Source organism: Rhipicephalus microplus, chromosome 3, assembly GCF_043290135.1.
Source record: "Rhipicephalus microplus isolate Deutch F79 chromosome 3, USDA_Rmic, whole genome shotgun sequence".
Taxonomy (NCBI): domain Eukaryota; kingdom Metazoa; phylum Arthropoda; class Arachnida; order Ixodida; family Ixodidae; genus Rhipicephalus; species Rhipicephalus microplus.
Genome location: NC_134702.1, coordinates 132,565,427 through 132,637,515, shown reverse-complemented (window position 1 = coordinate 132,637,515; position 72,089 = coordinate 132,565,427). Strand labels below are relative to the sequence as shown.

At 45.2% G+C, this 72,089-nt stretch overlaps 1 protein-coding gene across 5 annotated transcripts; it reads left to right on the top strand.

Moving 5' to 3' along the window:
• The first annotated feature begins 49,030 nt into the window (after positions 1-49,030).
• LOC119185558 (uncharacterized) lies at positions 49,031-71,009 on the top strand. 5 transcript variants are annotated; one of them, XM_075890236.1, is made up of 8 exons: positions 49,031-49,215; positions 49,762-49,952; positions 61,211-61,340; positions 62,157-62,367; positions 64,607-64,698; positions 64,771-64,871; positions 65,441-66,457; positions 69,718-71,009. In XM_075890236.1, the coding sequence occupies exons 5-8, from the start codon at positions 64,691-64,693 to the stop codon at positions 69,843-69,845; spliced, it is 1,254 nt and encodes a 417-aa protein (XP_075746351.1). In that variant the 5' UTR covers positions 49,031-49,215; positions 49,762-49,952; positions 61,211-61,340; positions 62,157-62,367; positions 64,607-64,690; the 3' UTR covers positions 69,846-71,009. The 5 variants fall into 5 exon arrangements, with proteins under 5 accessions (XP_075746351.1, XP_075746352.1, XP_075746350.1 ...); XM_075890237.1 differs by having other exon boundaries at positions 49,031-49,230; positions 49,878-49,952; XM_075890235.1 differs by having other exon boundaries at positions 49,031-49,230.
• Positions 71,010-72,089: the final 1,080 nt, after the last annotated feature.

The window sequence follows — 72,089 nt, the reverse complement described above, 5'->3', positions numbered from 1 at the left end:
AATTGGCCGGCACCCTTCATATGTCAAGCAAGAGAAAGCGCAAAATGTCGAAAGAGGTTGGCTTTCGCACAAAATAATCTGGCTTTTCATTCTGGAAGGTAGCTTTTTCGTATATATTCAGGAGAGTGAGAGGTGTAACTGAAAGGGTGGCGCCCTGAGTGAGTCGTTGTCGTCATCGCTTGCACCCGCCAATAATGCTCACTCACCAGTGTCACCGTGTGTCTCTGTGCGACGTCACCTTTGGTATTGCAACCAGTTCTGTGAAAAAGAGAAGCTATTGCTAACCCAAAACAGGGCGATAATAGATAGACTGGAATCAATGAGTATCCCAAACAAGCGCGGTAATTATGGCATCGGGGAAGAAAAAAGAAGATAACTTTGATATTAGGGCCTGGCACGACTACAGGCATCGGGCACCCAACGATTACGAATAGCCACGAGTGAAAAAGCTACGATACGCGAATTATTACCGCCATTCCTCTCGCATGAGCCACACCCTAAGTTACTAACTACCGACAAAAAAGAACAAACAAATACACCAGTGATGGAGTGGTGTTTTCTACTGGGACATACCAATCGCTGATAATATGCAATGAGAGCCAAAAGACCCCGATTGGACATAGATACTCGCAGTCCGCGTTAGGTAAAATGCATGCTCCGAATTTTTATTTTTCAACAACGCACAGGAGAGTTCTCCCATCGGCGATTTCAAACCAAGAAGATCTCTATCAGACGCTGCCTGCGCCAACGTTACGAAGACAGAAAAAGAAAGCGTAGAAAATGAGAGAGAAGGGGAGATGCTTATGCGCAGTACGAGTGGTGACGCCGCTCACCTGATTCAGCTCGACAGTGATATGCTTCATATCTAAAAAAAATCACCGTGTAGTGGGATGAAACTTGTTTTTTTAATTACCCTGAAGCACAGCGGCAAACGTCATTTATGAGCCGGAATCACCGCGAAATTTGTAAAAGCTTTAGGACGAGTGCTGAGATATATATCGAACAATTAAGGCTTTTTACGAGTTTAACAAACGCGGTTTTGACTGTGCTGAGAAACTATTCAGTTCTAAATGAGCACGAGCATCCGAGAAATTTGTTAGTACTCAATGTGTAATATGCAATTCACGCATTAATGCCTAGTTGATGCAGCAACCATGAGTGATTGTTGCGAGAAATATATTTTATGAATAATATAAGAAGGGACCTCACCCACACATCCACCGGAGATGACGAACGCGGTCTCAGGCAAGGCAGATTCCTTGCGCTTAACGTGAAGCTCTTTTATCAGCAGCACATACAAGTATCCATTACTAGATGACACTGTGCACGAAAGAAACGTGATGCAGGCGGCCGCTACAGGTACAGCCCAACAAGTGTCCAACTCTACACAATGAATGGTCAAGCTTTGCGTCGTGCCATATGCCGGATGCCGATGCGAGGAGGATTCGCTGAAATAGACACAAGAGAAGTGTAGCTTCATGTTACGACATACTACGCTGCAAGCATTCATTGAAGATTTCAAGATCAAAGCGCTGCCTCTACCCACAAGGGTGAAAGCTTATGCTAGTTGATGCCTAGTCATTTTTGCAAGTTTTTTTGGTGCGTAGTCATATTTGCATGTCATATTTGCATTCTTTCTGTCTACCATGTACCTTTCTCTTATGTTCATGCGCTGAAAAAACTTGCAAATATGACGCTGCCTCTAGACTCGTAACACCCCCAACAACCGTCATCTTGACGAGCTCTGCCAGATGTTACGAAGGAGAGAGTTACCGCCTATTTTTTACGATGTCACATCACGCTGCGATATTGCTGCCCATGTTCTGGAACCAAAGAGTACAGTGAGGGCGTCCCCAATTTAGTGAGCTCAGAACTCCTTCACTGGCGCAAAAAAAAAACTTGGAGGCCGCTTGAGCTTCGCCATCAAGAGTAGAATGCCATAGCCCAAAGCCATAGCCTATACTCCATGCACATCGCCTTCTCAGTTGCCTAGTGCTGCTTCGGCTCTCGGTGCATACCTAAGCAATGCTCTAGCCCCACCACGGAGTTCTAGTGACAAAGGTACTCGGCTGCTCACCCGCAGGTTGCGGTATCGAATCCCGGCTGCTACGGTTGCATGGTCGATGGAAGTGAAAATGCTTTAGGCCCATGTGCACAGATTTGGGTGCACGTTAAAAAACCCCAGGTGGTCTAAATTTTATGAGTCCTCCACTACGGCGTCTCTCATAATGATATAGTGGTTTTCTGATGTTCAACCCCACATGTCAATCAACCAACCATGCTGTAAGGAAACGAACTACTGTGCTCGTGAGAATGAAGTTTCCAGCTATCTTAGCATGGACACTACAAGTGCAGTTGCTAATAGTTCATTACGCCCCACTTATTAGTTTTGCGAATGAAAGGCCTGCTACCCGTCCGTTCAGCATGTGAAACTACTCGAGTGCTTATCTTGTGTATGCTTTTGCAGCTGATGATGGTTAACTATGGCTTAGTGGTTCGTAATGAATGGACTTTTAAAACAACCGCTCGCTGCAGTTCACTTGTGCCGAAGCCCGGCGCTGTTCTACGCCTCTGTCACGTTCTCTTACATGCGTTTAGAAGGCTCCTTTCTCTACGTGCAATTCATACATTTCTTTTTCTGAAGCTATTCCTCAAGTGATCAGCTGGAAAAGCTGCTTGCCACGCAGTTGCACTAGGTTCGATTTTTGCTCGAACTGGATTTTAAACACAGAAGTGCTTTATGGCGGGATCCACCACGGCTCTGCTGTCGTTCTTCCTTCCTAGAAGGGGCTTTGAAAAGTATATGCTAAAAGATTGCAAAGAAGAAAAGCAGAAGGTAAACATCTGTCACGCGGAATGGAAGCAGCAAGTTCTCGATTCTCAGCGTGCGGCGCTAACCACTAGGCCACAAAGCGTACGGTGTCAGGTGTTCTAACGGCAAGCCACTTACTTACACCGCACACTTTTTGGTACTGCTCAGATCTTGAAAACTTTGGCGCGTTTTCATTATCAGCTGCGTGATGGCACAACCGTCTCGCGTTCGACGTGCTCTCAAGGTCGCCTCCTCCACGAAGCGTGGTCTCTGCTGCGCACGCGCTTATCAGACTTGTAATTTAGGAGAGTACGAAGGTGACTTCGCACGCTGCCACGGCCAAGTTTACGATAGGAGCACGCTGCTGACACATGATGCAGGAAGAATTGTGACATTTGTTATTTCGCGCTGGTCCTGTGCATGCTAATTTCATGCGCGCTATCTGCTTGAGGTGTGCGTTGCAAGTTTCTATCTGCTTATCGTATTTAACGTGGCTTTGCCATTGGTTGCACTTGTTAAAACAATGCAGAATAAACGCTCAACTACGTCGCTAAAAACTTGTTTCACAAATTCTCATACAGGGGGATCAGACAAGTTTTTAGTATTGTGAACGAGAAATAAGACAACGCCTGAATGCTAGGATGGGTGCTCTTATTTCAACTTCCTCCTCCTAGTATTCCCGTTAGCCCAGGTCGCACTTAAGACCGAGTAGTGCTCTGTCTTTTTACAGTATTTATATTATTTTCTTCTACTACCTGGCTTAGTGTTTTTTTTTTCACTAAGAAATTTCAAGCAATAGCGTGTCTTCGGAGTAAGACACCTAATTGCCGCGTAGCCAGCCAGCGTTAAATTCTCACTCCAAGCCAACTATTTTATTATTTGGTATGCATCTAGATTTTTGTCCATGGGCTTCAAAACTAAACACAATGACGCCAACGCCAACGCCAGCACCGAAATTCCTGTGCAACTAGCTTTCCAATGCTGTCGCGTTAACAAAATACTGTAGAAACCATGGAGACGTGCATGAACATAACAGAATGTTGCCTGCTGGCGGAGTCGTTTTCCAATTGTAACTTACTACTGCGTACCAAGTGTGAGTATGTGGCCTCCGAGAAGAAGTTCTTTAACCAGAGGCAACCATTTACGGCGTCGCCAGTTTATTTCGTGAATTCTCATGTTTGCTATTATGCTGTAGCATGAATGTTTACTTTTTTACATTCAAGTATCATGTAACCGTAGTATAGAACGCACAAATTTTTCCAGCTTGTTATAGAACGCCTACGGGCATGGCTAAACATCCAGTACCTTGCGCAAGATGAACACTTTGTTGTCACGACTATTTTATGCTTTCTCGCTCATCAAAACACAGGCCTTAAAGCCGTATAAATGCGCCTCGAAATACCAATGTGAAGAGATTGTTTCAGAAAGGCCGTCTGATGAGTTTTTCTTTGTACCTTAGCATAAAGCTCCACTGGGCATATTGGTAATATGTGGTAAACCCCAACAACACTAGAATATAGTAATATTCATAGTAATATTATTAATAATAATGTTTTCGTCCGCATGTACATCCATAAGGAGCACATCGAAAAGGGCCTGCGTTAGTCTCGAAAGACCTGTGTGACTAGCCCTGGCAGAGCCGGTTACAGCAATGTGGTGAAAAGTTCACAAAATACCTTTTGTTTGTTTATGCAAATGAACAGATGAATAATTGACATCAATAATCGATGACACGCAGTAAATAAAAATTAAATAATGAAGAGACCAAGAGCATAGATTCATAGAACTAGACCAGACTTCGCAACTCAGTGAACAATTTCTTCAACTTCTTTTTTGAAGTAAGAGAGCAAATGTCTTGAGGCAGTTTATTGAAACTTTTAGGAACACCTACCATTCTGTCCGCTCCTTTACATGTAGTACAAGACTGTGGTACAGTAAGACGCTTTCTTCAACAGGAGTTGAACCTATGACCGCAGGGTCCGCGACAACACATGCCAGGCACACTAACCATCGCGCGACAACTACACGCTTTGGGCAGCTTAAAAATACGTTTTTTTATATTTACTACTGTATCCTACTGTAGAAAACATTAGAACTCAATCAACCAAAGGAACAAGCAGGATTTCGAACAGGCTACTCAACAATTGACCACATTCATACTATCAATCAGGTAATAGAGAAATGCTCAGAGTATAACCAACCACTATACATAGCCTTCATAGATTACGAGAAGGCGTTTGATTCAGTAGAAATATCAGCCGTCATGCAAACACTGCAGAATCAGGGCGTAGATGAAGTATATATAAACATTCTGGAAGAAATCTACAGGGGATCAACTGCTACCATGGTGCTTCATAGAGAAAGCAACAGAATACCAATCAAGAAGGGTGTAAGGCAGGGGGACACAATTTCCCCAATGCTGTTTACCGCGTGCTTACAGGAGGTTTTCAGAAGCCTAGAATGGGAACAGTTAGGGATAAGAGTCAATGGAGAATACCTTAGTAACCTGCGCTTCGCCGATGACATTGCATTGCTGAGTAACTCGGGGGACGAATTGCAACTCATGATTACGGAGTTAGACAAGGAGAGCAGAAAAGTGGGTCTTAAAATTAATCTGCAGAAAACGAAAGTAATGTACAACAACCTCGGCAAAGAGCAGCGCTTCGAGATAGGTAATAGTGCACTTGAAGTTGTAAAACACTATGTCTACTTAGGGCAGGTAATAACCGCAGAGCCGAACCACGAGATTGAAGTAACTAGAAGAATAAGAATGGGGTGGAGCACATTCGGCAAGCACTCTCAAGTTATGACAGGTAGATTGCCACTATCCCTCAAGAGGAAGGTATATAACAGCTGTATCTTGCCGGTACTTAGCTACGGAGCAGAAACCTGGAGACTTACAAAGAGGGTTCAGCTTAAATTGAGGACGACGCAGCGAGCAATGGAAAGAAAAATGGTAGGTGTAACCTTAAGAGACAAGAAGAGAGCAGAGTGGATTAGGGAACAAACGGGGGTTAAGGATATCATAGCTGAAATCAAGAAGAAGAAATGGACATGGGCAGGGCATGTAGCGCGTAGACAGGATAACCGCTGGTCATTAAGGGTAACTGACTGGATTCCCAGAGAAGGGAAGCGGGTTAGGGGGAGACAGAAGGTTAGGTGGGCAGATGAGATTAAGAAGTTTGCGGGTATAAATTGGAAGCAGCAAGCACAGGACCGGGTTAACTGGCGGAACATGGGAGAGGCCTTTGTCCTGCAGTGGACGTAGTCAGGCTGATGATGATGATGATGACTGTATCCTCACAGCCTTCTCGGTAAAAAGCAGTAATGAATAATCAATAATTCAATAAATGATTCAATCGAAACTTTATTTTCAAAAGTATGTTACAATTTGTTAGGGTACTTCAAGCGAAAAGCTGTTGAAAAATGATTTGTGGGGTTTAACGTCCCAAAACAAAGCTGTTGAAAAAAAAATGGCAGCATATCCACGGAGTGAATGATGGAGAGTGGGGCGAACCATTCGTCCGTCCATTCGTTCTTGCTTCCGTCCGTCCATGCGTCCATCTGTGTGACCGTCCATGCATCTATCTGCCCATCCGTGCGTGCGTCTCTTCGTGTATCCATCTCGGCGTTCGTCCATGCATCCGCCCCTGCGTTCGTTCATGCGTCCATCCATGCATCTGCCTGTGTGTCCGTTCGTCTATCTATTCAACACTCCAAGTACCACCATCTCGCATCTTTTCATCATATATTCGGATGGATGGATGGATGGATGGATGTGGCTGTACCCTTTAGATCGGGCGGCGGCTAACGCCACCTAGCCGTAATACTTAGTGAACTAACCATTACATTTATCTTTTTTTTTCCTTTAAATAATGAAGTTCAGGATTCGTACTTCGCAGTGAAGGGTTTAATTTTCACTCGTGCCTTGACTTTAGCCACCAATCAGATAACCTCCTTCTAGTTAAGTCTACCCGTTTAAAGTCTATTTTGCCCTCGCTGTCCCTAAATCCCAGTGCTTTGAAAAACTCTGCGCCATCATCCTGAACTATAGGGTGAAGCCCTTTACAGAACATTATCAAGTGTTCGGCAGTTTCTTCTTCCTCTCCACACGCACTGCATACTGTGTCGACCCCTTCGTATTTGGCCCGATATGTCTTGGTTCGCAGTACTCCCGTCCTGGCCTCAAACAGTAGAGAACTACCCCGAGTATTATCATAGATCCTTTCCTTGGCAATTTCCTGCTTAAAAGTTCGATAGATCTCTAGTGCGGACTTCTTAATCATGCCCATTCTCCACATGTCAGTCTCCGTTTCCTTCACTTTTTTCTTAACCGATAGTTCTTTTTGGTTTGGCCACCTGCTGTTTTCTAAGTATTTACCAGTCAACTTCCTGGTTCGCTTCCTCCATTTTGTATCGACATTCTTCATGTACAAGTAGCTGAAAACCTTCCTAGCCCAACGCTCTTCCCCCATTTCTCTCAATCGCTTCTCAAATTTTATCTTGCTGCTAGCTTCCCTGCCCTCAAATGATGTCCATCCCAAATCACCTTGTACTCCCTGATTTGGTGTATTCCCGTGAGCTCCTAAAGCAAGCCTACCTATTCCACGTTGCTTAATTTCTAATCTTGCTTGAACTTCTGATCTCATGCACAAGACCGCATTGCTGAACGTCAGCCCAGGAACCATGACCCCTTTCCATATTCCTCTCACAACATCATACCTATTGTAATTCCACAGTGCCCTATTTTTCATGACTGCTGCATTCCTGTTACCTTTAGTCGTCACGTATATTTCGTGTTCCCTCAGATACTCGGTCCCATTGCTTATCCATACGCCCAGATATTTGTATTTATCTGTTATCTCTAGCGTGACCTCCTGTATTCTAAGCTCACTACCTTCGTTGTCATTGAAAATCATGACTGCTGATTTTTCCCTACTGAATATAAAATCTAACCTATCTCCCTCATTACCGCAGATGTCCATCAATCTCTGCAAATCTTCCTTGTTGTTGGCCATTAGCACTATATCATCTGCGTACATTAATGCTGGTAGTGCCTGATCAATAAGTTTTCCTTGTTTGACTAAAGAGAGGTTGAAGCCCAGTCCACTTCCCTCTAATTTTGCCTCTAATCCTTGTAGGTACATCATGAATAATAAAGGTGACAGGGGGCACCCCTGCCTAAGCCCCCGTTTTACCTCTGCAGGCTTGGATACCTGTTTTTCCCACTTTATAACTACCTTGTTACCTTTATAGACACCCTTTAAAAGATTAGTGACTACAAGTTCCACGCCTAGTGTGTCCAGTATTCCCCACAATTCCTCTTGAACCACGCTATCGTACGCTCCCTTGATATCCAAAAATGCTAGCCACAGGGGCCTGTGTTCTTTTTCTGCTATTTCGATGCACTGCGTCAGTGAGAACAGATTGTCTTCCAATCTCCTGTGTTTCCGAAACCCATTCTGCAGTTCCCCCAGCACCCCCTCATCCTCTATCCACGCCTGCAGTCTTTCCTTTATGATCTGCATCGCCAGCCTGTAGACCACTGATGTCACTGTTATAGGACGGTAGTCGTTTATGTCAGCTTTGTCCCCCTTTCCTTTATAGATCATGCTCATCCTGCTAAGTTTCCATCCATCGGGAACTTCGCCATCGATTATTATTGTACTCACTGCCTCTCTCAAAGCCTGCTTAGACTTCGGACCTAATGTTTTTATCAGCCTAATTGGAATGCCATCTGGGCCTGTTGATGTACTACTAGGAACCCTTTTCTCAGCCCTTTCCCACTCTTGTTGTGAAAATGGAGCCATTGCACCACTTGATTCGTCTTTGTCTATCGTGGTGCATAAAGTACTTCTTTGTTGAAATTTTTCTGTCACCCTTGTTCTTATATATTCAATAGCTTCGTCCCCTTCTAGCCTAGCACCTTGGGCTGTAGTTATAAAGTTCTGCTCTAGGCTCGTCTCATTTCTCAGGGAGTTTAGATGGTTCCAAAATTTCGCAGCTGCCTTTCTATCTTTTTTATGTACTTCTGCCAGCCACTGAGCTCCCTTCCTTCTAATCTTTTCATTGATCAGGAGGGATGCATCCCTTCTACAGCTTAGAAAGGTTGCCCATTTTCTTTCCACATCATCTGTCGGTTCACCCCGCTGCTTAGCATGTCTGTGTTCCCTAGAGGCTTCCTGACGTTTTGCTACGGCTCTCTTAACTTCCTCATCCCACCAACTTTTGGGTTTGTGTCTTCTTTTCCGGGGTGACTTGTCACGCGTCTTAGCAAGCTCTATCTCAAAGAGTCTAATTAGATTCGTGTATGTCCACACTGTCTTATTATCCTCCGTGATTACTTTCTCAATTTGTTTAGTGGCTATTTCAATTTGCCTTTCTGGATAAAAATTTTCCTGTAGTTGCTCATCTTGTCTCCTTCCCACTTTCACTGCTCTTCCAAAACTTAGCTTGATACGTTTGTGATCGCTACCCAGACTTCTGGAGCCACCTTCATCTATGTGCATTTCCCTGAGCTTATCATACATCCTATGTGACATCAGTGAATAATCTATCGTCGACTGAAGCCTTCCTACCTCCCATGTTATTTGCCCTTCACACTTCTCGGTACTGTTGCAAATGATCAAATCAAGCCTTTCACACATATCCATGATCATTTTGCCTGTCGGGTCGGTATTCCCCGTATAGAAGCACCGCCATCCAGCGGACATTCCAAGGACTAAACGAGAGGTGGCACACGCACACTTTCTTACGGCTTGCGCTTCGGGTCTACTTCCCACCTTTAAGAAATGCGTTCTGGCATAATTCTGCCTTGAACAACTATCGTTTTTTTTCTTAAACTGCCAGAATTCCTCACTTTCTCTGAACAAGCGGAACGGAATACGTCACCCCCCCGGATGGGGGACCATCCATCCAACGAGACAGCGGGCCCTAGCCGTTTGCATAAGGATGGACCGAATGTGGGTGACCGCGTTGGCGCATCTGCTCCTTGTGATAATTCTACCGAGAGCTCATCAGTGGAAGAGATGGAATCGGAAGCCGACTTCAGGACATTTCATATCCGCCGGTTGAAAAGGAAGCTTCGCAAGACGTCATCAACGGCGGAGCCACAACCGGCGCTAGACAAAGGCAAGCGATGTTTCACCATCTCGCATGTGCCCATATCTACATCAGACAACCTTAACTCACTAAACAGGCAGTCATTGACTAATTATTTTGAGTGAGTAGCACCTGCTCAAGTGAATGAAATTCACATAAATAGCAGGAAAACATATTGTCAGTTGATGTGACAAACAAAACAATTCTTGACAGACTGAAGGCCGTCACGCAGCTCGGGAGTATTTCAGTTCGCGCGTTTCTCGCTCACGGGAAAGGAACAATGACTGGCGTGATAAATGACGTCAACGCTGACATCACAGAAGCTGACCTCCAGAATCTTGTGACGTCGACAGTCAGAATCGTGACCATACGCCGCTTCGGGCAGTCTCGCTGCATCAAACTAGTATTTGATTCTGAGACTCTGCCCCCTAGCGTGAAGGTTAGATACGTGAGACAACCCGTGCGCCCTTACGTGCCACGGCCTTTGCAGTGTCACAAGTGCTGCAAGTTGGGACACGTCAGCGCAGTGTGCAAAAGTGAGACAACTTGCCAGTGGTGCGGCGGGTCTCATAAGGTGGAAAACTGCGATACTGCTGCTGCATTGAAATGCCCAAACTGCTCTGGTGCACATGAAGCAACGTCGAAAGAGTGCCCGAAGATCAAAGAAGAAATTCGCGTCCTGCGGAAGATGGTCAGAGATAACTCAACACACAGAGAGGCAGTAACGACCATCCGCCGACACAGACGTCGTCCAAAACGTAGACACCAGCGAAAGCATAGTGGACATAGGAGTGATGCATCACCATCAGCAACAGATGAACATACACGTGCGCATTATCAGGCCGCTACACCCATGTTACAATACTTATATACAATACAATATACAATACTTATTTTCCAACCCGCGCCTGTTTCCCATGTAAAAAAGCAAAAAAAGGGTGGATTACGTCGAGCTTATTGAAAAAAATTCGGAAGAAAAATCAAATGTACAAAACATTTGTTGAACAGCGTGATCAAGAACTATTTTCGCAGTTTAAACTATACAGAAATAAACTCAACAAAGAATTAAAACAAGCAAGAGATGCGTACTATTACGCTCTGTTTGAATCCTGTCTAGATGACGTGAAAAAAATATGGACACAAATAAATACGGTAGTTTTGCAGTCGAACAATGTCATAGCTGCCGTTGAGATCACTGTTGATGGAGCTAGCGTCACGGGCAAAGACATGTGTGATGCCTTTAACGATCATTTTGTTAGCCGCAGGACTGAATGTGCTGCATCGCCAAATGAAAATTCCTATTTTTATAACAGTAATTGCATGTTTATGAACCCAGTGACATGCTCAGAAGTTTATTCTGTTTTTATGAATATGAAAAATTCTCAAAGCCGGGATGCAGATGACGTCCGGTGAAATACGTCCTTGATATATTAATCCCATTACTTACAGACATCTTTAACCTCTGCCTTAATTCAGGCGTTTTTCCCAATGAAATGCAAAAGGCAAAAGTGTCCGCCCTCTTTCAAAAGGGAGACAGGAGATGTGCGTCAAACTATCGGCCCGTGTCAATATTGCCGGTATTTTCTAAAGGGCTTGAAAAAATAATTCAGATTCGGATGTCATCATTTTGTAAAACTCATAAATTAGTTTCTGGCGATCAATACGGCTTTGTAACACACAAATCTATGGAATTAGCACTACTTCAACAAAAAGAATACATATTACGCTCCTTTGAAGGAAAGAAAGTTGTTCTAGGCGTGTTCATAGATTTTTCTCAGGCATTCGATTGCATTATTCACAACATACTTTTATCGAAACTTGATAGGTATGGCTTCCGTGGTTGGTTTCACTCTTTACTCGCCTCTTACTTAGCCAGTCGCACACAGTATGTTTGTATTGATACCCACAAATCATCTGTTAAGCGTATAACAGCTGGAGTTCCACAGGGGAGTACATTAGGACCTTTGTTGTTTAATTTATATATTAATGATATTTTAAGTTTATGTCAACAAGCTAAGTGCATTTTGTATGCCGATGATATGACCATACTTTTTTCGTTGGACTTGTCTGACCATATCAGAAGGGAAACTAACGCTGTCTTGCAGTCTATTCAATGCTGGTCAATTACTAATCGATTAAAAATAAACGCAAACAAGTCTAAAGCTATACTGTTTTGACCCCGAAATATACAAATCATTGTTCCGCAGTATGTTAAATTTGGTTCTGACTCAATAGAAATCGTGGAATGCCTGAAGGTATTAGGAGTGCACTTCAGTAGTCACGTTACTTGGGATGACCACGTTAATTCTGTAATGATAAAATTGTCTCGCATTGCAGGAATTCTTAGCAAACACCGCCACTTAATTCCACTTAAAGTTAAGTTACTGCTTAATAAATCTTTGTTTGAATCTTATCTAAATTACGCTCACCTAGTTTGGGGAACTACTACGCTTGCTAATAAAAATAGACCCAATTTACTGCAAAAAAAAAAATCCTTGCGTTTCATTGGAATTTGAGCTTCTCGGCCCACACTGGTCATTTATTTCAGAAATACTACATTATCAAAATTTTCGATCTTTATAATGTAAGATTAGCTCTTAGCTTCAAGAAAGAACTAGCAAAAAATTGCAAAAATTTATCTGAGCTGGCCTGCCTTTGCCCGAATGCGCCTGTATACACTTGCAGAAACACTGAACGATGGCACGTGCCCACCTTTCGTACATCATACGGTCTGCAAACATTATCTAATACTTTGCCGCGCTTACTGAACAAACTGGAAGCAAAAAACATAGATATGACGCGTACTTCCAAAAAGGAAGTGCGTAGATTGATAGCGTCATCTTGGTAAGGTTCCTTTTTTTTTACGTCGCCCATTTTGTTATCGCCAAGCGTCTATCGATTCTGCCTTGCGGACCTTCGTTACAGACCTTCTTTTTACTCCTTTTCTTTGCTACTCAAATTTTTCGCGCCTTCCACAACAAACATTACTTTTTTTCCTGTGTGTACCGTTTTAATGCACTATGCATCCAATTTTTCGGGCCTTCAATTACTAGCCGTTGTTTTCCTGTGTGTAACGTTTTAGTGCATATGCATATCAGTGTGGGTGATACCCTGATTAGTGTAACCATTTTTTTTTGAAGCGCTTATTCCTGTTCTGTTGTGTGCAGTAGCTCATATGTATACTTTTTCTAATCAGTCTTTCTTTTACCGGTGCATCTTTTTTTTGTAAATTGACACTATTTGCACTTTTGTGTGTTTCAGTATTGCCTCGTCGTTTCTCTTTTTCTTGTTTGTAGTGTTCTCATGTTTTTCGAATACAATATCGTTTCTTTGTTTAGTTGTTAGCGTGCATATACTTTTTACTTGCATATTTTTGTTATCGTAATAGAATTGCGATACTTCGGTGTGTTGTGTTTATTACTGTAAATTTCTACAGCATGCATATTTGCCGTCTGCTGCTGACGTTTGAATTGGGCTCACGGGCCTGTCAAGCTGCTTGTATGCAGCTTTTGTCGTCAGCCTTTCAATGTATTCACGATAAAATAAAAATAAAGTTCCTAGTAAAAAAAATTGTTGTACGCACCACGTCCCAGGGATGCAGAAAGTGGACCAACGCCCGCGTTGCATGCCGATGCTTCAGATACTGAGTGGCCTTCACTACCGACCGGAGCAATAAAAAAGAACACATCATGGGCGGCAACTTCAAAAAGGCCGGAAAATGATAGGCAAGACACTGAGAAGAGCCAAACTTGCTGAAGCATCTATTAAAATCTATTCGTGCGATTCTCAACGAGCTACACACACCAGGAGCGAAAACAGCAGTGCAGATCCTCAACGTGCTGGAACCGCTACTGCTGACCCTTCCATAAACAATATGGCGAATTTCTTCGATGAACGTGTGCCCACCTCTGCTATAATGCAGTGGAACGCACGAGGTTTGCGAAGCCGATTGTCTGACTTTCGACAACGGATGTTTAAATACAAATTTCCGTTGGTCGTAATATGTGAGCCGAACATGATGTCGTCGTTTCGTATTTCCGGATACGTCACTTTGTGGTCACGTGATGATCGAAATGCGAGCAAAGTAATTATATGCGTACGTCAAGATTTAACGTACGTGAAACATGCCGTGGCTCCTCATGCTTCTAACGACTATATTTGCCTATCTATGAAGCACAAGCGACGTTCAATATCAATCATTGGTGGATACATTTCTCCTAGAAGCCACGTGTACTGTCCCCATCTCTTGTCTGTGCTCCAAGCTTGCCCTGGACCACATGTATTAGTTGGGGATTTTGATGCACATCATCCCATGTGGGGTTCTGCCTCAATGAACACGCGCGGTAGTGACATTGCCGATTTTGTGCTCAATCAGGACCTGATGTCCATTAACGATGGCTCACCTACTTATCTCCGTGGCGCATCGTACAGCAGCTGTCTAGACGTATGTTTTGTGAGCAGAAGTCTCTTGCCTACCACCTGTTGGTTCGTAGACGTTGAAACACATGGAAGTGACCATCTCCCTACATATATACAGCTAAAAGGATTCCGTCATTCGACTCCCCGACCTGTGAAAAGCATAAACTGGCCAGGATTCCAAGCTTCTGTAAATGCTCAGTGCGGGAACATTCAATCTATATCTGAAATAGAAAGCCTAATTGCATCAGCCTTAACAACGCATACGAAACTTGTGAATGTGTCGCTACCAAGATCACAGCTTGACACACAATATGAATACCTTCGTGCAATCCGTCGCCGGGCAGAGAGAAAATGCAGGAGGACGAAATCACCATCTGACCTATCTGTAGCACGCCAAGCACAACGACATGTATTGCGACACCTCGATAAGCTTGATAGGCAACGGTGGAGGGTATTTTGTAGCTCTCTTGATCCCAGAAAACCCCTGTCTCGAATATGGCAAACTGTCCGAAGCCTTCAGACGCCCACTCAAGAGTTGTTCTCTTTCCGATCTTTGGAAACCTGAAGTAGCGTCACAGAAGATTACTGCGACTTACTCATAGGTATGTCCTCCTCATCGATATCACCTTCGTATTAAGCATCACTACCATCCAGCGACGATCGCCTCGACTTACCATTCACAATTAACGAACTCGACGCTGCGATTTTCACGTCCCGACGGTCGTCCGCACCAGGGCCTGACGGAATTACTTATTCGGCTCTATATCACCTCAGCCAGGAAGCAAGGCAGGCTCTCTTGTCGTTCTAGAACTCTACGTGAGAAAGAGCGACAGTCCCAGAGAGTTGGAAATGCAGCCGCATAGTGGCCTTACTGAAACCAGGCAAGTGTTCACACGAGTTGTCTTCTTATAGACCCATTGCCCTAGCTAGTTGCATCGGTAAGGTTATGGAATGCATGGTGCTGGCAAGATTGGAATGGCTGCTGGAGAATAATGTCGGCTTACCAGATTTTATAAATGGCTTCCGTAGAGGTCGATCATCCATAGACAGTGTTGTAGATCTAGTTTCTTCTGTTGAAAAGGAAAGACAACGTCGGAGATTGGTAGGGGCCATTTTCTTAGATATAAAGGGCGCGTACGATAGCGTCTACCATGAGGCCATTCTTGACGCACTTGAAGATATCGGCGTAGGTGGCCGACTACACGCATGGATAGGGAGCTATCTCAGAGGACGTACCATTTTTATGTCGACATCCGACGGTGACACGGTGAGGCACCTCGTAAGCCGTGGAGTTCCGCAAGGCGCCGTCCTGAGCCCCATGCTTTTTAACATAGCACTCATTGGCCTTGAAGCTGAGCTTCCCGACGTTGTCAGAATCAGTGTGTATGCGGACGACATATGCATATGGGCATCCGGAGAAATGCGACCACAACTGCGAGCAAGGCTACAAGAAGGCACATCAATAACATCTAAGTACTTACGTCGTCAGGGACTGGAACTTTCAATAGCAAAATGCGCTGCATTGGCATTTACAAATAAATCAATGTCGCGGTACCCAATCTTTGCTCACGGAGCAGTGATTCCCGTGGTCAAGCACCACCGCTATTTAGGGGTCGTCATTGATCACAACCTGTCCTGGTTAAAGCATGTGACTGTGCTGCGAAACAAACTAATCAGTTTGGTGTATGTTCTTCGTGTTATAGCAGGACTGAGATGGGGCCCTTCGGAGAAAAGTCTTCTGCAGTTATACAAGGCATTGTTTGTGGGCTATATAAGGTACAGCTCACCTGTGCTTTCCAGCATGCGGGCAACGTGCCTTCGTACTTTAGAGAGCCTTCAGGCACGAACACTGAGAATATGCCTTGGCCTGCCACGGTGCACGTCCACCTCTGGCACTATAGAGAAGTCACGCACCTACCCTATACAGGTTTACACGTCCTGCGAGCCTCTTCGAGTGCACCTTCATCTGCTGACCCGACATGCACAGCACCCGTTGTCTTCGCTACAAGTGGACCGACCAGGCTGTACCTATTCGCGATGCCTCGATACGCACAGGCACATGATCCCTTCAGGCTTTGCACCTGCCGTAATCCCTGCAGTGCCTCCATGGACTTTGACTAAACCGCTGGTGTGCCTTCACATACGTGGAATTTCGTATAAGTCGCATGTTTCTTATATTGCCCTCAAGCAACTCACCTTGGCACATTTAGATGACCGATACAGCGACTCTGTGCACATTTACACCGATGGATCCGTAACTTCGTCCGCCTCAGCTGCAGCCTCCGTGATCCCTCAACTCAGTATTTCCCGACAGTACAAATTAGATCATTGGTCATCGTCGACAGCTGTAGAACTTGTTGCTATTCAAGAAGCCATAAAATTTGTGAACGACCAAGCACCGCGTAAATAGATGATTCTGTCTGATTCAAAATCAGCGCTTCAAGGTATCCATTCTTGCCCAACAAGAGGCCAATTTTACCAGTTAACGTTAGGAATCGTCCAAGCATTTGACCTAACACACAGGAGTGGTCACTTTATTACACTTCAATGGATTCCTGGACACTGCGGCCTAGTTTGCAACGAAACAGCCGATAGCGAAGCAAGAGCTGCAATATACAACGCTTCTATGTACGTCAAAGTACCGTACTCGCGAGGTGACGTCCACACATTGTTGAGATCACTCATGCGCGAATGCGCTGCCACTTACTGGTCGCTACCAGATCACCGGAACAAGCGCCTGCGGGAAACAGACCCCGGTATGACTTTTCGTCTTCCAGATAAAATCAGCCGAAGACATGCTAATATACTGCACCGAATTCGCCTGGGCGTCGCCTTCACTCGCCACTACACCCACCTAATCGGCCGTGCGGACAGCCCGAATTGCGAACGCTGCCAAGTGCGCGAAACGATAGCTCACATATTTTGTGACTGTGCATTATACGTGGCGCAAAGAAAAATGCTAACTGCAACGTTGGCAAGCATTGGACGAACACCATTAAGTGAAAGCCACATATTGTCAGCAATGAACGACCAAACAGGGTCAAAAACTGCTACAAAGGCTGTTCTAGACTTTATAAAAAGCACGGGACTAGAAACTAGACTGTAGGGTACTATGCTAAGTGGCTACTGTACATACGCACCACCTCTTCTTGTCCCCATCATCACCCTTCATCTCTCTTTCCTTCCCCTTTCCCTTATCCCTGTGTAGAGTAGCAGGCTAGAGCGAACTAGCTCAGGCCGACCTCTCTGCCTTCTAAAAAATTCTCACTCTCACTCCCACCTTTAACCACCTCGAGTTTATTCATGCTATATACTAGTTCACTGTATTCATGGCACTGCGGCTCAACGCTCTCTAAACCTTTCCAAAACCAAGGAGATTACGCCCAGCGAGTATAACATAGCAATGTTTTTCTGTCAGATAGTGCTCAATGTACATGCCAATGGCTGCTAATGAGGATCCCAGCTTGCGCGTTAACTAAAAGCCGAATGCTCCTGTCTCTCATTTCCCCTCAGCAGCCGTTGGCATGTACATTGAGCACTATCTTTTATTGTTCAAGAACGCACAGAAGAAATCTCTCACCGGCACAACCTTGGCATCCAAAATGTTATACCTGTTCCCCACTACAACGGCTACGAGGGACGAACGGGTGCCGCTATAAGGAGCTTCGCTCCTTACAGCTCGAGAGTGCCTGAATGCCCTATAAGGCAGAACTCACTAAACACAGCGTACAACTAAACATTGGCAGATCTCACGTGCAGTGGCAATCGATATGCGAAGCACGAATTAGAAAGGTTGATATGTCGTTTTAAAATCAGCACAACACTACGAGGTAGAGGTAAATGATGCCGTACATTACTTACGTGTCATGATTATCGTGTTTGGACGTGTCGTTTACCTTCGTGGTCTATTCACGTCACGTGATACCAAATTTAGCATATGTGGAGCTAGCAAAACGACCGCGAGCACGCTATGAGCGTGGTATGTTGTCATGTTCTTACATGACATGCGTCTCATGATTATCAAGTTTGCACCAGTCATATACTTTCGTGATTCATTGACGTCCCCTGACACCGGATTCGGTATATGTGGAGCTAGGGAAACGGCTTCGAGTTCATCATGAAGGGCCAAATATACTCCAAAGTAACGGTGACGCAATCGCACACTGTCCACAGCGACGCTACGTTAGCAAAACACGAGCACTCTATAAGGCTGGTGCACACCGGCGACTAGCAGCGGTCGAGTGATCATTTGCGGCTGGTCGCAAACAGTCGCGAATGGTCGCAAGCGGTCGCAAAGCGACTGCTTTGGCTAGTCACTTCCTGGCTGATTTTTCAGTCGTGCGACTGCAGTCGCAAAGCTGCTGGAGCCAATCAGCGAAGCTCAATTTTTGTTTTTGTTTTATTTTTTCATTGCGCTGGCCTTCTGCCGCCAGATACAAACGAGTGCGTTCCTCTGGGTCTAAGGCGCCATGGCCACCACAGAATACTTGGCTCAGAGATGGCGGGGTGCAGCAGCTTGAGCAAAGTGTCAAATTTACGTGGCGGCATTCGCAAGAAGCTAAACACCGGGAAAATAAAGAGAAAATGAATTGTGCGCTATCTTTCGCCCGTATGTGATCCTGAAGAGCTTTCGCGGAAACCCCTATCGGGGACCCGCGGAAGCCGCTGGCCGCGTCCAAGTCGGGGCTAAGACACCGTGACGTTCCGCTCTTTCTTGGGCCATCTAGAATGCCTGGATTTGTGCTTGAAGCGATGGGCTCCGGAGTGCTTCTTTCCAGTCGGCTTCGCTGGATAGAGGGCCGTTAGGAAACGCGGGTCATTTCCAAAGCATGTGCGCTAAGGAACAATAAATTTCATTACATTCCAGACAACTTGAGTCAACGTCTGTGGAGATACGACAGAGAAGGCCCCGCCAGGGGAACGAGCCCGTCTGGAGCATTCTAAGTGTAATTGACTGAGACCTATCTAACTTCGGGTGAGGAAGAGGACAGGCCCTTCTACTTAGCCGATAGTGAGATGTGATTTCATTAAACGTAAGGAGTGGATCGTTATGCTGGATTTCATCCCGACTCCATAAGGCCTCCATGCCACCGTGGCGCGTTAGATCTCGTGCACGGTCATGGGCAAGCTCGTTGAGGTTAGGTACGTGCTGATGAACGTCCGCACCAATATGGGCGGGAAACCAAGAGATTAAGTGAGTGCAAGGGTCTGTTCTTTTTTCTAGAATGGAGGAAGCCTCTCGCGCTAGGTTACCCAACTCAAAACCTTTGATGACCGCTCGTGAGTCTGTTAACACGGTGGTGTGTGAGCAGTTGGTCTTGGCCAGGGCTACGGCGACCTGTTCTGCAACTGCGCTCGTAGCTAACCTCACCGAGGCTGAGGAGCGTAATTCCCCTTTGCCGCCAACCACTGCCAGCGCGAATGTGCTAGACTTGCCGTACTAAGACGCGTCGAGAAAGACAGTTCATTCTCGATTCTCGGTGGCGTTATGTGATATCGCCCGTGCTCGGGCTTTTCGCCTCCCTACATTGTATTGCGGGCGCATATTCTGAGGGAATGGGCTGACCACAAAGACTTCCCGGACCTCCTGGGATAAGGTAATTTGCGTTCAGCAAGCATTCTGAGAGCCATGCCAGCCTCGTCCAGGATGAGTCTTCCTGCCCTAATTGACGAGATCCTGACCCCTGGGTGGTGACCTGCGCTTCAATCACTTCCTCAATCTCGCTGTGCATATCAAGTTGTCTTAATTTCTCAGAGCATGTGGTTACTGGTAACCCCAGTACCTTTTTGATGCTCTTACGCATGAGAGTGTCTAGCTTATTTTTTCCTGTTCTAGTCCAGGTAAGGGCCGATGCTACATAATTAATGTGGCTCATTAGGGAGGCATGATGGATCTGAAGTAGGTTGGCTTCACTTAGTCCCTTTCTGCGTCCTGATACTCTAGCAACAAGTCTCAGTATGCTTTCGGTTTTGGCCGTGATGTTCATCAGTGTTTTGGCGTTACAGCCTTTCGCGTCAATCAGTAGTCCTAGACTTCTGATTGAATCTACTCGTGGAATGCGCTGCCCATTTCTCGCGAAAAGGGAGATGGGAATTTGGTCCAGGTGTGGAAGTCTCCTAACGCCTTGCCTGGCCGGCCTGTACAGTAACAGTTCTGATTTGATTGGAGAGTTGGAGGCCTGTGCCTTCTAGGTAGGACTCCGTTTCGTCTAAGGCTGATTGCAGCACGTTTTCTACTTCTGCGAGTGATCCATCCGGGCACCAGATCGTGATATCGTCCGCGTAAAGCGAGTGGCCTATATTGGGCAGGGATCTTAGCCTCTCCGATAAGCCCTTCATGACTATATTGAATACCAAGGGGAAGATGACCGCCCTTTGGAGAGTGCGTCTGGCTCCTAAGGCGAACTCGTCTGACTTGTGTTGAGCGATCCTTATGGTGGCCGTTCTATTCATCAGGATTGACCTAACAAACGCCTGAAAATTTGCTCCCAGACCTAGGCTGGCCGTGGCCTGCAAGACAAAGCGATGAGATATGGTGTCAAAGGCCTTGGTCAGATCAAAGGCTAAAATCCCCCTAACATCCCTAGTGCTGTTATCGAAAATGTGCTTCTTAAGAAGTAGCATTACATCTTGTGTGGAAAGGCCAGACCTGAAGCCGATCATGTTGTGTGGGAATAGTTCCTTGCGTTCTATGTAGTTCGAGATCCTATTGAGGATCGCATGTTCCGCTACCTGGCCTACACAGGAGGTTAGCGATATCGGCCTTGGGTTTTCAAGATTTAAGGGCTTCCCCAGTTTCGGAATAAGCTCAATCGAGGCCGCTTTCCACCCTCCCGGCACGCTTCCACTCTTCCAAGTCTTGTTGACCTCTTTCGTTAGCATCTCAATTGATCTATCATCCAGGTTCCTTAAGAATCTGTTTGAGATGCCGTCTGGTCCTGAGGCTGACCTGCTATTCAAGTTGTGAAGGACAGCCCTAATTTCAGAGTCCATGAAGAGGTCATCGAGTTCTTTTACCGTGTCACATTCTATTTCAGGATACTCTTTTGCGCATCCTGCGCCTAGCGGAAGATATCTATTCGCTACCTCGACTAAGAGCGTTTCTTCCATTCTACCCTCTTGTCTGTGCTTGTGAATCAGGTGGCACAGTGCCTGTCTTTGATTGCCTTTGGTCTGCGTGTCATCTAGAATGTGTTTAAGAAGATTCCATTTGCTCACCAGCGTAGCTATGCCTCTCTTGGACTCCCCCCTTGCCGCCACCGATTTGTAACCAGTGAAGGTGGGTGTGTAGCACAGTGTTTCCTGTAGCAAAATTACCTGCGGCCTTTCTGCCTGAGCCGAAACGTACTGTTGCAGTGAGATCTTGCGCCTTTGAAAGCTAGCGCAATTCTAATGCCAAATTGCTAGATTACTTTGAGTGCCCGCCATTTTGCTAGTTTCCGTTTTATTGACCCCGGCGGGGTCGCCCCCGTATCATCGTTAGCTGTAGCTTGTGTACGAACCTTTGGCTTGGCCTTAATAGCCATCTTATTCTCAAGTGTGACTACCTTATTTTCTATAGCTCCTACTTTACTCTCAAGTGCTCCCATGCGCAGCGCGAGTTGATTAATGCTTAACTGATTTTCTTTGGAAATCCTAAGTAACTCTTCTAGCATCTTGTTCTGCAAGCTTTCTACTCCTGGCATCTCCGAGTCACTCTCATCCTTTGGAGGTGGAGCCTTACGCTTGGCCTTGCTGACCTCGACTTCGGGTTCCTGCGTATTTTTATGCACGGCGTTATACACCATGTTCGCACCCTCGACTCTGCTGGAAATGGCCTGCGCGGCTTTCTGCTTGCGCAGCTCTGCTTTGAGACTAGCGATCTCCTGACGTAATTGTTCAATCTCACTCTTTTCACCATGCTCTGGCGATGCCGACCACGTTACCTTTTTGGGTTTGGGCGTCTTCTTCTTGACTCTATCCGCCCATGGAAGTTCCTCCTGGAATCTCCTTCTAGACGCCGAACGCCCTCTGGAACGCGAGTGGCTCTTGCGCCGCTGGCGTGACGGAGCGGCCTCTGCTGGGTGTGCCGGAGACGCTAGGTGAGACGCTGGAGTCACGAGACTGCATTCCTAGGGCCATCTGCGTCTTCTCGGAGCGCCGGTGGCGTTGGCGTCGTCTCCTTCTGACGATGTAGGGGACTTGAAATCCGCCTTTCCATGCTCTGTCTGCAGTGGGATGTGGACCTACGCATAGCGAACACTTTGGAGTGCAATGATGATCCTCCGTTGGTGATTTCTGTCCGCACGTGTGGCACCACTTGCTGTTTGGATGAGGGCAAACGTCAGCATGGTGTCCCAAACCTCCGCAGCCGTAGCAGACCTCCGTGTGTCTCCTGTATAGTGTGCATCGAAACATGCTCGCGCCACAGGACACGAAATTGGGCACCTTCATACCCTTGAACAATACTACCACAGCCGTGGTGTTCTTGATTATTTTGACCTCGATGGCTCCTTGGTTGCGGTGGTTCACAATTCGTGCTCGGAGCTGAGCCTCGCTGATGTCCACGTCGACACCCCTTATGACACCTTTGCACGTGTCAACGGGGGGAGCCGGGTACACAGAGACCTGGTACGTGCAATCGCCCAGTCGGACTTGCTGCGCCCTTACGTAGGCGCACGCATTCTTCTCATGAGGAGTACACACCACATAATTGTTTTGAGTGTCATTAAGACAAATGGTGTCCTCTTCAATTTCGGCCGGAGCAAGGGCCACCGCCATGGCCAGGGCTTGCTGACTGACCTTGGTCTTTGATTTGACTGACCTTGACTGACCTTGGTCAGTCAAGGTCACTCAAATAATAATAATAATAATAATAATAATAATAATAATAATAATAATAATAATAATAATAATAATAATAATAATAATAATAATGTTTATTGTTGTCATCTTGTGTTGTACAAAACAAATAACAGGCCTGTCAAAGCCAGATGGTGGCTTGGAGGACTTGGCCCGGCTCATTGGCAAACATCAAATGACATATATATTGAAAAGCTTTTCACGTAAACAATCAGAGAAGGAATACATGTAACTCATTTACGCTACGTTTAAACACAATAACAATCAAGAATCAAATTAGCGGAAGCAATACTACCTAAACAGCAGAAATGTGAAGATAAGCATTGAAAATTTTAAACAGATTATACCCAGTATGCAAGAAACTAGACAAAAAAATAATGCGATAACTGATGCAGCATCGTTAGGATTTGTGGGGTTTAACGTCCCAAAACCAGCATATGATTATGATAGACGCTGTAGTGGAGGGCTCCGGAAATTTTGACCACCTGGGGTTCTTTAACGTGCACCCAAATCTGAGTACACGAGCCTACAACATTTCCGCCTCCATCGGAAATGCAGCCGCCGCAGCCGGGATTTGAACCCGCGACCTGCGGGTCAGCAGCCGAGTACCTTAGCCACTAGACCACCGCGGCGGGGCGCTGATGCAGCATTAAGGAGACCTTGGGCTCTTTCGTAGACTCCGTTTACTCGTTGCCGAAAAAAAACACTGTCGGGGGTGTCATTAAAAACAGTAGGGACATAGACGTTTCTAGTAGCTTTGCCATATTGTGTTTTGACGAATGGTACAGAAAAACGGCAAGTTTTTCTTAATATACGTGGGGCAGTGCTTTTATTTTTGAACTGAGAGTCCCGAAATACCGTAATACAACTGTTTGATTAAAGGACGCTTTGAAAGACGGCAGGCGAAGTAGAGAAAATAAATTTACATTGTCTGTTGAGGAACGATTGAACACAATGAATTTCAACATACTTTTTAAAATATTGTGAACCCGACGCTGCCATCGCGAAGAACAGAAAGCAAATAAAGTGATGCCATATCGTAGGATACTATACGCAAGAGCAAGCATGATGGTCACTTTAATAGTGGTGGGTGCAATTGACCTAATATTGAAGAGTAACCACGACATTTTTCGAATAATAATAATAATATTAATAATAATTTTTCATTCAAGTGAAGGACATCGAAAGAAAAACCTGAGAAGCTGCCTGACTAGCTATGGTGTTCAATAAATACGCTTTGGAGAATACACATCATAAAGAATTATAGAAAATTAATAATAGAAATGGGCTGAAATTTTTGTACAGCATATGATAGAATCTTCGTTATGGCAAATAAGAGTTCCCCAAAACATTCGAGAAAATGTAAAAGTAGATTCATATAAGAAAGACAACTAAAACGATTCAGCAGATCCCACGTACCTTGTAAATTGATGTTATTCGAAACATACGGATGTAAAATGAATGTGTTTTATTTTTCATTGCGCGAGACGTTATGAAGTGGCGCTTGTGAGGGTGCTGACACCCCGTGTGAAGTTGTTTGCGCCGCGTGATGCACATGTCTCGCCCTAAAGCCGCCTTTCGGATTGCAACTGCCGCCTGGGGTGTGTTATTGTGTGTTTGTCGTGTCATTGTGTTTGTCATTAGGTATATGGTAATATTGTGTAAGGATGTCCTAGCATGTTGATAATGATTGATGTATTGATTCGACGGACGATATCGTCGTTCGAAATAAGTTAAATATATATATATATATATATGTATTGTTTGGTTTGTAACGACCGCATCTGCTGTGTCCGTTCACTCCAAGAACCTGGCGTGGCTTGCTCGCCATTTCGAGACCCCACACGCTGGACATGTGTACAAATTAACGCACGCATATACATTACACCGCCGCATATTTTTATATTAGCAGTTGTTTACAGCTGCATAACGATACCAACAGCTACATGAATATATAGCAAGACCAGAAGCGGTAAGCTGACATAAAGGGCTGGTGTTTACGCTGGTGCACGCGAGCATGACTGCCCTCAACTCTCATTCTTGCCTTCAACACTACGTTAGGTTTAGAGACGGGTTTTAAGCGAAATTGGTGGTTAAAGTTTATCCTAATTCACCCGCTACAGCACGTTACGCAATCGCAGTTTTCAATGACACGTAAAACCACCGATCTTCACAGCATCAAAGTTAGTACTCTGCCCCAACCTCAGATTGCTGCAATCGTATCTTCAGAAATGATAATCTCGTGTCTTGACGCTTACTATGGAGCAGGAAACAATAGTTGAGACTCCGGCATGCCAACCGCAGCATAGGACAGCAGCAGGTGAAGTGACCCACAATAACACCGATGAACTCTGTCCGCATATTGCTACCTTCCATCTGCTCTATTTATTTAGCTTGCATCGTTGTTTTCGCCTCTTTCACTACGAGTATGCGATAAGCGCCGCCATTGAAAGACGCTTACAAAGCTGTCCGCTTGTAGGCTCGTGACTTTTGTGACGATATTGGTTATCTAACTGTCTAGTCACTGATACTTAATCCTACATGAAACTCATACAGATATGAAATATCAATAGCGCAATAGCAAACGCCCTATTGACCACCCGGGTCAGTATTACTATAACTTTGCCCTGTATTATTGTCAGAGATGTCGTTGTTGAGGGCCCCGTAGTTTAGTTCCTTAACGTACACCTGAATTTTAAGGTTTCCAGCATTTCACCGCCATCAAAATGCGGCCACCGAGGTGGTGATTTACTCCCGCTAGCTGCGATGCGGAATTAAAGTGCAATAACTATTAGATGACTAGGACGGGAGTCACCTGTGTCCCCTAGTAGGTGCAATACGCTTTGCCTGTAGCCCATATGCGTGGTGCGCGCCAAAGCGAAGCTTGTCTTTGTGTACGTAGCAGTGAAAAAAGTGGAGGAGGACACGGATGCAGGCGCAAGAGAAGCTCCAACACGAGGGGTAGAGTGCGGCAGAAGAAAAGGAAGGGGCAGAAAGTGTAATCTGTTGGATACTGTCAGGTGACCAGACCCCAGCATCATACTTCATTGATGTGGTCCATGAGTTCAGTCTACGGGCGTCACGTTGCCGTCAACTACGTCCGTCCCCTGCGCTTCGCTACTGAAACCACCAAAATCTGTCGGAGTTTCGAGGAACCTGTGCCAACCTCCTTGAAGCTGCACTCTCACCACTCAGCACCACATCTAGTCACCATGCCTCAGCACTATGACTTTTCTACGTGATGAACACTCGAGTTGGTGAGCCTATGGCAACCCAGAGCGCATGACTTTCGTGTGAATTAGGGACGCTGATTGGTTAGTGCGTGCTTTTTCTGTGTTTTTATAGCTCGTTTTAGTGTGCGTGCGTGTGCGTGTTTTTCTTTTGTTCATAAAGTGTTACAAACCTGCCAGCAGCCTCGTAGTTTGTTCGTACCATTCACGCTCCCAACCATACCTAACATAAAAACCGCGCGTTGTCCTCACAATGGCGTCCGCGACAGGACGAGGGCTGATCGTAGCGTTTAATTTGTGTGAGAAACATGAATTTTAAAAATACAATGAGTGTCAGTGAGTGATAAGGCTTAACTGAGGAGTGACTTCAAAAGAGAGTGGAGGTGGAAAAGACACAGGCTAGAGAGGAGCAAGATGCTGAACGGGATTCCAGGAGTGAGCACGCCGAACGCGAGTAGCATGCACAAAAAGAATTATATTTAGCTCGCGTGAGAGCAGTGCTCGAGGAGAAACTTTTGTTGCTGTGCCGGCGTCTGGCAGAAGCCGAAGCGTGTTCGGGTGAACGAGTGCAGCCAGCCGCCGTCCGGAATCGTTCTGTGGGACTACAACTATGTCCCCGGAATTTTATTCCGGCGTTTGACAGTGAGGGGAACCATATTTATCAAAGAGAGGAATTTCAAGACCTTGGCACAAATATAAGAAGCATGCGACCCTTTCATGGAAGCTCAGCGACATACCAGTTCCGAGAGACACATAGATACCCTACTGCCCAAAGCGAATATAGATACAAGGAGTGGTGGCTGTTAAAAAAACAACATTTAGTTAACGAAAAAAACAAGGGAGTTACGCAGTGACCACCTTATAAGAGGACGGCACCCACAACTAGTAAGTAAAGATCCCTAGTATAGGACCCCATTGGCGTCAGCTGCTGCCTCGTCTCGCCGAGCCAAGGCCTTTTGGGCATGAAGGTTAGATCAGCCAAGCAGAGGAGCCTCCCACTCCTAACGGGAAGAGTTGGAGATAAAGGGTAAAGCAGGGTTGCAGACTACAAATATGTGCCCGAAATTTCTTGCCGGTTTTAGACAGAGAGAGAAACCATAATTATCAGAGAGAGAAACCGCGAGACCTTCGCACAAATATCACAAGCATGCGACTCTTTCCTGGAGGCTCAGCGACAGACAGATTTGTGCCAGTTACGAGAGACACGCGGATGCCTTACTGCGCAAAGCGAATGTGGACACAAGGAGTCCTAAACGTCACCGCAAGAAAATGATTTCCAAGCGACAGCGTCGGGAATGACGCTTCAGCCTGTCGCTCAATAAACAGGGCGCCCTTTTGTCAGTTATGTCTAAACCTGGAACACCCTGTGGCCAACGGTGAGCGAAGCAGGCTAGTTAGTGTAAGAAGCAGGTGTGTTGGTTGACGAGTCAGGGAAAGTGCCAACACCATAAGAAAACGTGGCACATAAACGAGGCAATACTCAGGCGTCTCGGAACCCGAGAGCATCATTGCTTCTCGGTGTCGTACCAAGCGACAACAATCATGGATGTAGAGGAGACTTTAACAAAGTTTTATTGCCAGCATCCATGGGGTGTGCCATTGGACAAACGGTGACTATGTTACGTGGTACTGGCAGTAACACTGCAGTCGTGCAGCGAAGTGTGGGGCCTGACGCGGCGCTAACGAGAGGTACTGGTACAATTATGTTGGCGTATAGGACCTCACATAAGCTCCCAGAGGCATGTGTGCATCTATTGTCACGATACTACACAGGGAAGCTGCTTGTTAGGTTTATAAAACTTCCTATGCATGATATAATTATCCGGAATATCCCGAACGCCTTATAAGATAAGGCCTCCAACTCGAAATGGTAGTACTCGTCGGAAAGAAGTTTGTAAACTATAGTCGTGTAAGGAGTAGAAAAGAACGACCATATTGCAGCCACCAACGCTGATGGTAAATGTGAATGCCGTGCAGCAGGCTCCCCTGCCAAGTTTGCTGTCATTAAAGAATATCTACACCCTTATAAAAATGATTGTTAATTTCCCATTCTCTAGCTGTGATCGAGTGATTCACATTATTGATCATGAATTGTTGCGCAATACTCATTGATTTGCTTCACTATTTCGTCGACAATATTTCTGTTGAGCATTTTGCAATGAAAACGTCATCAACTTATTTCTATTGTAATACCACGGAGGAAGTGTTTCGTAAACAGTATTTCCGTTGAGCACTTTGCAATAAAAATTTTATTGTCTCATTTCTATGAAAAACCACGGACGAAATATCTTGCAGACACTGTTTCAGGTCAGCACTTAGCAATAAAAATTTTATTGTCTCATTTCTGTCAAACTTCATGAACGAAATATTTCGTAAGCAATATTTTGTAAGAAACCTTGAGAGGCACACTGCAAAGCGCTCGAGGTCGATGGCAGGAACTGCGGGCTTCTTCGAGGTAGCTGGCTTCCCGCCGAAGCCCATAGCCGATCTTTGCCTGTGAGGGGACGCGTTAAGAGGTAGAACGAAAATTTATTTACATTTAAGAAAGATAGGAACTGTACAGGTATCCAGAAGATCCCGCAATATGTACAACAGAGATTCAGTTCATGAGTCTGCTCATAATTCAGCACATGATTCTGCTCTGATTTACAAAATGCTTCGGCTTTCATTGCCCGCCGTCTCTTTTACGCCGAGATCCGAAGAAGGCGGTGTGCACTCTCGCCCCGAATCAGGTGACGAAGTCTCAATGAACCAATGGGAGCGCGAGCGCACCACACAATGACGCACCCGGCCTCCACCTTGAAGACGCCACAGGGTGATGAGGTAGAGTCCAGAAAGGGAAGGTTGAGCTCTTCAGGAAAGATGGCCGCTAACCCCAACGTCAGCAGCCGTCCATGCTGATTTAAGCTTCTGGCAGTTCAAACGCTCCATCTCTGAGAACGGCTCTTTCGACGTCTTCTTACGCTTCCGGTCTGTCCGTGCTTCGCGATGTCCTCGCTTAGATGACAATAGCCGATTTAAGAAGTTATCCTAATGAGACCAGCCACAGTGGCGCCGTCCCCCCGCTGTTCGAGCCTATTCAACAAAAGCCTTGTCTCGGGAAGCTTTCGTTGAGACTCGACTGCTACCTGGAACATCTACAGGACAGCGTCTGGCAGACTTTTGCGCACCATTTTCGAACCAGGTTTTTTTTAGAAAGTTGACAGCTCAGCTTATTTATTAGACACCGTGCAATGCTCATCGATAGAGGTAGCAGTGATATATTATTTTCTTGATGTGCTGCATGTTCAATATGATCAGCTATGTCGTTTTCTGTGATTCCACAGTGGCTTGGCACCCACTGGAACATTATGGAGTGGTTTAAGTCCTTTGCTGTTGCGTACGTCCTCTGTATTTTATATGAGAGCTCACTAGTTTTGTTGCCCAAGCTGATTCCTTTTAAAGAAACTAATGAGGACTGTGAGTCAATGATAACTACCCGTTAAAGTAGACCTGGCTGTAAACATATGAAGCGTAAAGCACAGAGTATTGCATAGAGTTCTGCCGTTGTATATGTTGTGAAATGGCTGAGTTTAAAAGCTTTTCTCGCTTGATGTGCAGGTACAAATGCTGACGTAGAGCTTTGGTGCAGACATAATTCATCGGTGTACACGTGAATATAGTCTTCATGATTGTTATGAAGTTGTGTTAAAGTTAATTGCTTCATTACAGTTATGGGCATATCATTCTTTCAATTTATTCCCGAAATTGAAGTTGTAATATCTGAGATAGAGGGTCGCCATGATGGGTGGAATGCACATGGAGGCCAGTATTCGTGCGTAGGCAGTAAACTCTTGAATTCTATTAGAGTTTTATGTATTCTTGCAGCTGATTTCCCCTGAGTAGCTTTGTATAGGGGATGATTAGCGTGTTGAGTTGCCAACCGAAGACAATGCCGGCAAGTTTCCGTAAATCTCATAGCATGGAAAGTCGGTTGACGAGATTCCGCAAATATTAAAGCACTGGCAGACGCTCGCGGTACACCAAGACATATACAAAGGCTTCTGGCCAACAATCTTCGAATCCTCTCCTCTAAGTAGCGTGATATTTAATGTAAAACCGGGGCAGAGTAAGCTATTCTTTGTCAAATTATTGCTCAATGTACACGCAATAAAGACGAACATGAACTACCACATCTCACTCTGGTGAGTCGACGTAATATATTGATAAGGGAGTTGACTTTGTCTTCTAATGATTTTATCTGTGGTGCCCAAGACAGACGTTTGCCTAAAATAACTCCTAAAAATTTGTGCGGTCACACAAGTTGTAAGCGCTGAGAGTCTATCTGAAGTTTGAGTTTCTTATGGCATTTCCTTGTGAATGAAAGTACAGATGCTTTTTTATGAGAAATAATCATGCCTCTGCTCCTAAAAAAAGTCATTGATTAATGTCAGCCCATCTTGAAGTTTTTGCTGAACTGCTTGAATGCTCGTGTCTGATGCCCAAATGCACAGATCATCTGCATATACGGAATATTTCAAACTTGTAGGTAAAACATGGGATATTTCAGCCATAACGCAATTAAATAAAAATTGGCTTAGTACGCTACCCTGTGGGACTCCTTGACTAGCTTCATGCTCTTTACTTTTACCGTCAGCCGTGTCAATGAAGATTTTCCTGTCTCTTAAAAATTCTGCAATTCATCTTGGTGTTCTGCCTACTATTCCCAACTGAATTAAACCGCGTAGTACATGAGCATGGCTGGTTGTGTCAAAAGCTCGCTTTATATCTAGAAATACTGCAACGACAATTCTTCCACAGCTCCTCTCGTGGTCTACATAAGTTACAATGTCTAGAATAGCATCCATAGTGCAGTGGAGTTTACGAAAGCCTGCCATATTTTCTGGAAGCACGTTCGTACAGTCCAGCCACCACTGAAGTCTAGCGTCTATCATCTTTTCCATAAGTTTACAATGACAGCTAGTCAGGCTGACAGGACGGAAAGAATGTAAGGATAAAGGCGTTTTTACAGGTTTGAGAATTGGGACCACTCTTGCAACTTTCCAGGAGGGTGGAAGGCACTCTGTTGCCCATGCATCATTAAATATCTTCAACAAAGTATATGTGGCCACAGGACCCAGGTTTTTTAATGCTGCATATGTTATCCCATCAGGACCAGCTGCTGTCCTCTCTCGGTACGCTGCAAGAGCATTATTTAATTCTTGCAGTGAAAACAGATAATCTAGGTCATCATGATGTGTATTGAGAGAAAAAGTAATCAATGCTTTATTATTCCCAACAGACCTAATGTATTCAGGCGTGTGCCCGGCTGCACTTGGTCGTGTATTATGCTGAAAAAATTCGTCCGCAACGGTCGTTTCCGGTACATTCTTCACTAAAGCTAATGCTCTAAATGGTTGTTGATGTGTTTTTATCCCACTTAAGGAGCGTAGAATATTCCATAATTTTGACTTGGGTGTAAGTGGCGTTAGCGAAGTGCAAAATTCCCACCAGCACTTTGTGCCTAGTCTATCCAGATGTCGTCTAATGCGGTCATGCGTTTTTGACAGTCGCGGTAATCTTCAAGTAGACCCGTGCGTCTGTATTTTCTTTCAGCTCTGCGGTGAATGGCCCTAAGTCTTTCGTACTCAGCGTCTACTCCAGCGTAACCTTCACGAATTTTAACGAACTTGGAACACTGATTTAAATTGTTTTCTATGAGTGATACTAAGCTGTCAGTGTTAGTAACTGTATCACCTTGATGTGATGTATGATAACGAAATGCTTGCCATGTAGTTATCTTTGCCGGGGGCCTATATTTAGAAAAGCATAATTTTGAATACTGTATTAGGATAGGTATATGGTTACTACCCCTTGTTTCAATGTCTGTTTGCCATGAAGCCCCAGATTCAATATCATGTGAGCATAGCGTAAGGTGTAGGCAACTCGAATAATTGAAGCCCCGTAAAAACGTCACTGAAGCGTCATTTAACAAGCATAATGAACTATCCTGAATTGCTTTTTGTAGGTCCTTTCAACGACGATCGCAGTATGCATTTCTCCACGAGACATTGTGAGAATTTAAATTTCCGCAATATATCACAGCTTTCGTGTACGTCTGGAAAAGTGTTGTCAATGCAGAAAGTGATATATTTGTGGAAGGCTGGAGATAAACGCTGACTACTGCTATAGTTACTCGACCAAATCTAACCTCACATGCTAAATATTCTGGATAATCTAATGATGTAGCATTCAACTGTGCTGATGGCAGATCTATTCTCACACATATCATCGCTCTGCTCGGTCCTGTAGATCTAGAAGACATATACCCAACGTAGTTCGATAACCGAAAAGTAGTGTCTACCCCGGCCTCTGTAATACATAACACTGGTAAGAAGCTCCGAGCCACAAATTTTCTGAAGTCTGCACACTTAGTGCGAATACTATTTGCATTCCATTGGAAGATCGCGACATTTTGATAACATTTATTCATGTCTTGCCTGCATGTCGTCAACTCAGCGACGGTCAGGACGAAAGACCCAATCATTGCGGAACAAGTGGCCATCGCCTTAGCACTCAAGATGGATAACATTGAAGTGGTCTACAGTGATTCCATGGCAGCACTACGGGCGTTCGCCAAGGGGACGGTCTGTGAACAAACGCTAAAAATACTGCAAGGCAAGAACATAACACATCATCTTCTGAGTTGGTTCCCAGCTCACCTTGGACAAATCAACGATTCCCCTCCCAATCTCAACGAAGCAGCACACGAGGCGGTGCGAGAACTCTCCAACCGCGCCTCCCCGGGGATGCGTTCTAGCGGTGAAGAGGATAACCGGGAAATTCTTACAACATATAACGAGCTCACTAAACATTTCTACCTGTCTAGAAGGATTTTTTCTCCACCTCACAAAAATCTAACCCGGCCCCAAGCACTTACATTAAGGCTTTTGCTAACGCGGATGTACCCTACTTTGAAAATGTTACACATCATGTACCCTGACCTATATCCAAGTAATCTTTGTCCACATTGTGGGGAAATAGCTTCATTAGAACACATGCTCTGGCAGTGCACCAAATTCGCTCATTTATCGCACATCACCTCTGCCAGATGGGAGGCGGCAATCCGCAGCTCATCCTTGGCAGATCAGCTCTGGGCTGTCCACCAAGCCCGCGAGGCGGCTGAGGAGCTTGGCATCTCAGTCCCCACGTGGGAGCTGCCCGCAACACAGTGATCTTTGTTTTAGAGGACCAAATAAAAGTTTATCCAATCCAATTGCCTGCGCAGTGACTGTTGTGGCTGATTGTAACACTAACTGTTCCATCGACAAGATGGCTTTGACCTCAGGAAGGTTGTAAGCCTGTGGGATCACAGCTAGTATGGTCTTTAAAGCCGAGAATAACATTGGTATGACAAGATGAGCTATCAACACAGAGGAGTTTTCTGGTTGCGTTACACTTACTGGACGCGATGGGCTCATGCTTTCTCGGATGTTACCCACGTGGTTACTTTTCTCTTGAGGTCCCTCCTGAGACTCTTGTCGAGCTTGCTGCTGGCTTATTGATGTCCCCGCACTTTTCTCTTGCTTTCGTTGTCATCTTGCAGCTTGCGCGTACGTCATTACAGGGTCCTGGCGTTTAGGTGCTTGCGGTCGAGGAGTCCGTGCAGGGTACATGGTGTTCATGTTGGGCTCAGGCGCGTCGTGCTGTTGCGTGCGACCATGGATGATGTCATGCTGATATTGAAGAGAAGTCGCCTTGTTCTGTGGGCATCCTGAGAACGACGCAGCGTGGGGCCCCTTGCAATTGGCACACTTAGGTTGTGTTATTGATTTGCAGTCCTTGTGATAGTGGTCTTCGGCGCATATTTTGCAGCGCCTTGTTCTTCGGCAATGTTTCGCCAAATTTCGGAACCTCTGACAAGTATAGCAGTGTCTTGTGGGCCCAGATATTCCTCAACTATATGGCTTGTAAATCCAAGGGATACTTTGTTTGGAAGAGGTCTGTCATATCTGAATTGTAAAATCACACTTTTCAGTGGGTGCGATGCTACAGTGCCATCGTCTTGTCGTATGTAATGAGTCTGGCGTCTAGCCAATATCGCTCTTGTCTCTCATAAATATTCTGTAAGTTGTTCTTCTGTGTACTCTAGAGGCACATGTCTTATTTTGCCCACATTTTGCCTGTAAGACTCCGGAATGAATGGCTTCACCAGCAAGCCAGCCACCTGCGCACAAGACAACAAGCTTTTGGCTGAAGCAAGAGAGCTCACGGTGACTGAGGAACTTCCATCTTTCTTCACTCGCAAGAACGCACTTTCTCTTTAGCAAGTGCAACAATTTCCGAGGCTACAACGTTTAATTTTATTTTCCAGAAGGTTCTCTTTTCCTCTATTGGTCGGAATACCACAGGAATTTTCTCAAATCTACTCTTTTTATATGTAACTTGAGTGAAAAAATCTGCTTCCTCATCAGATTCAATACCTTCATCAATAAAGGAGTTGGTCGATGTCCTCTCCTGCATGTTGTCCGTATGCTCTTCTACTCTCACCTTTTTCGCAGAGCTTACTTCGTTCGACATGTCCTCAGCTTTCCTCGTCACCTCCAAAACAAGTGTTGGTGCCCTGATGTAAGAAACCCTGGTAGAACAAGGTTGATTCACATGCTCGTCGGTTCCGAAGCCACGCTGTGGTAGAGGTGGCCCTGGCCACGCTTGCACATTCTGGCTGGTTCCTTCCGCCGCGGTGACGGTGAAACGTCGGCGTTCAGTACCGTCACACCACTTCCTGCTGTCAGGAGTAACAGCTGATGTTGCCCTCAACGCTGTAAATAGCTTTTCACGGCTGGAAAAAACTGATTTGCAGGAGCACAGAAAACAAAAAACTTCATCCTCGTCTTTTCTGTTCAATAACCTTTCTTTTCATTATGGGAACTACTCTCGCTATTTTCAAGTCTTGTGGTACGCACGCATTGCTCAAGGAATTGTTTATAAGACTTAGGACGTCACCGGGTGTTAATTTGAATAAACTTTTATTCGCAGAAACTTTTGTGCAATCAGAACCAGGAGCTGACGAGGGTAAGTTTCAATTCCAATGGAGGTGGAAATGTTGTATGCCCGTGTACTCAGATTTGGGTGCACGTTAAAGAACCCCAGGTGGTCAAAATTTCCGGAGCCCTCCACTACGGCGTCTCTCATAATCATATAGTGGTTTTGGGACGTTAAACCCCACAAATCAGGGTAAGTTTCAAATAACGTTTGACACTTCAGAAAATGCCACTTTTTGAAAGTCAGCCGTTATGTTAGATATTTGCCAGTTGATTGACAAATTCTGAGAAAACCTATTTTCTAGACCTCTACCGATTGAATTTAATTTTTTTTTCATTTCTTCCGCCGATAACGTGTCATAAGAAAAGTTTGCAGGAGTAGGCAGGAATTGGCGGAATCTCGTATATCAGAATACCGCTTTTCTTGTTCCAGATGTCTTGAGCGTATATTGAGATCCTAATGGTACTTGGCAAGTGGAACTAGAAAAACAGTATTGCACCAGGGATCCGGAGGAAATCTGAGCTTTCATCGCCTGTGCTGAAACTGTCTCTTCTTCTTTTGCACGCGAAATATTCAGACAGTGTACATATATATACCGATCGCTCCACAAACCGCCAGTGTTCGTCAGGTACAGTAGTTGTCCCAGCAAGAGTTGTTACTATCAGTTTTATAGGACGGACCACTCCACGGCATCTACAGTAGCAGAACTAGCTGCTTTGAGCGCTGCTCTTTGTGTGGTCATTCGGAAACCACCGCAACAGTGACCGATTTTCAGCGACTCAAGGGCTGCCCTACAATTTGTGCTCACAGCACTGCGTCGCGGGCTGTACTTGTTTTCGAAATTCGATGCCTTCTCTACACTTCACATGAGGAAGGGCATCATGTGACGTTTCAGTGGCTGCCAAGTCCATGTGGCGTCATAGGGAACGAACATGCCGATACTGCCGCGCGGGCAGCTCTTGAAGGAACATGAGAAGAAGCCATACCACTTTCGCGGAACGATGCTGCCAGTAATCTTCGACGACTTGCGCGTGAAATCACGTTTTCACTATGATGCCCAACAAGCAACGAGACGAATTGTCAACACCACCTGTCCTCTTTGATGGCTCTTCGCATGCCCACTGGGCTCGACCGAAGAGAATCAACCCTTCTTCATCGCTTATGGCTAGGGATGGCGGTCACACAATGTTATTCATTTGTCATAGGAATGGCCAACAATACTCTCTGTTATGCCTGTTGTTGCGAAGAGACACTACACCGCATTCTGTGCGACTGTTCGTTGTATGACATCCAGAGACAGTCACTGGCGTTCGTTCTTGCGCGCATCGACAACAGCCAAATATCTGTGGACACTATTCTTTCAAGTGCCCGAGAGAAGACATTGCAACAGAAGGCGACAAAAGCTCTGTTGAAATTCCTACGTGACACGGACTTGAACAAGCGGCTGTAACAGCAATGCCACACACCATGAAAGACAAGACTGGACTACGACTGAGTGTGCACGCGTGTGCTGCCTAATGTGCTGTAATTATCTCTCTTCCCTCTCTTATCTCTATCTTTTATCCCCCCCATCCCACTCTCATGCGCAGGGTAGCAAACCGGCTGCCTATAGGCTGGTTAACCTCCCTGCCATAATTTTCCTCCTATTTTTCTTTTCCTTTTTTGCTAGTACTGAGTTTAAAAAGAAGCCGAAAGGCCTTTCGTCATCGTGTCTTTAGCTTGAGCCTCCATGCGCCTAAATTGAGCTGCAATAAAATTGTAATCTGCCCAGTTGTGGGGGGCTGATTATGAATTAGCTGATTGCAAGATGCCTTGTTTCTTACTCGAACTTTTCTTTCCCATGTCCTAGTTGCTATACTTACTATATATGAGGACATGGTTTTTGAAATGGGCCAAATGTGAATGTCAAACTAACCTAAATAAGGCTCTATTGGCCCATATATACTCGTAAACGTTTCTACAAAACAGTACTAATAATAATTAGTAAAGTATCAATAAAATTTATTTGAAAAGCGGAAAGTATGTACGGGCCGATACAGCCTATTCGAGCTAATTCCTAAAGTTCCTTCCTAATTCCTATTCGAGCTAAAGTGACAGCTTTGCCGCAAAGACGAACTAAGAAATGCGATAGCAACAAAGTGCAATCTCATGCAAATAATAGCAAGAAAATCGGAACGTGCCCCGCATTGCGTAAGATAACGCACGAAACGTACTCACGGGTACAGCTGAAGGCGAATAAATGCCTTAGTTGTGGCTTCGCTGTATCTGAAAAATGCGCTGTTTTCGCAAATGGAAACTGTGCAACGAATGTAGTGAACTTTGTGCGATCGGTAATGTAGTTGTTCCGGTGAAAGCCCAAGACCTACGATTCTCCCCAGCGCGAGATAAGCACGCGTGAGCGTCTACAACTACCCTCGTCCGCGGGGCAAAGTACGCGTGGGAGATGAGCGCATCAGTGCGCGTCGCCACGTCACGACGATCTGGCGAAGCGTGCTCGTTGCGCCTTCTCACTAGTAATCTTAAAAACGCGATAGTTCCTCCAATACTGCCATCGGCAGTGGTAAGTGGTAGATATAAATAGCTTGCCGGTTCAAGCTTGAAGGGGGTGCTTCTTGGGGGCGCAGTGGCTAACGCAGCGCACTCACAAGCAAGAGATCTGACGCCACGCGCAAGTGTCTTTTTTCTAGATTTTTTTCTTTCTTGCGTATTCATATCTATATCTATATACGTATACATGTATGGTGAATGACGGAGGTCACCAACGCGGGCGTTGAAGCTGGCGGAAAAATTCAACCCATAGTGTGCACATAATTGCAATTGTACTAAAAAACTGATTAGGAATATTCTGCATAAAAAAGGAGTTACAAGTTTAGTCCTCACCTTGGTAGCCAAGTAATCTACCACAGAGTTATGTCTGTGCTTAAAAAGTATTCGCAAAACATCCTATACAGGCTTCATGTCATGAAGGAGCGATGTAAACACGTGTAACAGAGCGTGTTATACCAGGATAATAGCAACTAGGCATCACAAAATCTAAATTATATAAACCATGTGTAACAAAAACATTGAATTCTTCTAACTAGTACGTCATAGAATGCTTCAAGCCAATTACGAACGGTTCAGTCATAATTCATCATTGGAATCAGCCACCGCCGCAGCTAAGGTCACATAATACGTGGCAGATGTGCAGCAGATACCTCGCTCCTGCGCAGAATTACGGATAATGGCGTCATAGACGTGGCCCAGATTCACAAAATTATGGTTTATGCAGTAGGGGGTATCTCGCAAGTGTACTTTTATTAGTGCCCCCAAGAGAAACGAATCAGCCAAGTGCAAATAAAACTGACGATATCTTCCCAACAAATGCTAAAGCATTGCCCTCTAAGTAATTGATTAGCTTATTGGAAGAACACCTGTCTGAATTAGGTACTAATACAGTAATTGCAACGAATGCATCTGTGAGTGGCAAGAAAGCAGGTGTGAGTATTTTACTCTGTTTTTATTCTGGTCTTTTTAATTACGCCTCCGAGAATATACACCCCTATTCGAAGTGGAATTACCAGCTTTTATACTAGCTCTTCGGAAACTTCTTGCGACTCATTCGACAGCTGTGATAGTGACTGACTCATTATTCATGTGTTCATTTTTATCATCGTCATCGGCATCAGCAGTACTAGATACTTTTAACCCCACAAAGCCCGCCTAAAGAAATTGCCATAGAAAAAATCAGATATCTCGTTTATTTGCTCTTGGGATGCAAGTGAACATATTCAGAACAAGTTGAAGTGCTAAAGATGTTACATATCAAAAATACAATTCGTATCATATTTGATACATTGGGCTTTTCCGAAAGGCACGCCAGGGTCATGCTTCAGCACCTATAATAATAAAAAAAAACAACATCTTTCCTTGTTGAGGCAAAGTGTGATGTCACATTTGGAACAAATGATGGAACAGAACTTGTTCTCACTTGCCACACAGTTCCTGCAGCGCAGCCGCTGGTTCGTAACCAGTGGGAAATGCCAAACACCATCTTTCCTGACGTCAACATTGGGCTCTCTTAGTGGAACTCTTCTTTTTTTTTTGGAGCACCTGATGGCAAGCTAGATGGGCGTCCCTCTTTGTCTTTCCAGACAGCATTAGGCGCTCTGACAGCGCAGTGATAAACACACGCAGCTTCATTGGCTTGGAGCGCAGTTGGGCAGATTGGCGCCTGTGCTGATTCCATGCATTTACTGCACAGATGAAAATGCTGTGGTACAGTAAATACATGTACCACCGCCTCGACATGATGGTGTATATATACAGGGAAACTTGGTAGTTGTGTTGATCAATCCCCCCCGTAAAGCTGTTGTACGCGCCCACAACACATGGGCGTGGTACGTCACTGTGCTTCTTGACTTTGCGGTCGTAGCGTTTGACCGTCGGCTCCACAGAAGCAAAGTTTGAAACTAGGGTGACTGCTTTTCGATCAAACCACCGTAAAACAGCGAGACCGTTCTTGTTGTCGACACGGTAGTCATGGAAGCCTTGTCCAAACTTCTTTAGGGCTTTTTCCTCCATGATCTGGCAATCCTTCAGTCTGTTTTGGCGGAGCGTACTCACGTACTGAATGCCTCTACTGGTGAGTTCTTCAATGAGGTCAAGGGAACTGAAAAGGTTGTCGGCAGCAACTTTGAAGCCCTCGTCAGAGGGAAGTCCGCTGCACATACGGAGGACAGTATCACTTCCCAGTCCAAATGTGTAGGTTTCTTTCAGCTGCGTTTGATGAACGTCGAATTGCTAGAGAATGCCTGTTGCTGCAGCGCGCCCCCAAAGCTTAGAACCCCACGGCGTAGGCTTGTTTGGCATGTACTGTTTCAGTGTACTCCTGCCTGTAAAAGCAACCATCATCTCGTCCACTGCGTTATACTCTTCTTGTTCTATTTTCTCGAGATTCCGTTGCAACAGAATAATCCAAGGTGTAAGTTTCCATACCTTGTCTGTTTTCTTCATTTCACTGGCTAGCACGTTGTCCACTGTGTGCAGGCATGTAATCAGTTTTCGAAAGCGGTTCCTAGACATTGTGTCTGCTATCGGTGAATGTCTGCTGGCCTGCTCACAGTAACATCTCACATTTACCATTTGAACGAGGCCCATCTGCAGGTAGATTCCTAGGAACTGCTCAACTTCTGAGATGTTTGTATTGACCGATGCGCCATACTTTTGAGTGCTGTAGAGATTTGTTTGTTGAACAAGCATCTCTAACATGTCGTTGGTGAGCAGCTTCCAAAACAACTCCATCGGTGTCTCCAGGTCATCCGGCTCACTAAACGTCCCGGAGAAGTAAGGGTGGCAAACCTGTAGCAAACTCTTTTCCCTTTTCCTTCCAGAAGTTGAGCAGGATGATGCACTGCTGCTGAAGAAATGCGGCTCATCGTCACCACTAGCGTCACCTGGCGCAGCGTTGTTAGCAACGGTCCGTTCTTCTTCATCGCAGTCCGAAAGATCACTGAAGTCACTTGCGTCGTCACCAACAGCAACACGCTCGAGGATACCCCTCACCGCCGCACCTAAAACAAAAAAACAGCACGATCTATAACCAAATAGTGAAGGAAGAAGCACCGAACAGTTGCTTGTGTTTTACGGCGAGCAGTAAATTTCATCTTATGCTTTCATTTCCAACTGAGCGCAAGAAAGATGCGCGTTCAAGTAACGCCCGCTGTATCAGATATGATACGGGCGAAATTACCACGCAATTGTAGGGTCAGAAGCTACCACACATCCCAAAAAATTATACCTAGTGATCAGATAATGTATCAGGCTAAACAATTTACAGAAGGTTTTGGAAAACATACATCATAATTACCTTTTCCAGTGTAGAACGTTCGAGCTGGAATACCGTCTCGTGCGGTTACAGTGTACTAGAATAGGGGTACACTGTACGTGTGGTGCTGGAGGCGGCCATCTTCGAAAGTGAGCTAGCAGCACTCTGGTGGCAAAAAATAGAAGCATGGAGATTCGAAAACACTCTTAAACGTTCCCTAAGCACCACCAACTAGCTTTCATGCTTTCAGTTTCGGTTTGTGGCAGCGGGGCTAGCTTCAAACTTGGCGTATCAAATATGATACGGTGGGCGTTGTGGGGTTATATTGACACGTGCGGTTCTTTTCGGACGCTATCACTTTCTGTTAAGCGCAACGCAGGCCGCGTTTATCTTGTATGCCACTTTGGAACGCGTTACGACGCGTGTATAAAAAGCCGGCGCAGTGCGCCACTGGGCGTCTTTTCTTTTTTTCCGTCGGCCGACGACTGTTCACGCCGCTGTTGCTATGAGTTGTGTTTGGCCCCGTTTTGCTGGGCACAAGTTCGCCCAATAAACAGTTCGCCTGACACCGCCCTGACTCCTGCGTGCTTCCTCTCAAGTGCTGCATGTTTCACAACCTCGTGACATCTGGTGGAGGTGCTTCTCGGTCCATGTACCGTACGCCCCCGTCCAGCCGTGAGCCAAGCCCAAGCCGGCAAGAGGACGACGCCGACCCGGTCGTTCGAGTGAGCCGAAGACAACAAGGACTACCGCCCGAATACCTGCCGCTCCCCGACAAGGACAAGAAAACAAAGGCTGCTACGAAGCCGGCATCCACGATGACGGAAGCTAGTTCTTCGGCAACCGTGGTCGTCAACCAGCCCAAAGAGCCGCCTACCTTCCGCGGATCGACCTACGAAGACCCGGAAAGCTGGCTTGACATTTACGACCGCGTCGCAGCCCTCAATAAGTGGGACCCGGACGACAAGCTGCGTCATGTGTATTTTTACCTGGAAGACGCCGCAAGGTCTTGGTTCGAGAACCGCGAGTCAACGCTTCGAACCTGGGACGACTTCCGCGTTGCTTTCCTGCGCACCTTTGCAAGCGTCGTGCGAAAGGAAAGAGCCGCAGCACTACTTGAAACTCGGGTGCAGCTCCCCAACGAAAACGTAACGATCTTTACGGAGGAGATGACGCGACTTTTCCGCCACGCCGACGCCGACATGTCTGAGGACAAGAAGGTTCGCCTGCTTATGCGAGGAGTCAAGCAGGAGCTCTTCGCCGGACTGATCAGAACCCCGCCAAAGACGGTACAAGAGTTCCTCTCCGAGGCTACCACCATCGAGAAGACTCTTGAAATGCGGACCAGCCAATACGATCGGCGCATGTCGCCAGACGTCGCAGAAGTCCGAGGACTCTGCCCCGACGACCTGCGCGAGACCATACGTGCTATTGTTCGTGAAGAACTGCGCCGCATGTTGCCATCGTCTCAGCCCCAAGTCACCTCTCTCGAAGACGCAGTCCGCGAGGAACTACAGCGCTCACTGAGCGTTCCTGAACGGCCACAGCCCCAACCGGAGGCGATGACCTACGCCGCTACTGCACGACGACCTGTCGCCGCTCCTCGCCAACACCAGGACCCAACGTCTCCGCAGTTTCGTCCCCAGCCACCGCCGCCACCCCAAACGCCTTCCCGCTCGCCAGTAATCCAGCGCTCGCCGAGGAAAACTGACGTTTGGCGCACCCCGAACCACCGCCCACTATGCTACCACTGCGGCGAAGCCGGGCACACCTACCGCTACTGCCAGTACCGTGAGATGGGACTGCGTGGCTTCGACGTGAACACGCCGCGTCCGCGCCCAGGTGAGCGACCTCGCGACATCGCCGACTACATCGCCGGATCGCAGTGGCAACAACGACGACCATCCCGTTCACCTTCGCCTGGCCGCTACGTCTCCCCGGATCGCCGCCAGTACACCGGCCCTAACCGGGGCCGATCCCCAAGCCCCTACCCGGGAAACTAAAGGCAGCAACCGATGGAGGTGCGGTTGCTGCACGACGCAATGCCGAAGATCCTCCTCCGCCGCCGCCCCCGCTGCCGATGACGACGACCACGACGCACGAACTTTCCCGACGGAGTCGCAGTACGCCTCCTGAGCAGAGTCTTTACGACAAAGCCTCGCCGCCTACGCGACATAGCAGCACCGGACCAAGCCGACGCAGCCGTGATCCGACGCCCCGACCTAACCGGAACGCCAGACGACGAACCACCGACCTCGACGTGATCATCGACGGCCACAGCGTCACCGCCCTAGTTGATACCGGCGCCGACTACTCTATCATCAGTGGTCTCTTCGCCGCTAAGCTCAAGAAGGTAAAGACTGCATGGGAAGGACCGGATATCCGAACAGCAGGGGGCCACTTTATAACACCGACTGGAACCTGCACGGCAAGAGTCACGATTCACAGCCAGACGTATTCTGTGAATTTTGTGGTCCTGCAGCAATACTCGCGAGACGTCATTTTAGGCATGGATTTCCTGGACCAGCAAGGCGCAGTAATTGACCTAAGATCCAGGTCAATCACGCTGTCCACGGATAATGCAACGGCGTCAGACTGCAACGTCGCTCACAATGCCTTGAATGTGACAGAAGAGCAGGTAACCATCCCGCCACTGTCGAGCGTCATCATTTCCGTCGGCACCAAAGCGTCTACCAACTTACAAGGTGTCATCGAAGGCGACCAGCACCTGCTCCTAAACCGTCAGATGTGCGTCGCAAGAGGCATATCCAAGCTTCATAACGGCGAAGCCAAGGTAATGGTGACGAACTTCAGCAACGAATATAGGCACTTAAATAGGGGCACGACGGTAGCACATCTAAGCGAATTTGTGGGAGCGAGCAATGCCTTCGCCCTCACTGATTCTCAGGGAGCCGCAACGTCGACAGCAGTGTCCGCGCCCGCCTTCGACGTCAATCAAAGCCTTTCCAGGCAGCAACAAAAGGAGCTCAAAGCCTTACTCCACCAATACAAGGACTGCTTCTCGTCGTCGTCGAGGCTTCGTCAGACCCCTCTCGCGAAACATCGCGTCATAACCGACGAATATGCCCGTCCGCTCCGTCAGAGCCCCTACCGAGTTTCTGCACGGGAACGCGAGGCCATCAAGCAACAAGTCGACGAAATGCTGCGTGACGTCATCATTCAGCCGTCTACGAGTCCGTGGGCATCACCCGTGGTGTTGGTGAAGAAGAAGGACGGAACCCTACGTTTTTGCGTCAATTATCGTCGCCTGAACAACATCACGAAGAAAGACGTGTATCCCCTCCCATGGATAGACGATGCTCTGGACAGACTCTACAACGCCAAGTATTTTTCGTCGATGGATCTCAAAACCGGCTACTGGCAAATCGAAGTAGACGAGAGAGACCGAGAGAAGACTGCCTTCATAACACCAGACGGCCTATTCGAGTTTAAGGTCATGCCCTTTGGTCTTTGCTCGGCGCCTGCGACGTTCCAACGGGTTATGGACACAGTACTCGCAGGCTTGAAGTGGCAGACTTGCCTCGTCTACTTGGACGACGTAGTCGTATTTTCTTCCAACTTCGACGAGCACCTCCGGCGCCTTGAAGCTGTTCTTCGGGTAATCAAAGCCTCGGGACTTACCCTGAAGCCAGAAAAGTGCCGCTTCGCCTACGAGGAACTATTGTTCCTTGGCCACGTTATCAGCAAGTCGGGAGTGCTCCCTGATCCACAGAAAACAGCTGCGATAGCCGACTTTCCTGCACCCACCGACAAGAAAGCAGTACGCCGATTTCTTGGCCTCTGCGCTTATTACAGGCGCTTCGTGAAGAACTTTTCGCGGATCGCCGAGCCACTGACGTACCTCACGAAGGCCGACGTCGACTTCAAATGGGAAACGCTGCAAGTCGAGGCATTTCAAGAATTAAAGCGACGCCTGCAAACGCCGCCAATACTGGCGCACTTCGACGAAGAAGCTGACACCGAAATTCACACGGACGCAAGCAGCACAGGGCTCGGCGCCGTGATCGTGCAGAGGACCGACGGACTTGAAAGGGTCATCAGTTACGCTAGCCGGTCACTTTCGAAGGCAGAAGCCAATTATTCCACGACAGAAAAGGAATGCCTTGCCATCATCTGGGCTACATCAAAGTTCCGCCCCTACCTGTACGGCAGGCCTTTCAAAGTCGTGAGTGACCACCACGCCTTGTGTTGGCTAGCTAACTTGAAGGATCCATCAGGGCGCCTCGCACGGTGGAGTCTCAGACTACAAGAATTTGACATCACCATCGTCTACAAGAGCGGACGAAAGCACTCCGACGCCGACTGCTTGTCTCGCGCCCCTGTCGATCCGCCGCCCCAGGATGACCAGGACGACGACTCTTTCCTGGGACCCATAAGTACCGACGACTACGCGGAACGCCAACGAGCTGACCCGGAGCTCAAGATCCTCATGGACTACCTGCAAGGCAAGACCGCCGACGTGCCAAAAGTATTCCGTCGAGGACTGGCTTCGTTTTTCCTGCGAAACAACGTCCTCCTGAAGAAAAACTTCTCGCCGCTCCGTGCCGACCACCTCCTCGTGGTACCTTCAGCGTTACGTTCAGAGGTTCTGGAAGCTTTACACGACGACCCGACAGCCGGACATCTTGGTGTTTCCCGCACACTGTCACGAATACAAGAGAAGTACTATTGGCCTCGCCTCGCTGCCGACGTCGCCCACTACGTAAAAACATGCAGAGACTGTCAGCGACGCAAGACGCCGACAACTAGGTTAGCCGGACTTCTGCAACCCGTCGAACCACCTCAACGGCCATTCCAACAAATCGGCATGGACTTACTGGGGCCGTTCCCGACGTCAACTTCTGGCAACAAATGGATTGTCGTAGCGACTGACTACCTCACCCGCTATGCCGAAACAAGGGCCTTGTCCAAGGGCACTGCCGCCGAGGTCGCCATGTTCTTCATTGAGAACATCGTCCTCCGCCACGGAGCCCCCGAGGTCCTCATCACCGATAGAGGTACGGCCTTTACGGCTGACCTAACGCAAGCGATCTTGAGGTACTGTCAGACAAGCCACCGCCGAACCACCGCGTACCACCCACAGACGAATGGCCTCACCGAGCGTCTAAATAAGACCATCGCCGACATGCTGGCCATGTACGTGGACGTCGAGCACAAGACGTGGGACGCCATACTCCCGTATGTAACCTTCGCGTACAACACGGCCGTGCAGGAAACGACGCAGTTTGCTCCATACAAGCTCGTCTACGGACGGAGCCCAACAACGACGCTTGACGCCATGCTACCGGTCGGCACCGACGAAGAAGACCTCGACGTCGCCAGCTACCTGGATCGCGCTGAAGAAGCTCGACAGCTAGCCCGCCTGCGTATCAAGAGCCAACAGACGGTCGACAGGCGCCACTACAACCTTCGACGACACCACACCGAATACCAACCAGGTGACCTTGTCTGGGTCTGGACGCCGATACGACGACGGGGATTGTCTGAGAAGCTCCTGCGACGCTACTTTGGACCCTACAAGGTAGTCCGACGTCGTGGTGAACTGGACTATGAGGTCGTGCCCGATGGCTTAACGTCATCCCAACGACGCCGAGTACGACCCGAAGTCGTACACGTGGTGCGACTTAAACCTTATTACGCGCGCTGATTAGCTGTGACGCATTGTTAATGTAATTTATTGCATGTACTCTCTCTTATGTTCTGTCTTTAGCATCGGGACGATGCTTTTTCAGAGGGGGGTAGTGACACGTGCGGTTCTTTTGGTTTACGAAGGAAGACGCTATCACTTTCTGTTAAGCGCAACGCAGGCCGCGTTTATCTTGTATGCCACTCTGGAACGCGTTACGACGCGTGTATAAAAAACTGACACGTGCGGTTCTTTTCGTTTGCGAAGGAAGACGCTATCACTTTCTGTTAAGCGCAACGCAGGCCGCGTTTATCTTGTATGCCACTTTGGAACGCGTTACGACGCGTGTATAAAAAGCCGGCGCAGTGCGCCACTGGGCGTCTTTTCTTTTTTTCCGTCGGCCGACGACTGTTCACGCCGCTGTTGCTATGAGTTGTGTTTGGCCCCGTTTTGCTGGGCACAAGTTCGCCCAATAAACAGTTCGCCTGACACCGCCCTGACTCCTGCGTGCTTCCTCTCAAGTGCTGCGTGTTTCACAACCTCGTGACAATATCATTGATCCCAGGCTTAATTCGTCTAGTGCGAATGATATGGGTGCCAGCATTGTAGTATACTTATAAGTGAGATGGCTGACCCACTCGCGCGAGCATCTCTTGAACTTGCGATTGTGCCAATCATGCCTCTTAAAGCTTATGTAACAGCAGCGAGGTTCAGAAAACTTTCCCTTCTTGAGGACTTATCAATGATTAAGATACCGAATCCAGATTTCACGCACCTGTACTTCGCATGGAAGAATAAATGGTGTCCCATGCGTAAATTGGAAGTCTCCGTAAAAAAATTACGATGCCATGTACCACCTCTAATTTCTACTCAAACAGGTCTGGTAGGATGCCTTCTCCCCTGTGCTCAATCTATAATGAACCTGAAATTATTATAATGAACCAGAAATTTCTTTCTCCACGCGACTGTTGTAAAAAGCGAAGAAAAAATTTTTTCGAAATTTTATTCAATCAGTTAGGAATTTCACTTACTTCGACGAATATTTTGTCCTTCCAGGCTGCATCATTAGGACACAGCGACAGGAAGATATGAGAGGCTTTCTGCGAATTCTTATGTGACAGAAGAAGATTACCTTGCTGAGTCATTGCTCACCTCGCCATTATTACTAAACAATCTGACATTTATTATTTCATTATTAAACTGTAATGTCTTGACCTTCAGAAGAAATCTATATAATGATTACGCCTCAGTCATTCAAGAAATCCTCTTATTTCTTTACTTTCACTTTTATTTTCACACTGTGCCAAAATAATTCCGTCTTGTCAAAACAAAGTAATCATGTTTCCTTCGCCTAGACAGTCCAAAGTTGTTGACTTACAATAACCGCCGGCTTCTTGGCAAATCTCCTCTAGTGGGTAAGAGCCACAAGACAGGATGAAGTAAGCAAGCAAGCAAGTTGACAATAGTATCTAGAAATACCACTCGGCCAGCTTGATTGATTGCTTTATTTGTGGAGTTTAACGTCACAAAACCACCATATGATTATGAGAGACGCCGTTGTGGAGGGCTCCGGAAATTTCGACCACCTGGGGTTCTTTAACGTGCACCCAATCTGAGCACACGTGCCTGCGACATTTCCGCCTCCATCAGAAATGCAGCCGCCGCAGCCGGGATACGATCCTGCGACCGGCGGGTCAGCAGCCGAGTACCTTAACCACTAGACCACCGCGGTGGGGCCACTCGGCCAGCTTTCGCTATGACATTGCAGGAATTTCCACGCAGGTCTGGATTTTTTCCTTCCCTTTCTCTTTGTTTGTCCTTTTGTTTTTCACCCCCTCCCAATGTATACTCTATAGTTTCTCTACCGTATTTCTTTTCTCTTTGTTTCCTTGCTAAATCTCACTGCTTTGGAAATATATCCTTTTCTGTTTCGTTTTTTTCTCTAGCTCTCTCATAGCATAGCCATGGCGCACACGTATCAGTACCTAAGCCAGCAGAGAAGAAAAATGTATTGGAAAGTGGGACCCATATTTACAAGCAGCCGAGTGGCGGGACCAAAGCGAGGAGCACGTGCTAGCAGAGATAGGGAGATGTGGTGCTGGCAAGCCAGATGCTGAGATAACAAGTGTGCACACGCAAACAACTCGCGAACATGTACCATCACTTTCCCCTTTGAAATGAAAGCGTTGTACTGGCTCAGTGCGTTCTTTTGCTGAAGGGCATAGGGCGTGTTGCCGGATAACGGCATTCATCGAGACTGCCGAAATGTTAGGTGGCGCTAGTTGCGAAGAACCTCTATCATTCGGGACAAGCTGAGAAGACGTGGAAGCACCAGGTAACATGTTGACAGGTAATTTTGAGTGTTTTGTATTTATTCATAAAAAATCTTCATTGAATCACGTAAAGCGTGTAGTTGTTGTGTTGTTAAGTGATCACTCATAGAGAGGATCAAAAGGGGCAAAATTAGGAACCTCTGTATATTGATACGTATCCCCTTTGTTGTTGTTGTTGTTGTTGTTGTTGTTGTTGTTGTTGTTGTTGTTGTTGTTGTTGTTGTTGTTGTTTTGAATGTGCCGGAGTGCCTAGCGATAAATGGTTGCTTTCTGTTAAGATGTCCATTGACAGGCTTTATTTTTTGTGTGTCTTGATATATCATTGACGACATGAAGGTGTCGGTAGACCTCGCACTAGTGGCGTGTATACAACGGCGTTCACCGTACAACTAGCATCGAGATGTTTTAGTACCATTTGGCATACGAAGCCCAAGTGGGATAAGATATCTGTGGTTTAAGCGTGAGGGAAAGAGACCCAGATAATCTTTATTTCTTAACAATTCTTAGCCCAAGTAGTTGCACTCGTAGCCGAGTATCCTGCTTTTCAGATGTGTGCTTTTGTGCGGACCTGCTGTGCGGTTCTTGAGGATTACGATCTTCCGGCACAGTATAGAACGCAACTCGCTTGTTCCCGTGATCCTGCTTTCCTGTACGCTTGCAACAGGTGGTGGCTGGTTGAATTGTTCCAAAACGTGTACCATATAGGCAATGGCATGGTGAATTTTAAAATAAACTGGAGGTAAGCTGCTTATTTCTCACATACTCAGCATGCTAGTTGCGAGCATTTGTGCTGAGTTTAAAATATATGACGTCACACGGCGATTTTGGCGTGAAATATAAAACCGATACTCTTACATTGATTTTCTCTTCTATTAATAAGCCTGTTATAGAGAAATAACGTGGTTAACATAACGACATCAGAGTAGCGCACAATTACTCAATACAAACCAATTTCATGTTGCACTTCAAGTGTCTTGTTTAGTATAAAGCGATAGCAGGTGCTGGCAGTGATCACCACGCTAGGAAAGAGAAAATCGTTGTAATTTGCGAACTGTTTCAAGCGATCTTTTATCAAGAAGGACTGTGATAATTGTGGAAATTGGTTTGTTACTTCTGTTGTTGTTATATACCGTGCACAGATATGCATGGTCAACACATGAAGCGCTAAGCACAAGTCAACATTGGCGGGATGGTAGTGCATTCTATAATTTACTATGGTGTCTCAAACAACTTTTGTTGGTCGTGCAATGTGAAGAAGGCGACATATTTTTTCCCTACTTCCTGCGAAAAAAAGGGCGCTGGTATGATCATCACGCTCTGTCCAGTCTATCATCACAATTGGTAACCTCCAATTAGATATTTTCCCTCTTGTGGCTAAAATCCCAGCAGCTATTTCAGTAATAGTGGTCCGCAAGGTTTCGGTATCGTCACCGTAATAGGTCTTATAATTGAATACAGTTAATTGGCTGTTTCTCTGTTTCTGCTAGCTATTTCACAGATCTTCATTATTTCTGTGTGGAAAATTATCCGATCCAGGTTTGTAGACCGCCATAGAAGCAGCACGGTGGTTTTTATTGGTGCGCTTTCTGATTGTAGATTGATGCTAGTCTCATGTGACTGGCAGTATATTTATATTCATAGTTTTAAGAGGGGCACGGCTTTTATTATTCACTATAAACAATCGTGCTAGTGGAACTGATGTAGTTCAATACGGATGCCGAGCCTCAATTTTATGGCTTTCCAGGATAGCGCAGCTTCTGCACTGCAATATTCAATTTCCAGGTGCTCATGAGATTTTTCTTCTGATATACTCAACATCGCGATGAGTTGTTTGTCAGACAACGGACCATGACATAAAGTGAAGGTTCGATCTTCTTTCTTTGTGGCAGCTGATGTGTACTGGTCGTCATAAGTTCGCAAGGCACTCTGCCATGTGAATAAATGAAATAGTGGCCTGCAAACTTCAAAGGGACTGTCCACTGCTCGGAACAGTTCTTTCTGATTGTGGCCTAAATGAAAAGATTGTTCATCAGATCGGTGGCAACCTGCATGCTTTCTTCTGTAAAAAAAAATTATAATTTTAACTTGATGTTGAAAGCCTACGAAAGATGACCGCTAGCGTCACCCAACAGCAATGAGGTCGATGTAGCATTAGGAACAAAAAATCCCCGCAGGCTCTCTCTTATGCGTAAAAAAACAAACGTGTATAGCTTGAAATGTATTTCGCGCGTTTTAGGCAGCTGTAGGTTGTGCAAGATACTAATCTGCTTTTTTTTCTGAAGCTTTAAAAAAGGCGCCAGGTAGCGCACCTGGCGGTGTGTTCGCTTGCCTGCCTGCAAACGGCGGAGAAACGCGAGCACGGCGTCAACCACTGCTCATGAGGACAACAAAAACGTGTGTGCATGCCTAAAACGACCACTAAAGTATTCGTTTCAATAATACACAAACCTTGATAAAGCCTCCTAGAACCACCCGCGGTTTCAGTTTTCAACTTTTAACTGCAGCAGAATGGTCATCGCCGCTACCGACCAGTGTTGTGGCCATTCATACCACCAATGGGGGAAGACCGAACGCAGATCGAACAATTCTGTTCTAGAAATTTCTATACACTTTCAATACAAAAAATTGAAACGTTAGGAACTTGAGGTGGTACGGTTTTTATTGCTACAAAAATAACAGAAAAGCAGTGAAGGATGGTAGACAGTCCCCTTAAACTCAGCCCCCTCCGACATGGCTTTCATTCATTGATTTTTCTGAACTAATTAGACCAAGTGATAGACAATTGTGCTTGAGATAGGGGGCTTTGAATAAAGAAAAACAGAGAAAATACAAAAACGATTGAGTCAGGTAATACGGAGCCTACGGATTTCGGCGCACCGCAACCAAGGCCCACCATGTGTGCATGCTTATCTAGGCCTTGCGGCCTCATTTACTGCTGAGCCCTGCACCCCAATTCTACAATAATAATAATAATAATAATAATAATAATAATAATAATAATAATAATAATAATAATAATAATAATAATAATAATAATATTGCGCCACACCTGAAACGTAGCCCACCTGCTCCTCAAGTGTCCATGCAATACACGTACAGACCTATCGCCTCCGCCGAATGCCTGCGACGCTGTTCAAGAAAACGAACACCTTCTCGAAACTTGGGAGGCCAAGCTTGCTTTGGAGGACCTGGACCAACAACGACGTCTCGTCACCAGGGCCATGGAGGCTGCGAAAGCCAGAGGGTTTTTTGAATGAGGAGACCTCCCACCTACACGCTGAACCTACACCACTACAACGTTTCTAAAAATAAACGTTTATTCCTCCTGATCCTTTCATGGATACATTTCTTGTAGGACAGCTTCAGGTAAAAGCTGTTTTACGAAAGAGGCAGCAAGACAAAGGCCTGAAGCCACGTTTGAACGCGATGAAAAACTGATTTAGTCATCTGATACTCACGCTTTACCCAAACATTTGAAGGGAATATCGAGGGACATTGGTAAAAGAACAATACCTTATGGTATTTCTTTGTCTACGGGAAATAACTCTGACGCATGCCTGTTACGGACCAAGATTCATCAACCTATGTCAGAGAGCAAGCAGTGCATGCACGGCAGTGCCTCTTTACTTCAACAGCCACAGCAAAAATGCTCCGAATGGCGATATGCACGCAATATCGAAGGCTTTTGCATATTTATCCTAATGATCACTTGAGCTTCAACTGCGCACTATGCGCCTAATGAGTTTGAAAGGGTTGACGTTTGGGCAAGTTGGTACAGATCCATTGCAAGAAGTTCATCGCAGGTATAAAATCCTAAACATGATTGGCCAAGCAAAAACAAAGAGAGAAGCTGGCTTTCAGCAAAGCACTCTTTCTGCTTTTGTCTTGTCCCTTTACAAACCTTCTTTGCTTGCTGACATGGGCTCCGGAAGTTTATCTAATGTCTGGAGGTGACCCCGACGACGTCTGTGGGCAGAAGTCGCACTCATCGCCTCTCTCTTTTTATATATATATATATATATATATATATATATATATATATATATATATATATATATATTGTAACGCGGAGAAATAAGACAAAGAGACAACGCCTTTGCTGCAGGCCGGCTGTTCTTTTTCTGCTTCCTCTTCGTCGTCTTCCGTCTCTCCCAGGTATGCGCCGAGCACGATCGCCGCTTTGTCATCATTACACTCGGCCACGCTGCAGCTGGTCTACTCCTGTAAGAAAAACACAAACCAATGTCACGTTTGCCGCCGTATGCAGTTCTTCATCCGCGACACATGCACCGCAAAGTTATTCCGTTTTCTCTTGTCTCTGCGCGTATCAGAAGCTGTGGATCGTACTCGCCAAGTGTTATCTCCCAAGCGCTCAGAAATAATGTAAGGGCCGTCGTACTTTGGGTGCAGTTTGTTTGAAGACGATGGCGCACCTCGCTGTAGCCACACCTCATCACCTACACTGTATTTCGGCGCGGGACGGTGGCGTCGGTCGTAGTATCGCTTTTGTGCCTGTTGAGCATGCACAATCCTCCTACGCGCCTCCACACGGATATCGCGACAAAGTCTCTGGCGTGCAGCGGAACGCCCTACTTTAACGGGAGTGTCCAAACCGAACGTAGCATTCAGTTGCGGGAGCTGACCATAGACAATCTCGTAGGGGCAAATTCCTGTGGAGCTGTGTGCCGCCGTGTTCACTGCGTACGCAGCTGCTTGGAGATGATCATCCCAGTCGGCCTCACCTCGTTTGTGATTCTTACAGTACGGTGCGAGTCTAGCCTGGATAGTCTGGTTCGACCTTTCGGTCAGTCCGTTCGCCTGCGGATGGTATGCCGACGCGAAGTGATGGTCCACTCCAGCTTGTTGTAGGTAAGTGCGGAGCTCGCGACTGCGAAAGGTGGTCGACCGGTCGGAGATCAACTTGTTAGGAAGACCGTGTCGCCATTCGAAGCGATCTTTCAGGAATCGGATGACATGGCTAGCAGCAAGCGAAGGCACGGCCGCGACCTCTACGAACTTGGACAAGTAGTCCACAGCGAGTATAATGTAACGATTGCCCGCTGTCGTCATTGGAAGAGGCCCGATGTGATCTATGCCCAACGTGTGGAAAATTGTCTCTGGAGGCTTGATCGGCGTAAGAAGTCCATGTCGAGCTCCAGGACGTCGTTTGTGTTGCTGACAAATCTCGCAACTGGCAACGTATGAACGCACGCTTTTATCCATTTTCGGCCACCAAAACCGTTCTTGTGCCTTGCGTAAGGTGGCTCTGTAGCCAACATGGCCTCCCTCGGGAGTGTCATGGATGGCGCGTAGTACGCTCGATCTTAAGGTGTCAGGAATGACCAGGAGATGACACTCGGTGCTTTTATCGGCCCAGTGACGCCGATACAGCGTTCCATTACGTAAGACAAACTTGGCATTGCGTCCCGCATCGCCAATGGAGTCTATAACGGATGCGAGTCTTCCATCGGCTTGCTGAGCCTTGGTCACGTCCTGTTGAGAAAACAGGATCCAGGTTTCTCGATTTCGTGTGGAGAACTCCTCGATCGGATTTCGCGATAAAGCGTCCGCAAGCTGATTTTGTGCTCCAGCACGGTGACGGATGTCGTACGTATAGTCTTGGAGCCGAACAATCCATCGGGCAAACTTGTGCTTGAGGTGCGAAATCCATTGGGGTTTCCCCGCACAGGTTCGAATCCTGCCGACTGCGCCATTGTAACGCGGAGAAATAAGACAAAGAGACAACGCCTTTGCTGCAGGCCGGCTGTTCTTTTTCTGCTTCCTCTTCGTCGTCTTCCGTCTCTCCCAGGTATGCGCCGAGCACGATCGCCGCTTTGTCATCATTACAATATATATATATATATATATATATATATACACATATATATTTATGTGTGTGTATAATAATATATATATATATATATATAAAATTATTTTTTCTGGAACAATTAATTACTAAAAAGAATGAAGCTTTGGATCACAAATATGACGTCACTGCCTGGTTTTCATAATTTTCTCGTGTGCCGGGAGAATACACACGCTTTCTAGTTCCCTCTTTCCCCCTCCCGACACCCTCGGGCTTTTTTCCTTGTGTTTTGTGCCTCACCAGGGGTCTATATCAGCCGGATGACGCTTATATCACCTCATGAAGCCACCATAACACGTTTAGGTCAAACATCGAATGCAAAATATGGAACTGTGTTTGCAGAAAAGAATGTATCATTGTAGCTTACCAAATCAATGAAGCAGTCATTGATGTCGATGTTATTTGCTCGCCTGCTCTCTTCAGACAGTGGGCAAAAATGGGCGTGTGGGGTAACTTTCCCGCTTTGGCGTCTGATGCTCACAGTCAGTTAGGGGCCTTCAAGGTGATGTAACCAGAAATATGAGGTTGAGATAGAATGAAGAAGGATATCGAAGAAAGCGTGCATGTTTCTTTGGGTGTGGGAAGATGACTTATTACGGGTGGATGGCGTAAGCAAAGACCCAGTATCCCTTGATTGCTCTTGCCAGATATTCGGTGCTGCAGCGATGTGGTCTCAAATCTCGTTGCTCTCTGCGAGCTAGAAAACACCAGGATATGCCACTACGTGTGCAAATGGCTGCCAATGCATGACCACGCCTTTCTTGAAGCGTGATGGATGTAGTTACAGGCCTTGAACTTCGTAGAGATCTCACCACGGAAGTAGGATTGCATTTTAGTGAGTGTGGAATTATCCTCGAATTATCGCGGCCGCTCCTTGCGCACATGATGTCTGACAGGAATCGACGAAAAACGATGCCTCATTTTCATTGAGAGCAAGTCACCATATGATATTTGTATACACACGTATTTATTTTGTGTTTTGACTGAGGGCGATTTCCCCTACGACAACTGGAGGATAAGTGCGGCTGAGCAGTGAAGGCAAGGCTGGCACAGCCACCTAATCCACCTGTGGAAAGCGGCACGCGAAAAAAAAAGCAGTAGGAGGGTGCCAGTGAGCATAAATATACATCATGACCAATACCATCGAAGTGCCATAGTTGTCTGTGGGACAGTGGCAGAACACGTGTGAAGTCCGACGCAACTGCAAAGTTCGTTCGTATAAACGACGTCAACATGACTGGGGTCAAAATATACCTGGCTGCCGCCATCACCACCGCACTCACCACGAGAAGCAAAATGAAGATGAGTGCATAAGATACCACGACCAATAGTTTCGGACAAATTGCTACGGGAGTGCGTTTTCTATCACTAAGAGAAATTTGAACAGGTGTTCGTAAATATATCCTTCAACTTTTCGCTACTTTCTTGCTTGTTAATGTCAGTTTATAGTATAGAATGACATGAATGTGTTCGTAATGAGTTGATAGTTCATTACAGTTGACCATGGTCCTATGTACCCTGACGGTTAAAATCGTGCGTAGGTTGAAATAAGCTTACGCTGACCCTTTTAAAAACAGTTACGCCCTACATTCGCGCTATTTCAAACAACCTCAAGAAGATAAGATCAGAACACTGCGTAAACCTCATATTCGCAGCACGCTCTAAGCTTTCCTTTTTGTGTACCCTTGTTAGATAACAAGACAAGAGAATAGTGTGCGAAAAAAAACATGAGAAGACATGTGTGCTACGGAAGTGGTGTATAAGATCCTATTCAGCTGTACTAACGCCATAAGCCAAACACCGATGTCTTCAAGGCCAAGTAAGAGAAGAGTATATAAACTTCGCTGAAGGCTCCAGATCGCGGGGTACCCTCTACTGCGCATTGTGGTTGCACAGTGCATTTCGAGGAAGCAGAGGTCATGAGTCGAGCAAAGGATCGGTGTAAAAAGGAAATTCTCGTGGTGAAACAGACTTATATTTCAGCAGATCTGTGCATCGGTGCGCCTTTGGTGCAACTTGATGATAACGGAAATGAAATTGCTTTAAAAAGCAAGTGAATATTTTAAGTGTTGAAATGCACCGTCCTTCAAGCTTTCTCTCTAGGCTGTTACCAGTTTTGAAAGCGATTAGGCAATATTGCTGTGATGGTGTCTATTGTGAATGCGTTTCCGCATAAGGTTCCCTGGTAGGAAGCTCGTAATAGATTTGTTTACAAGCCAGCGTCTTTTCTGTCCAGTATTCTTACTTGCCAACCCAATTTGTGCTCCCCCATACAAGACCTTCTTATTTATCTGATTGCTTTTCGTAGAACTGAACAAAAGCAACGAAAGCAGAAGAGAGCGATAGAGATTCTAAAGTTGTGGCGCTGAGACGTGCAGCTGCAAGCGCATGTCTCAGCGCCACGACTTTAGGATTTCTCTCGCTCTGGACAGAGCGCCTGCCTTTACCTCCTTAGGAACCACTTCAGTACGAAGGATTCTTTAAACCAGACCAAAACAATCCGTACTGTATACGCATACGAATCAGCTCTGAATAGAGTGTTTCTTTATAAAATAATGCTTCCTTATTGGGAGAAAAGCAGCCCTCCTTTAAATAGTCAAAGGAAGCTCTAGCCACACTGGTGGCTGCAGAGGAAACAGCCATCGAGGGGACGTGTTTGAACATCCTTGAGCGTGAAACCTACCGCACTGGTTTTTATAGTGTGGGGATGACAGCCTCTATGGTGCTGTCGGTTCCGCAGCCCCTCCGCTTTGAATATTTTGCGATATACGTGCATATCGCCTGTTCGCCTAATATATGTCATATAAATTGAGTGTCGGTATTCTTTCAAAAACAGGCAATTGGTATTGAAACTGGTCTAGCTTGTGACATCCTTCGGTGATGATGGATTACCACCCTATTTATTTGATTTGATTAAAAAAAACGTTGAGATGGCACGCACATTGTTCAGTTTACTGGGAATTAGCGGTGAGTGAATATTTGAAGTTTCAAGTATGTTTGAAATCATGTTTGCTATTTAAATCGATTTAATACATTCAAACAAGTAATCGAACTTCCCGAACACAAATGCAGTCAACCTCAAATTGGCAGGGGTCGTTTTAAATGTTTTTGTTCTTCACCTCTTTTTTTTTTTGCGCACTGCTGTAAAGGTGCTTTTCAAGTTCTCTGAAGGTCGTAAAGATATTGGCTTAAAGAAATGCTGGTTTCAAGAGAAAGACAATCGACGCCGCAGAACAAGGGGTTCAATTATTGCTGTTTTCGACTTGAAATTTGGAGACAAAGGCAGAAAAATTGGACGCTGAAGATTTTAGCACATGAAATTATGGATGTCAATATAAACACAATTATTAAGTCTATATCAACAAGGTAGATTAGGCACTTCGAATTGCGACACCATATTGGTTGCACCAAATCACGCAAATAAATAAAACATGGCCTTTGATATACCTAATTCTTGATAACACAACATAGACCGCCATCCCTCCAGCACTTCATGACCTAGCCAAAAGAAACACTTTCGGATTTTTATTTCGTGCAACAGTGCTCATTGATCTTTGGTGGCATTTTTTTCTGTAATTTCACTTAGATCTATATTGAAATGTAAAGCAAATATTCGACACCTTTTCAAATAATATTCGATTTGATTCGCACTCAAATTATGTCATTTGTATCAACTCAGAATCGAAAATTTTTCTGATAGCACAGCTACACTAGGAAGTTTTACTGGTGGCCGAGAAATGGTTGTAAGTATTTTATTACGAACGGTATTTCACTCTATTTTAATAGCGTACTCATGATAATCAGTTGTTATTAGTCGCCGCTGATTAGACAATTTTACATGACGTCGTAAGGGAACTCTGCAGATGCTGTCCGGAATGTTGTTTGAAGAAATACCATATTGCATGAACTCACAATAGCAATTGAATGAATTTGTGCAGTAAAACGTGGGTGAAAATAGTATAGACCAGTTCTTCGTGCGAGTGATATGATTTGTGTCCCAGCTGAATGGTACATCGTTTGCTATGTCATTTTTATTGTCAAGAACTATGTTTCCTTGGCGATTTCTCAAATAAACACCGTGAATTGTTGGGATGGTATTAAAACCAATCGTATTGGTTGAATGTCAAATGGCTTTCCTGCGGTAGTAACGCGTGCGATGAGCTATCAGGCATATAACACTTTAGGGGCCCGGCACCTCGGCGTCTCCAGAAATAACGGTGTATTGTATAGTGGAGTGAGGTAGTCATGCCATCATTCCGTCACGACGTCATAAGGGCGACTAATTTGTGACGCAATTGTGACGTGATCATTACGTGACGCAGCATCATAAAGGCTCTAAGCTCTTGGGCGTCTATTGTAGTCAAGGCCACGTCATGCTGTCACGTTCAATCATAAATATGAGTATGAGCTACAAAATCTGGCTCACTCCCAATACTTGCTACCGGTGCACTAAAATTTATTAAGCACGCAGTTTAGAAGAATCATCTGGATGAGCCTTTCAGATTCAGTAGCATGATACGTGATGTGCTATGGTTTGAAAGTGCGTCTCACTTTTGTGTTTTGTATTAATAGCTCAGTCGACCATTCACCTTCCACGGTACAGTGATACCGCTATTGTTTTCGGGAACGATTACGCCAATAAATACACCTCATGAGTACGCGTACAGTTTCATATGCATGATCGCATGTCATTTGTGCACGTTGTCACAGAATGTAAAAATATAAACTCAGTGTCCTCGTAACTTACTGGCCGACTGTTCCGCTACAGTCTGCCAAGTGTACAAGATAAAAACTTCGTGTGCTTTTTGTGGATAGTAAAATCGTATTGAACATTATAAAAACATGCGAGACTCAACATTTCACATTCTTTCTCTATGTTGCAGAGTAACGACGAACACAGTGGTCATTTTTGTACGTTAAAGCAGCAGCTTTGGTAATGTTGTGGTGCGCGGCCGAAAACAAATATTTTCGAATTAATGCTGGCATTCAATATTCGCTGACAGTGCAGCAGGTATTCATGATTTGCCGTGACGTAAGTTACACAAAATTTGAAAATATATCCAACTTACCACTTATTTATTTCTTTATTTATTTATTTATTCAGAATACCTTACAGGCCCACTGAAGGGCATTGAGTAAGGGGAGCATCAGTATACAAATGAAATAACAATAAAGGAGAAAAGCAGACGAAAAAATATATACACATATAAAAGATTACAAAAACCAAGGTGCAACAGCGTTATACAATACTAGAGTGCAACGAAATCAGGTTGTCACGAAAAATTTCATGGTTACAAATGGATACAACATGATCCGGAAGACCGTTTCAATATGCAATGGCTTTCAATTACTTCCTAAAATATCTCAATTCAAACAACAGAGAAGTTCAAATCAATATGAAAGCTTGAAATGACGAGAAAACTTTCATCCACAAACGTTGCTGGATCCAACGTTTCGTAAATGCAACTCGTATTTGTTAAGATAGCAACTACCTGCCTTAACAGCATGTATGCGTAAGCTTTCCACGATAGGTTGACATACCAATCTTCGTGAATATTCCGCTGTGTGTGTGTGTGTGTGTGTGTGTGTGTGTGTGTGTGTGTGTGTGTGTGTGTGTGTGTGTGTGTGTGTGTGTGTGTGTGTGTGTGTGTGTGTGTGTGTGTGTGTGTGTGTTTTTCATTTTGCACGTGTTCTCTCTTCTCCAGTTTTGTGACAGGGAAATGGCATGCAAAGGGTACGCATACACGCCGCTTAGAGGGGTAGTTAGCGCCAGGACGGGGACAAGTCCTCCTTTTGAAACGCTGGGGACAGTGACGTTCTCTGTTGTAACATTTCTCATTGCTTCAACAAGAGATTGCGTAACTTACCGAACAAACCAGCCTCTGGTTCAACGTACAATGCTTGGGGAGTGAGTAGACGCTTACCAACATACAGCTGCACACGCCAGCCACCCTTGTCCATTTTGAGTACGCTGAGAGCCTTGTCTCCCACTCCGATCGTAAGCAGCAAAAACTAAAACGAAATTCCATGGCATTTTGACATTCCCTTGCATCATACCAATTAGTATGATACGCCTGAGAAAGAGTCTGTTTTTTATTTTCTCATTTTTTTCTGATACTGTCCCCTCGTAGCTCACGTGTGTAAAAGAGACAGCGATGTGACAGCCGCGGATTCATCCATCCCTGCATTCCTGTCAGAGGTGCGCATGTGACCTCACTCTGTGAGTTAACACGGTGCCTAGACAGCCTCCGACAGACCACGGTAAGTATAGGCATGATTACTAGCTCGCTTTGTTCGCACGTTTACTAGGCTCGACAAATTGTATTTAAATGTGTGGAATTGTATTACCCCAGGGACCTCATGACCGACGTTAGTTACAAACAGAACAATGTTTTCACATATTGTCTAGTAGTGTATAAATAAAAACACAGAAATAGACTGCCCAAAGTGGTTTTCATATGGGCACAGCATCAACTTACGTGGCTGTTTGCGCCCCGAGAGTTTGCCTACGGTGAGTAGGCAGCGACATAACTCAAGTGAAGGTAACGATAACGTGTGTCGCGTTCTGCCTATAAATGGAGTGCTTGACTTTTGGTTTTCTTTTATTTTAATAATTTTTTGTGAATTGTCACCACACGTGAAAGATAATAAATATCCAAGAACAATATTGGACGCCCTTTCATACATCCGATTGTTGCCCTGACAACAAATTTTGATTGTTTTCAACAGGCGAAGTTTTGACGCATAGTGCTGTTCGTCTAGAATGAACGTTTCTGTTTAATAATTCTGCTAAAAAGCCTTCTTTAGGAATCTTTCTTAGAAGCCTGTTCAGCTTTTTCTTGCAAGGAAAGTAATATTCAGTTCATAAAACGAGTGTTTGAATGTCTCAGAATAGTCAACAAAAACTAATTGTTTTTATTTGGCAGCTACTACTTAATCAGACCCAGTAAATTCACGATAAAAGCAGACCCCGTAACGCATGATGTAATTCGAAGTCAAATAGCTGATTGTGTTATGGAATACAAGGACGCTTTTGTTTCCGCACTCACTCTGTCAGGCTTCGCTTTTGGCGTACAGGTTACGATGTCGGGAGCTGTACACCTACGTCGTGTTACCGTGGACACCTGCTGGAGCGTTCCGGTTCTGGCTGCTCTAATGACTCTGCTGGTCTGCATGCCGTCATCGTACATGGGCCTTGTGTTTGTCTATGTCGTGGAAGACTATGGTGTGAGCCGCGCTTTGGCATCGTGGACGCAAACCGGGCTCTTCGTTGCGGTGCACCTCTCAGGCAAGTCAACTGACTTGACCAGGCTTCCCGGACAATGTGCAGCACTCTTGGTATCGCGCGATGGTAAAACAATCACAATACCAAGGTAGTTTTAGTGAGGCAGGTATTGTTATTAACGTCAACACGTGCCTCTGTTTTTAGTGCTCCACACAGCACAGACACCATCTGTCTGTGCTGCGGGAGCACTATGTTTTCAAAAATTTTCTTTCCTGTCTGCATTGGTACACTTCAAGTGGTTTGTGTTGCTAGTTCGCTATAGCCCAAACTACGGAACTATGTGAAGAAAACAAAAAATCAATAACAAGTACTGGCAACATAATTTACCCTAAGCAACTGATAATGACCTGAGCTATTCATAAAAATATTTTCGTTACAACCTTTTCACTACTGTTTGAAAGCATACTTATGAGTTAATAAAGCGATTCTAAGAGCTAACTTTGTAAACTGGAGGTTTCGTACAGATCAAATGACACGTTCAACGGATGGATTGTGCATCTTTTGTAATACACATTTTTTTGTTCCTTTATGTGGCATGATGGCTTAAGACGAGTATGCTTATTTCACGATGGACTAGCGTAAACAGGCGTTCTTAAAGGGCCAGTGGAAAAGCTGTAATAGTTTGAAAACCTACTGTACAAAATCAATCACCAGGAGTTGTTGCACTATATCAATAATACAAGCCAATACTATGATTACTATAACTGTTAACTGCTACTTTTCACCAACTCTGTACAGTAGAGCCAAATAATACTTCTTCAGAGGATAAAGGGCACCATCGGAGGTCAAGGGATAACCTGAACTAGCCATGCAATCTTGTGCATAAAATAGTAAACTCTAAACTGTTCTTTGAATCAACTAAAGGTAGTTTTAGTAGAAGTAGTGACGAGTCGTAGATAATAAATGAAGTCAGACTTTGTTGAATACTACTGCGTAATGAACAACGAGTAGTAGTGCGTAATGAATTGTACTGCGTAAATGCTTCAACACAGATTTTAACGTTCAATACACAACTTCACTTTGATAGACAAAAACCGAAAAGCGGCTCTTGCTCTAAAGCGCAATAATAAACAGCTACTTGCGCAAACTAAGTTTAAAAAAATTAATTACACATAAAAAACTAACGTAGTGTACTGAGCGCTATAGGTAAATTGTATACTCCGACGTTGTGTCCATAAGCTTTGGCATGCTTGAAATATAACTATAATTATATATTGGCTTTCTTTATGAAGATAAAGGAGAGTATTTGGCAGAAAGTGATACGTGTCATGTATGAATGTCAATTTAATGGCTTTGTGTATACAATCATGTTGAGACGCGTCTGTTCCCAATCTATTTTGCTAAAACAATTAGTGGCTCAGAACAATGAGCATGAGTTCCCATCAGTCAAAAAGCTTTAATAATGTTGTTTAAGGGAAAATATTTCGTTAAGGAAAAAGACACCGTTGACAAAAATGAAAAAGCTGGAATAATATAAAAAAAGAATAAACACATCAAATGGGAATTCGGAATATGTTAAACTAAGCTCGAATAAAGAATTTCACTTTGGCAACACTGTCGTCAATATATGCACGGCTGTAAACCTTTTTGGGTGATTAGTGTCAGTAATCACAATAGCATGGAATTTCGCAATAGCGTAAAAAGTTTTTAGCTCAATGTAGTAAACGCTTCGGTAGACGTATTTGGGCGATCTAGATCGACTGTCATGCTCATCATTGTAACTACTATTAAAGTAACCGTCGCGAACACACTCGTGTGTACAATCTGAAAACTAAAGGACTTCACCGGGTGTGCCCAGAAATGCAGGTACATGTCACAACACTCGGCCAGTGAACTCATAAAAGTGGCCGCTGTCTTGTGTTAAACGCATGGTTTGTTTGCATTTGTCCCTTCCAACTTGTCAGTAAAAGTAGGCAAATGATTGGCATGCACATTCTCGTGAAGCACATTGACCTAGCTGCGAAAAAAAAAGCATTCACGAATGTGCTTCAAAACAAAGGTACTTGTCTGCAGGTCTGCATGCGCGAGTGTTGGGAAATGAACAATCATTTGATGCTGATATCCGCAAGGTAATGAAAAGGGAGAATTGAGCACTCGAGAGAAAATGACGGGGTAACGACAACAACGCAGTAATGTAAGCTCAGGCGTATCTCAAATTTACTAACCAAGCGACTGAGACTTGTTTGAGAGGTTGTGACTGTGCCCTAAAAAGCAGCTATGATAGGACAAGGTTCCCGTGCAGGACGTGCGAGCAGGTTGTCACTGGAATATTAGCTGACACGCTCTGCTGAACCACCGGGAAGAAATAATTGAACACGCACACCTGATGGGAATGTAAGTCCCCTTTCTTACTCTTTTTTTAGGACTTCTGGTGGGCGCACTTCAGCAGCGAATTTCTCCCCCTAGGATTGCCCTGTTGAGCGGGTTGGTGGCTTCCGCCGGCTTGATTGCATCATCATTTACAAAAGACATAATACTGGTGGCCTTGACACTTGGTATTTTATATGGTAATAAATCATTTGTCTCTTATATTCTGTGTTCAAGAGAATATGCGGTTTTTTGGCCAAAAGTCGTTATCTGAAAATTCACACTGTATACTCGGAACTAAGAATACCTGTAATGATTTGCGGTTGCTCATATGAACAAGATTAATGTAAATGATGTCTCCTGAATTTCGTTTAAAAAATGCGTTTGGCATTTTTACCGAAGCGTTTCGTGGTTGTGGTGTACTATTATAACTAAACCAACCAGTAGAAACATGTTGACTTACCGCTGAAGTATGTGCGTAACATTAGCAATTAAATATCTTTGCAGGTTGTAATAAGTTGGTGTTCTAGATTGAATGATAAAAAACAATTTCTGAAAAAGTCAACTTGCTATCACTGTGTTCTAACCGATGGTCTGGATGACATGCAACGCTTATCATCCAGACCATCTTGATGATAAGCGTTGTAACAAGTCCTCCTCAACTAAAGACACGAATGAACTTCTGATATTATTATGTGTCGTCGAAAAAAACCACATCTCAATAATGTTTCATTTGCTGACATCCAGTTTCTGTATTTATTTCTTGCAGGTCTTGGCATGGGAATGTTCCTCATGTCAGTCTCTATTTACAATATCATGCTTTTTGAGAAGTACAAGGGCACTGCCATGTCAATGACATTTCTTGCCTGGGGCATCGCTGGACTCTACGGACCCGTTTTGCTGTACAAGCTTCGAGAAAGTTACGCCTTGCAAGGCGGCTTACTGATATGTGGAGGGCTACTTTTAAATTCTGTTCCCCTGGCACTGCTTCTCAATAACCCTCCCGGCACAGACTTTAGCAACCTCAAATACGCTATCAGCAACTGTTTCGATCGGAGGACTGCAGTTTCCGCGCGATCAGTCAAGGCAACAGCCCTTCCACTTGATGAGCCATCTGACTTGGCAGTAACCAGTGTTCCTGAAAAAATGCACAGTGAGGTGGACGTACATTGCCAGGATCTTCCGGCTACAGGCAGCTTGCACAGAACTGACATCGAATACACCGCTACAGACAGACTAGGCAGCAAAATCGAGGCTGAAGATTGTTCGGTTTTTGTCACTACGTCACAGAATGGCTCTCCTTCGCGTAGCCGCTTGCAGCCTTTGCTGGAACTGCTGCGAACGCCAGCGTTCTACGTATTTCTCGCCACAACAGTGGTGAGTGAGTATTCTCTGGTTTCCATCGGTACTACTATCGTGGATTACGCTAAAGACAAGGGCATCGAGCTCTCCGTAGCGACGCAACTGATGATCTTCGGAGCAGTAGGACACATACTGGCGCGCTTAACTATCGTGCCATTGTCCGACTGCGCGAAAGGCAGCCGCTTGCCGATGTACGCTGGCGCCTTTGCTTGTGAAGCTGTATCCGCTGCGGCCATGCCACACGTATGCTCAATCGCCGCCCTTACCGTACTGCGCGTCCTAGAGTCCCTAGCGCAGGGCTTTATCCTCTCTGTCCGCACTATCCTGTTGGCACAGTATTTGGGCATCGAAAGAGTAGCCGCCTGCTCTGGCGTCTTCGGACTCGCCATGATTCCAGTGTCCCTCAGCAGCCCAGCTATACTCGGTAAGCGTCTGCTTCCGCAAATACCACTACGAATATGATGAAAACAATGAGTTTCACTTCCTTTGCATTCGAAATGTTTCCCATGAACGACTGACCGCCAGTATATCAAGCACAGCTTGAAAGGTAGTGGAAATACAGAAGCGGGAAGTTTGGTAGTACACAATAAAAGACCAAGCGCCATCAGTAAATTGCTTTCCTACAGAATTAAGAGTGAAAAAAACTGCAATAAGTGTCTATTCACCTTTGCACTGAATGCCTACAAACCATTGGTAACACGAGTTTATTGTTTTTACTCTTCACGGTTTGCTTAGAAATGATGAATAGAAAACTTTGACTCAAACAAAAAATAGGTGCAGCTTACACTGAGCCGTGCAAGGATGAGTTACGTCAAAGCTAGTGGGTACCTAGCTGGTTTGGTCATTCAGTGGCCTTTCACCTCCCTTTATAGTCCTATACTGTGCATGGCAGGTAGATTGCCACAATCTCTCAGGAGGAAGGTATATAACAGCTGCATCTTGCCGGTACTTAGCTACGGAGCAGAAACCTGGAAACTTACAAAAAGGGTTCAGCTTAAATTGTGGACGACGCAGCGAGCTAAGGAAAGAAAAACGGTTGGTGTAAATTTAAGAAACAAGAAAAGAGCACAGTGGACTAGGGAACAAACGGGGGTTAATGATATCATAGTTGAAATAAAGAAGAGGAAATGGACATGGGCTGGGGAATGTAGCGCGTAGACAGGATAACCGATGGTCGTTAAGGGTAACTAACTGGATTCCCAGAGAAGGAAAGTGGGTTAGGGGGAGACAGAAGTTTAGGTGGGCAGATGAGATTAAGATGTTTGTGGGTATCAATTGGCAGCAGCAAGCGCAGGACCGAGTTAACTGGCGGAAAATGGGAGAGGTTTTTGTTCTGCAGTGGACGTAGTCTGGCTGATGATAATGATGATGATGATGATGATGATGATGATGATGATGACTATGCATGGCTATTTATCCTCTTTTTTCTTCTACCTCTTTTCCCCATCGCTTTCTATTTTTTGTCTTTTTGTGTTTACTTTTGCACTTCTCTTACTTTTTCCGTAATTTTCTGTAGGTATGTTGCTGTCTCTCCGCTGTCTGATTGTGTAATTATGTACCCTTCTGTAATTTCCTGTATTTTTCTTGCTACTGTTCTCCTCCTTTCTCTATCCTGGTTTCCCTTTCTCTTTGTGTGTTACTCGCCTTCCCCTCCTTGTCACCCGTACATCTCTCCTGCCCACCATCACTTCTCTTTCCTAACACATTGCCATGCAATGGTGTACAAGGCTATGCTATGCTGTGTCTGAATAGCCGAATTTTCACGACGCTCCAGGTGTGTGAGGATATAGAAAACGTTCTCTTAAAAATTCGAATAACGTTTGATTTCATTCAGTACTACAATCGAATAGTGCACATCAGAACTGCCGAATACTTTTAATTATTGTTCAAATAATACGCACGCACAATCTCGAAAGAACGATTCGTAGGAAATGGGAGGCTTAATTTTTTATCACTGCATTGCTATGTCTCTTGCAACCCAATGTTTTATAAGACTATTGACGCCATGTTAGTGTAAGAATTAAGGTGTTTTTGCTTAGATTTCTAGTGTAGATAAAGCGGCAGTCATCAGTTGGCTATTTTGATTGTGACATTGATGATGGTGTGGATTCATCAAAATTTTTGACTTTTTATGTGTCAGTTTCATTTAAAGCAAGTGAGAAAGTGTCAACTTGAATATTAGTCAGAGCTGCATTTCAACCACGCGTGAACAGTAGTTGATGTTGCGTAAGGACTTGCTTCAGCTTATGCAGGTGTGGCATACTTTTACCAGACATAAGCACAGGCAATGCTTTGTTGGGAAGGGTTCTGAATATTTTAGTGAAATGAAATATTATAATATTCTTGTGCAATTTAGAAAATAGTATAAAGATCATTCTTGTTCTGGTTGGAAAATGTTCGCCTAAATGTTCGAAAACGGTCGCAAATAATCGAACATTGTTTATACTGTAATCGCTTCCATTTTTATTCAATTTGGTTCTCAACACTATTATTTCTGGTCCCCGACAAAGTTCGCCACAGGGTACTGCGTACTCGGGTTCTCATTTCGCCTTTTGCTAAAAATATTCATCTTTAAGACATAAACGCTTACTGTTTCTTTTGTATGTGTTCCTATATATCTCTCTCGCTGTCTTTCTACACTTGTTTTCTCACCCATCCAAGTTATTTCATCCCACGCCAGACCACCAACGCACCTGTTTTCGGTGCGTAGCAATAATGGAAGCAAGAGACGAGAAGAGCACGCGATGGTTTATTATAGTGACAATCAATAATTTATTGCTCCTTCAGTAGGAAGTAATTAATCAAATTGTTTCTCAAGAATAATTTACCAAAAATCAATATTTCTATCATTAGTTTTGCTAGTACTTAAACATATATAATCCGCATATTGTTAAGCTGCCCGATTCTTGGCCGATTCCCTAGGGTGGGTGTGAGCCACAAATTTAGGACCTACACCTACAACTACATCTACAACTTGTTCTGTATGACACATGGCACACCTCGAGCATGACACCTCTGTCTGCGAACACTAGAGTCATCAGTGGAGTGATCACTCCTGACATCACTAGAGATTGTTTCTCTTCGATTAACTTATGCGACGTGTAACAATTTAGATATGGAAAGTATTATTCGAACAAAAAGACATAGCTTCTGCTTGTATAAGTTAGGGAAAATTTGAGAGCAGTAGTAGTGAAAGTTGGGCTGGTTTGGCGGTTCATAATTGGGTAGTAAAAAGTCCATGTTTGTGCGTTGTTGTCACTTCCTAAGGAAGAGCAGTTGTCTTCATTTTCGGGTTTTCTTGCTCTTAAAATCCTACGAGCGATATTATTCGCCCCTGTTGTTGTCTCATTGAAATTGCAGGTTGTATTGTCATTCTTCAGCGTAGCGCCTTACAGAGTTACTTTTTTATCATAATAAAACAGAATTGAAACCTGTTTTTGCGCGAGGAAGCTAGGCTGACGTAGGAATAAGCTCGCAATGGGATCTGCTGGTAGCTGTGAATAGCTGCTGTGCTAGTAACGCTCGCAATACTTCTTGAAGTACATGTCAAAAAAAAATATGGTACTGGCTGTTTCGGCATGAAGTAAATTACATTTTCAAATAAGAAGAACAAATTTAAATATCTTAGTAATGATGCGCTAAGCCAGGCATATACGGTAACCTGTTCACAATGCTTCTTTGCAGGGTTTTTCCGTGACATCATTGGATCATACGACCCCTTCTACCACATGATGGGTGCCCTCAATGCAACCATGGCTGGCTTATTATTCATGTTCTTCCTTTACGACTGGAGGCACGCGAGGAAACCATGATTGAAGCAGTGTGGTCACATCGATTGATAGACTAGCAACAAGTAGCTGTTGGTCGTACATTGTATCGCCTACAAGCAGTTAAACGCTCAAGATCTCACATTTGAGGCTTGTACCTTGCCATTATCAGCCATTTTTTTAGATTAAGAAGGCGAGGAGATTTTAGGGGAATGGGATAACTTATGTAAGGAAATTGTACGAGAATACTTTAAAATATAATGTTAAGATATTCCAATTTCGTTTCTGAAGTTTGAATATCAGGCATAAGCATGTCACAATCAAGATACACTACTTCTCATCAGATGGTTTATGTAAAAACATTCATCGCAAGATCAAAGCTGCCATAAAAACATGTTTTAGAGGCAAAGCGATGCATGACGTAGAGTATCTTTCAAGCAAATGGCAATTGCAATACAGTAGAAGTATTTGGTATAGTTGTATAAGTACATGCTACTCAGCCGTACTTCACCTTGATGTGGTCCTTTATAACCTCCTATGACATACTATGTTACCATATGGCACTATTTATTAGACAGTTGTGTTTAACTATTGAGTTCATAAGAAAGTGCAGACAGAGAGACAAGTAACTTTAATTAACTCCTGATGAACTAGCCGTGAGTAAAGTAAATCATTCATATCAACCTAACTTTTGTTATTCAGTGCGCCTAAACATAACACCGTTGAAATATAAATAATCCTACGTTTCAGAAGGTATATCACACTAAGTTCGACGCAACTAGCACACTGGGAACCATACAGCTAGCATTAAGCTTACTGATGTTTTTGGCTTCTTGTTTGAGCAGTAGTGCGCCGGTGACCTTTAAGAAATTAACCTCTTCACATGAGCGGCAAACATGTCCTTCTTCCATGGCGCAAAACTGCGCCTCCGAGTCAATGTATATAAACAGAAGGCAACACTGCTTTTGAATTATAGAGCAAAGGAACTAGGCTGAACAATACAAATATTGATGAGCTGCTAATATTGATTGAGTTGAAGATAACGTGCCAGTTTCCATCAGCGCCCAATAAATCGCATTGCCGTATGAACGTGAATCATTGCAATTTAGACTAGTCAAGTGTCATAAAAAGTTTTTGTTCACCAGCGTTGATAGGTACCCTCACAAGCCGATGTTTAACATGATTTTGAATAAAATAATGTTTATAGTGTTTAAGCGTATTTACTCATTAGTTAAATTGTGGCCTCATGATTTCTAAAGAAGGTCAATAATTGTACTGTTCTCGAATTTTTTAAATAATGAAAGTGTTCCATGGACGGATGAAAAACTTTTATTGGGGTCCTCAAGGATTCTACCACCATTTTATAGGGGTAGGATCGCGAGCCGCTACCACGTAGGGACAGGGAGGCCCAGCCTCACCACCGCATCGTGGGCCTTCTCGACAGCCTTGAGTTGTTGTATGAGAATCGGACTCGTGAGCATTAAATGAAAGGAGCTTTCGAAAAATTCTTCAGTTTTTCTTTGTAATGAGTGGCACCTCCGGCGCATGTGGGTAAAATCACTGCGATTGTGGCAGTCCGGACGAAGTTCTGAAGTATCGGAGTAATGGCTATAGGTCACGAGGCTAGGGTATGTTCCCGTCTGAAGCATGCGAAAAAAGATTGGCTGTGGCCTAGACAACTTTTCGTGTGGCAATGCGAAGGACCAAGGGCCTAATTGATAGTGCTTCGTTATCTCGTTGAAGGTAGTCAAAATGTCCCTAAAATGAAGGTTGGGGGCTGATTCCTCTGTCTGAGAAGCACATGTTCCGGCGCGGTAAGTGAAGCCTCGCGCCTTAGAGTGGGCTAGCTCGTTGACATTAGGAAGGCCCCCGACCTTCAAGTCAAGGTGAGCAGGGAATTAAATAAAGGTGTGGTGGGTGAGTTCCTTGTGAGCGAGAGTTCTAAAAACTTCCTTGAACACGGAATTAAATGCGAAGGCTCTATAGCAGCGCATGATAAAAAATAGAAGCCATGTCACTAGGAAGACTGCACTGTCCACGTGCGATAACTACTAGCCCACTACCGGTGTTCTTTCACAAGTAAACGTTTTAGTAGGCCTGATATCGACCGTGGTTTTTTTTCTTTCTCTCCAGCAGGCAGCAGTTGCATCTCGCACTGCATCGAACTGGTAAGTCACCCTTGTACAATGTCAATGAAGTGCTCCAGTAAATAAAGAGCAGTGTTGCTCGTTCGCATTCAATACGTCATCATTGGGCCGACTTTTACGAAGTCTAGTAAGTTCAACAAGG

What these genes read in the sequence shown, in the direction of transcription:
- LOC119185558 (XM_075890236.1), top strand. An exon ending in GACACTTGGTATTTTATATG is followed by an intron (nt 64,872 to 65,440) that starts GTAATAAATCAT and finishes TATTTCTTGCAG; the next exon opens with GTCTTGGCATGGGAATGTTC. An exon ending in CAGCAGCCCAGCTATACTCG is followed by an intron (nt 66,458 to 69,717) that starts GTAAGCGTCTGC and finishes GCTTCTTTGCAG; the next exon opens with GGTTTTTCCGTGACATCATT.